General features: G+C 33.7%; 2 protein-coding genes across 2 annotated transcripts; both read left to right on the forward strand.

Moving 5' to 3' along the window:
* The first annotated feature begins 204 nt into the window (after positions 1-204).
* On the forward strand, positions 205-16,819 carry LOC127738546 (anti-sigma-I factor RsgI6-like). Its single transcript, XM_052249838.1, has 11 exons — positions 205-347; positions 769-861; positions 1,829-1,985; positions 3,518-3,563; positions 3,801-3,959; positions 5,787-5,842; positions 7,194-7,331; positions 7,844-8,015; positions 11,308-11,415; positions 13,456-13,671; positions 16,564-16,819. Exons 1-11 carry the CDS (start codon positions 320-322, stop codon positions 16,768-16,770), a joined length of 1,380 nt encoding a protein of 459 aa, XP_052105798.1. The 5' UTR covers positions 205-319; the 3' UTR covers positions 16,771-16,819.
* Positions 16,820-22,244: 5,425 nt separating this feature from the next.
* Positions 22,245-54,692, forward strand: LOC127738557 (anti-sigma-I factor RsgI6-like). Its single transcript, XM_052249849.1, has 11 exons — positions 22,245-22,401; positions 23,440-23,532; positions 24,279-24,435; positions 24,837-24,882; positions 32,338-32,496; positions 33,693-33,748; positions 42,412-42,549; positions 47,636-47,807; positions 48,495-48,602; positions 50,640-50,855; positions 54,486-54,692. Exons 1-11 carry the CDS (start codon positions 22,245-22,247, stop codon positions 54,648-54,650), a joined length of 1,467 nt encoding a protein of 488 aa, XP_052105809.1. The 3' UTR covers positions 54,651-54,692.
* Positions 54,693-55,785: the final 1,093 nt, after the last annotated feature.

A 55,785-nucleotide genomic window follows, 5' to 3' on the forward strand; every position in this document is an offset into this window, starting at 1 on the left:
TTTACGTGTAAAACTTTAATACGAATTTTTCTAAATTATTCCTTATTTATTTACACTGTTGTAGTCTGTGTAATGGATATGATTTGTAGGTCATTCTTCAACTGGCTTTTGACAATCTTAATTGAAATGAATCGTAACGCGATAGTGATGTGTAGTGATATGATATTTTCCAGATAAGCTTTTCTTTTATGTTTTAAGAATTCACAAGTATTCCGGATTAGGACAGACCTTTCCTGTGCAAGGTGGTCACCACTATCAATGCAGTGCTTATATAAAAGTACATTTCAATACACAAGGAAAATTATTTGCAAATCTTCATATGTTTGTAACCTACAAAACAACAGACGGTAAGTCCAGCATACTTTCAGTGTTATTTTATAATTTTATAATCAATTTTTCGTCTTTACAAAGTAGATCACATATAAATATATATATATATTGGCTTGTTGTGAACATGAGAAAGCTACTGACGTGTTGTTCAAAGCATTTACTATTAACTCATATTTAGGTTGTGGAATAAAGAATGATTGTGGTGTCTATTAGTATTTTGATAATTATTAATTTACATCGGACCATACATAGAAAATGCTCTTTGTGCTCACTTGAGCATTATCAGTCAGAAAGAATTTTCATTTGTACATCATCTTACAATTTTGTCAGTCTTTTAACATTTATCAGAAGGCAACATGAACGGATTGTCAATGCCCAGCAAAATTGGTATCTTTCCACTTGTTTAATTTTTAACTGCCTTGCTTTGATTATATACAGGAACTTCACACTACAAACAATTCGCAAACGATCAGTATCACCAAAAAGAATTCAACTGGGAAGAAATTGGTGGCGATTTTTATATACCTTCCGGTAAGTTACATGGTAATTCCAACTATAGGTTTTGGAAATGCTGCTTATCAGTTAGATTTTGTCTATCAATAGCATTTGTTTTATGATTTATTATATCAGATTTGTCTGTTATTTGTATGCTCCTTTTTACAGCGGATGACCTTGAAGGCATTCCGGTGTTATGTTGCGGCAGACATTTCTACCCACGTGACTTGCGTTTTTGACTGATAACCGTTCGAACGTATTTCGTATAAATACGCGGATATTATCGAGTGCAAAATAACATTCCTTATCGCTTGTTATATAAATTCATTTCTTCAATGAATACTCATGAAAATATTATTTAAGAACATAAATAAATAATATGAAAATGTTTTGTCGTGAGAAATATATATAGATATATATATAAGTGAAAAATCATTAATATCTATGCACATGTACCGAAAAATTGTGTTTGCGAATGAATATCCCTTATCGCTTGGTATATATTAATTTCATCAATACATATTCATTAGCGGGAGAATTATGAATGCCTACTCAAATCAAACCTATTAGATAGGTAGAGTTAGAGTTATTAAGATGATCTGCTATATATATAACTGTTGTACAAATATTAATATAATATATAACAACAAACCAGATTATACTGATAACAAATTATTGTCCCATGATTATATCACTACAATATAATAATTATTACGGTGAGGTTGAATTCTCTGTCATTTATTCATCATCCACACAGGAACTTGTCTCAGAAAAATAAATAAATCTATGTACCTTAACCTAACTTTCAGGTATAGAGATATTTTATTTTTTCTGAGACAAGTGCCTGTGACTATCCACCACAACTTGCGGTCATCCGATGTTCAGTACTTCAGTACTTTGATTTATATTTGAATTTGTAAAGAATTAAAATTAATGTTTTGCATGTTTGAGATTAGTTGTCCTCTATATCTAATGTTGTTGTGTCATGTTTATTACTTTATAGGCGTAAGCAGTGCCAAAGTGTACATACAGATAAACGACCATTCTGTTGTCTACACTTTGGATCATGCAAGCTGTCAACAAATACCACACGATTCTCAATGGCAAATAAAAGCTACAGACAGAATAGAAAATACTAGGAAAGGGAGATTAAACATAAAGTAAGACTTGGATAGATTACTGAGTCACACCCAATGCGACCTACACTTCCATAAACATCGCTTGGCCATACCATTGATTTGTATCTCGTATACACTATTTATTATTTTTATTTTACCGCCTTATTCTTCTTATTGGGATGTTTTAAACTGTCTGTCAGTTTTTTTTTTTAAAAATACTCGTAGATTAAAGCTTAAAAGATACAAAAGGTTGCAAAAGATAAGAAGCACATGATAATTATAATGTCTAAAAAGCGAAAAATTCATAAGAATTGAACATCATAGAAAACATTTACAAACACATGTTTATATATTTGAAAACATTGACTGACTTCTTTTAAATACGTCCAATCACCTTGCATATGCGTACAATAAGCACTGAAAATGAGTAGTAGTTATGCAAAGTCCCAAATACGACTTATCAAGGCCTCTTTAGTTCAAATTGCCAATGATATTTCAAAGATGTTTATGTACAATGTGTTTACAAAAGGGTAGTTTAGAAGCTATGTGAATAATAAGGGCCACATTCGATGCCAAACAGAGTCAGCACATGTAAATCTGAGAGATTCAACTTTATAAAAAAAAATAAAACCCAAAATCACATCTATTCTTCATTAGAAAAAGGTACTGTAATTCAGAATTTTTGCGATGTTTTAATAATTGGGATAAAGTGATTGGATGGGTTTGGACAACAATATAAATTCGCATTTTTACTATTGACATCATTATTTATATGCAAACTTATCCCGACTGAATTGTAATAATTAATCTCGCATTTTTTTTACCATGATTGAAGAATCGCAATGATAAATGCACGCAATAATTTCTGAGTTTATAGTAAACAAAACACAATACAGGGATGCTATTCATAGACAAGAATAATTCAGGAATACAATAGCTACATTAAAAAGGCTCTTATTTTTATGCACGAAGTCTTAACCTCAGATTCACCGAGGGTATCCCCAGCCCACAAGTCAGCACTCCTGTGCTGACATGATATATCATTGGTTTGGTTATTTTCTGGAAAAAAAATAAAATCACAAAAATACCAAGGAAAATTCAAAACGGAAATTCCCTTATCAAATGGCAAAATCAAAAGCTCAAACACATCAAACGACTGGAAAACAACTATCATATTCCTAACTTGGTACAGACATTTCCTTGTGTAGAAAATGGTGGATTAAACCTGGTTTTAAAGCTAGCTAAACCTCTCACTTGTATGACAGTCGCATAGAATTTATTATTTTGAATTTACTGTTCATAACATATATAATCTTTCGGAACACTTAAGTTTTTCTACCCCAAGCAAAGATAACATTAACCAGGTTTGACATAAAGTTTTGAAATTTTTGATTTACGGTGCCATTCTACTTCGCAATTTATTTGGCCTTTTTACCATTTTGATCCAAGCGCCACAACTGAGTCTTATGTAGAATTGTCTGTCGTACAAATTATAAGCCCCGTATCTTTATACATTTTGGCAATAAAAATATAAAATTACATTTAATTTCGTTTTGTGTATTGTGATTTTGTAGAATTACTTCTGATGGACAACTTGATACAAATGGACTCATAGTTCAGGTAATGTTATGGAATAATGACACTTTTTATCTTTATCATTTCTTTATTATTAAAGTTAAATGGACACTGAAATGTAGGAATTTCGTAATTATAAATAAGATGTAACTATGATTACTACAAACGGAATACAAGTTTATTTCTAGAATTAACTGTACAAATGAACACGCTATTGTGACATCAATTTTATTTTAATTTCTGTATTTCCATTCTATTTATATATTTGGTCTTAATTTGTAGATAAAACAGACAAAAAGTAAATTTGCCTTTGGAACAGCATTCAGAGCACAATATGTTACCGACAGCATCCACAAAGCTTACCAGGATTTTCTGTATAACAATTTTGAATGGGTGGTTCCTGAAAATTCTCTGAAATGGAAACAGATGGAATGGTCGAGAGTACTTATTCACATGATTTATTTTAGTATTTACAAGACAAAAAAAAAAAAAACAAAAAAAAAAAAAAAACAACTGTTACCGTTTTTCCAATAATCATTTAAGAAGAAGATTTAAACTTAATTATTTCATTATGAAAATTTGTAAGTGACAAAGTGTTGATAAAGCTCAGTAGTCAGTGCTTCTGTACTGACATGATTAATAACGTACCTTTCTAAAATTTTCCGTTTATAAATTTAACAATTATAAAGAAACTAAGGTTTCAACTCCCTCAGGCAAAGTTGACCTTAGATGGATTTGGCTATTTTTTAAGTACTTTTTTGTTATATAGCTCTTCAACTGTTTCGGTTCTTATACATCCTCAGCTTTCAAATATTCGGCTTTGGGCGTTGCTGATGAAGGAATATCTAGAAAAGCGCTTCGGACGCATGAAATTAATAACGTGTTGTTTAAATTTTTTTTGTATGCTTGTTTGCACGAAACATATTTAAAATATTTTCTGGAATAGAACCCTGATTTCCTGCTCGCTTATTTCAAAGATTTATAGATTACCGGTGTATAGATGTCCTTAACTTTATTCGAAATAGAAACTTTGTGTAATGTAAGATGACCATCTTGTTTTAGTTGTTATTGGCTTTGAACTAGCTTTCAGTAACTGCTAGTACTCTCAGATCTGTACTTTGTGTCTTTTCTGTTGTTTTTAGTTTTTTTGTGCTTTGTATCGAATTGTTTATTATAGTTTATATAAAAATAAGGAAATGTGGTAGGATTGCCAATGAGACAACTATCCACCAAAGTTCAAATGAAGTCGATGTAATCAATTGTAGGCAACCGTACGGCCTTCAACAATGAGAAAATTCTATGATTTCCATATCGTATAGTCGGCAATAAAAGGTTCCGACATGAAAAATATGAGGCAATTCAACTGAGAAAACTAACGGCCATATTGTTGTACTGTTACACCACTGTCCCAGGTTAGGGGAGGGAATGGCGTCAGCATACATGTTTAACCCCGCCACATTCTATATGTGTCTGTCCAAAGTCAGGAGCCTGTAATTCCTTGGTTGTCGTTTGTTGCTGTATATCTTATTTGCTTTTCATTTAATGTTTTGTACATAAATCAGGCCGTTAGTTTTCACGTTAGAATTGTTTCACATTTTTCCTTTTGGGGTCTTTTATTGCTTCCTCTGCGGTATGGGTTTTGCTCGTTGTTGAAGGCCGTGCGGTAATCTATAGTTGTACACTTTTACGTCATTTGGTCTCTGTTGAAGAGTTGTCTCATTGGCAATCATACCACATCTTTTTATTTTATATCATTATTTTTACACAAATGAATACGATTTAAAGACATTATTTAATCATTTGAGCACAATGTTAGTCCATGGAGGGATACAATGATTTTTTGGATACACAAAAAGGTTTTTTACCTTATAGTCAAAATATTATCGTATTATGGAATAAAAGTTTTCAGTATGCTGTTCACATTATTTTTGCTTAATGACAGGATACATTGATATACCAATTTGATTAAGCCAGTACAAATTCCTGGTTCCCTCCATCAGAATGGAAATAATGCTTACAACCCTTTTCAAATTATTTTAAAATGGTGATAATGGAGCGGTTTTTAGGGAATTTTGCAAATACAAGATTTTTTTTCGTGGCAAGTATTACACTCTTTTTTTCTTGTTACTTTTAGTTACTTGCCCCCAGATGTGAAGTGATCATATTTACCTTTTCCCTCACGTCAATTTTACAGAGAGCTAATGTATTGTATCTCAATATTTTTGAATTGATTATGATCCTTTAATTCATGGTTGCTGTATATTTTAGGGTCATGTAAATTATGATAAAGGAATTGATGCAGTGAAAGCCGTTAAGGCACATGGGTAAATACATTTATTTTATTTAAAAAGTATACCGCTGTTCAATAGTCATAAATCGATTTAACTGAAACAAATCCGGGTCACAAACAAAAACTGAGGGAAACACATCAACTATAAGAGGAAACAAAACTGAACAACAGAAACACTGAACTGCTACAAAAACAAACGCCAACATACATATAAAACGGACTATGTGATAACAATTGCCATATTCCTGACTTGGTACAGGACATTTTAAGAACAAATGGTGGGTTCAGTGAATGTTAAAAATACCGCTAAAATGACAACATTACGTGACAGGAATAAAGTACAAATAAATGCAAGAACATCCAGGACAGAGAACAGCAAAACTACGACACAAAAATACAAAAGGCATATTGAAGATTTAGATTTTTTTATAATTATGCCAACCTATAAGCAAGCCTCTATGTAAAGTAAGAGTGAGATATTTAAAATATTCTTTTTTACAGTAGTAAAATGCTTAACAAACTACCCGAACAATTGAAAAAAAAAGACAAACAAAAAATGATTCAGAATACAGTGATTGGTATAGATTGGTTTGACGACTGTGTCTGTTTTTAATTTGTTTTTGATGCGGCGTAAAGCAAACACCAATGAATCAATCAAAACTTTGTTTTGCGTGAAATAAAAATTAAAAAATTTACCAGCCAGCCATAAAGAAAACACATAAAATTAACTTAACATGCGTACAGTTTGGTATAAATTTTGACAACAGCATTATTCTTGATCAAATTTTTAATATAGCAAACTACGCATTAGTAAATACTATTTTTTATTTAGAGCCATGTGAGAATTTAGGTTAAATATATTACTAAATTTTTTGGTTTGGAACACAGACCTTCAAAAACATACCGGCAAGCTGGCGCATAACAAATGGAAAATTCAAATTCGACCTTGTGTTTTGGTTAGAAGAATTATAAGTATCGATGCAAGCACAAGTAACAGTTTCGGAATCTAGCTTTAAATAAAATATAATCTAGTAAATCTTTGATAATCTTTTGTACATTAAAAATGATCTTAATCTTTCAAACTCAAATACAAAACTTTTCATTGCCAATAATATGTTGTTGTGTAGCATTACTGCTTATTAAGAGTAGTGTTGCATACTTTCAATTCAGTTTTTTTCTTTATAAGGTTTCATCAATTTCTATCGTCACCAAAAGTAACAACACCAAATAGAATTTTGGGAACATTACACCACAATACTTTTGTAAAGATGTACCGATCACTATTTAGAAAATACTTCCTTCTTATAACATGTTTTAATTAATACAAACAAAATTATGGACATTAATGCAATTTTAAGCTATAAGTGTATAAATTTCTACTTTAGAATGAAGGTACGAGGACATAACATGTTTTGGGGAGTTCCCTCTCGTCTTCCACGTTGGTTGACAGGGTTGTCATCTACTGAGCTTTTACAGGAATTATATGATAGAGTCAATGGAATGATAGCCAAATCTAGAGGAATGTAAGCCTTTGAACTAAATAAAAAAAACTATTGTTGCATTTAGTTCCAACAGGAGTGCAAATGTACAAATAATTTGTTGAAAAATCTACCCAAACAAATAATCCAATCTGTTTATGATGAATTCCAGCAAAGTGATCACGTTTATCAACGAGATACAATAAAAAAAATATGGAGATGTGGCATGATTGCTAATGAGACAACTATCCACCAAAGTTCAAATGAAGTGAATGTAAGCAATTATAGGCTACCGTACAAGTTTACCTTTACAATAACTGTAGTAAAATATATCGTAACTTTGATTAAAACGAAAGACTAAGGACAACGCTCCAAAACGTTTTACATACTGTGAAATAATTGCATTTGATTTGATAGTTTTATGAATAATATCAAAAATGATAAACAAAGTATCGGGGTTTTTCTTTTGAGTTCGTTTCCAGGTTTTATTGATACAGTCTGTGCATGCAAACTGTAATCCAACTATGTAATGCATTATACTCTATATTATAAATTAGGTTGGAGCATTGGGATGTAAACAACGAAAATTTACATGGTGACTTTTTCGAGCAGCATTTGCCAAATCCAAATGTTACCAATGATATGTTTCGATGGATACATAATGCAGAACCAAATGTCAAGTTGTTTCTGAATGAATTCAATGTTGTATCATCATCTATATCTACAACGGTTTGTATGCATAACAAATCATTTACAATAAAAAACTTAAATAAATGGAAAAAACATGATATATTTTTACACTTATAAATTAAAAAAAAAACATTTTGTAACGACAAAGAATGCAGTTAAACTAGGAAACTATGGAATTAATAATTTTATATGAATTAAAGTATGTCGCAGATATCATTTTGTCGAGGTGGTAAGTTATATTTCAATAAATGCAAAGAATTTGAGTATTGTTATTGACTACACCCAACATCGTGACAGTGGTTTCAAAGCTGCTTGTCAATTTCAACTTTATTTTGAATTAGGTTTAAACAATCTGATTATGTAGAAGCCCCTTTTGTTGTCTATACTTCGTTGTCATTTATTCATGACAATGTCATTCGATGTGTTTAAGCATCACCGCTATTTAACACTTTGTACATTGGATACCAATGACAGTTTGTCCCGCCTTCACAAATTGATTGACAACTGTATTTTGAACGTCATATCGGGACACTTTTATACATGGATTCAAAATATATCTATTAAATTAGAAATAATTTTCAGTAGAAAATCCAAATAAACTACTTTTTCCATTTCATTTCAAAACAAGCAATGCATTTTTCAAGACATTTAGTCAAACATTTTATGTTGTTTTAAAACGCATCCTCTTCCAAAAAAGGAAAAAAAAAATCGTTGCATAAGAGAGAAAATTTCAGGATGATATATTTAGTACCGATGTTTTCAAATACTAATCAACTGTGAAAGATATTCTGGAGTCGTAAATTTTACGGGATCCATTGATTTCATTTAAATAGGAGTTGTTACATTGTACTTGCTTGAAAATAGTGCGTATAAAGGGAAAGTTCTCTTTTGCAATAAAAGTCAGGAAAAACGTGCCTCTCTTTGTCAATTGAAATTTATACATTTTCGCTACGTGCGTGAATATACTTTTGTAAAAGAGGCAATGCATTTCACACACTAGTCTTAAATGTTAATTTTTAGTAAAAACTCACGATGTCTTTTGTGAACAAAAATGTGATAGATAAAAAAAAATCCGTTTTCGTCGGATATTCTTCGGTGCAAAAAGATGCGGACAATTTCCCCTGTATTTTTTTTTTACTTGCAAGCTAAATATCTAAAATTTTGCCTCGCTAACCAAATTTAATTAGTTTGAATCTGAAAGACATTACATTATAAACCTTCTTTATCATGGTAAATTGGTAATATTTATGTACTTTCGAACTTATTCTTTGGATAAAGAACGTCTGTGGTGTAATTTACAACGCACAAAAATATGTTTAACTCGCATTATTTATGTGCCTGTCCCAAATCAGGAGATTGTATTTAAGTGGTTGTCGTTCGTTGCTGTGTATCATATACTGACGGACTTTAGAAACGCAACACACATTTTTGTGGTTTTTTTTTTTTTTACAAAATCATACTTCTTTATGTTTAGAAAAATTCAACACCTGACTTACCTGAGATTATTAAAAATACTGATTATTGAAGTCGCACGAATTTCTTTGAGCGAAATTTGAAACCCATAATTGATTGTTTTAAGGTTTTTTTTTCGTGAAACAATTCTTTCCATACATTCCCACACTTGAATCATTAAAAAAATGTTGCATCTCTATATTGCCGAAACTGAGCAACGAAAATCAAACAATAAGAATATTGCAGGCTGCAATACATAAACGTGCTGTTTCCAAACAATTTCACATCAGAAACTCGCCTTACTGTCCTTACAACAATGGTACAGGCAGATGAGATTTATTGATGACCATCCATGACCAGATCAACATGTAGGGACAATGCCACGTCAATAAAATTAGATTATGCAACGTCATTTGCGAGACATGTTTACGGCCACAACGGCAACTGCTAATCTTGTCGCTGAATGCCATGGCAGACAGATTCATGCTAAAAATATTTCCCATATACTGAAATGCCAAAGAATTTTCGGCATAAAAACATTTGAAGCCCAAAAGTTTAATCCGTTTTATTGCCAAAACACACTGTAATGCATTGGACAGAAGGAAAATCAGAAGTTACAAAAAAAACTCAAAACATGCCCAACAGACTTGGTTGACCTTTCTGACAATCGTTTTGGCGTTGGTTACAGGCAGTCATTGCCTTCGACGGTGACACATCTATTGATAAGGGGAAAACCAGGGTTTCAGTGCATACCACATGATTTGAACATTAAAAATGACGTCATCGGTTCAACTTTCGGAATGCAAACACTTTTTAGACATAAAGAAATGAATGAAATTCATGTTTATGTCTTTTTTTTTTTAACAAAAATTGCATATTTGAAAATGATAATAAAAAAGAATAATCTAGTGTTGCGTTGTTAAAGTCCGTCAGTATATTTGTTACTCGTTTGTTGTTTTGTGCATAAATCAGGCTTTTGTTTTCTCGTTTGGAATGCTTTACATTTTGTTATATCTGGGCCTTTTATGACTTGCTTATTGCGGTATGGGTTTTGCTTATTGATGAAGGCCGTACGTTTTTTAATCGGATATTTTTACGTTGAATACAAACGATATGAACCTACAAAGTTTTATATTATAGGACTAGGGGTGGAGTGATTTTTTTATAAAACAATAAAATATACATAATTGAGTTTCAATCAAGTTGAAATGACAGCAAATTACTACATAGATAATATTTTTATTCAAATGATACATACATTGTACCTCGATCCCTTGAATCGTCAATTTATCAATTAAAAATGAATTTGTTAAATATTTGCAATTCTTATAAAATCACAAAACCTGCAGATTTTTTTTATTTCTTTATGTGGAATGACTACAAAAAGGGGGTGTATACGACTGGCCAAACTTAATCTACAATTCATGTTCGTTACACTTTCAATACTGAAACAATCAGAGATATCAATATATTTTTTTTTCAAATATCGAATACTGGTTCCCAACCAAATGTCTAAATATATCTGGAATATTTTCCCTCATATTGACAGCTATCTGAGGTCAGTTCATATAGTAGCCTGGGATCCTGGCCAATTGATCGACAGGATTGGGTCAGTACGCCAGGTTAAGTTCATAGGACATCAGTTTAATATAGGCGTGACAATCCATCACTTTTATCCAATCAACTGTCCTTTATGATAAAGATTGGCGTGCGATTGTAGTCGAAACAATGTAATTTATACGAGTTACATCAATATCAAAAGGTAATGTACTTTATTGTGGAAGCTGTGGACTACTGGTTCAAAATAAAATTGATTTCGACAAGTTGCTTTGTAACCACTGTCATGATGTTGGGTTTAAACATACTATCTGTTTGATAGGCTTACACAAACCAAGGAAAACGGTTCAGAATTGATAAGGTGCCTATTTATGGTATGGGCATACAAAGTCACCTTCCGTCCAGTACCATTAACATGGATTCACTAAAGGTATTTTTGAGTTAGTTAAAAAGCATTAAAAAGCATACTTATGTAATCCAATATAAATTTGTCATTTCTGTCACCAACTTTTAATGTAACCTGCTTATTTGTTTGAGAAGCGTCTATCGCAAATTAAGTACAAACTTTTATTATTGAACAGATTGTATTCCTTTTGCATAAAACCATAACGATTTGTTGTGTATTTTACTTCGACGACATATGGTCTAGATAGGCAAATGAAGGGTTTTGTGTGTTTTACTTAGACGACATATGGTCTAGATAGGCAAATGAAGGGTTTTGTATGTTTTACTTGGACGACATATGGTCTAGATAGGCAAATGAAGGGTTTTGTGTGTTTTACTTAGACGACATATGGTCTAGATAGGCAAATGAAGGGTTTTGTGTGTTTTACTTAGACGACATATGGTCTAGATAGGCAAATGAAGGGTTTTGTGTGTTTTACTTAGACGACATATGGTCTAGATAGGCAAATAAAGGGTTTTGTATGTTTTACTTGGACGACATATGGTCTAGATAGGCAAATGAAGGGTTTTGTGTGTTTTACTTAGACGACATATGGTCTAGATAGGCAAATGAAGGGTTTTGTGTGATTTACTTGGTCGACATATGGTCTAGATAGGCAAATGAAGGGTTTTGTGTGTTTTACTTGGACGAGATATGGTCTAGATAGTCAAATGAAGGGTTTTGTATGTTTTACTTGGACGACATATGGTCTAGATAGGCAAATGAAGAGTTTTGTGTGTTTTACTTAGACGACATATGGTCTAGATAGGCAAATGAAGGGTTTTACTTGGACGACATATGGTCTAGATAGACAAATGAAGGGTTTTACTTGGACGACATATGGTCTAGATAGGCAAATGAAGGGTTTTGTGTGTTTTACTTGGACGAGATATGGTCTAGATAGGCAAATGAAGGGGTTTGTATGTTTTACTTGGTCGACATATGGTCTAGATAGGCAAATGAAGGGTTTTGTTTGGTTTACTTGGACGACATATGGTCTAAATATGAAAATGAAGGGGTTTGTGCGCACGTAAAACTGGTTTAACCAATTGCATTTTTTACCTGTACCAAGTCATGTTATCTGGCTTGTATGTTTGTATGCCTATTTCCCGGAGGAATCGAGTGATGGCGTAGTCTTTTGTGTCGTCCTATTTTTTTGATATTCCTGTTATTCTTTTACATAGGCATTTTTGTAATGTTCAACACCAATAGCGGTTCCATGCAATACATGTCATTTCATCTAATACATGTCATTTCATACTTTTCGAATTCATACTGAGAATATGTTCACAGCATATCTCTTTGAGTTGTTGATTTTGCTTTTTTGTTCAGTAGACTAGGGAAATCAACATTATCTTAGTTTACTTTCATTTTAATGAGTAACAATGGTTATTAGCCACTAAAAACATGAGAATGAGTGAAAAATACGAGCCCCAAAAATATCGGGATTAAGTTAGGTCCAAGAGTGACAGCGACAAATAATGAATTTCAGATATTCTTTCGTGTTGACAGGAAGTATATTCCCATGTTTAAGATATATTCACCTCATTCGAGTATTTCGATTCATGTTATTTTTTATATTATCATTCTTTATATTTCTCAGTGTTCTGTTTTGAATTTTTCAAAGCAGTTTGCATGGTTAACTGGTAACGGTCAAGAACTCTAATTCAATATACATATTCACTTATCTTCTCTCTTCTGTGATTTTTTTCCGTCGTTCTCCTTATACATAATGGGTTTTCGTCGTCCTCCTAATACACATGTATCGAATTTTTCTAAACAGCTAAAAATAATTTCGATTTAAAAATCTTCCATAAACAGTCAAATTAGGTATTTGAATTTTCAACGCCACACAAATAAGTCATCGCAATTTGGTTAAAAAGTTACTTGGCAAGAAAAAATAATTATTGCAGCAAAGGTTTTCAAAATGATGATACATATTACAATGTGAGCTTTTGCTGAATATTTTGCTTCATATAAATAAGAAGATGTGGTATGAGTGAATTTACATGTTATTATTTTAAGTATAGGTTAGACAAAGTAGCTGAATCTGGTCTGCCGATATGGATAACAGAGCTAACAATAATGGACTCCAATGAAAGCAATAAAGCTGCAGCACTAGAAGATGTGATGACCATGTTCTTCAGTCATCCAGCAATAGAAGGAATTTTACTATGGGGATTCTGGGACGGTGCAGCATACGATAGAAGACTGGCATTAGCAACCGGAAGTAGTGTCACGGTAAAACGTTTACTGCATGGTCATATTTAATGAATTTCTTTTTTCTTTAAAGTCATACAGAACCATTTTCTTGTAATTATAAAGTTATGGAAATTATTGAACCAAGACATGCAAAGGAACTTACTTTAAATAAATCTAGCATAAACAGTAGTAGTTGTCCTTTTCTAGATTTAGACATTTCAATTTTTAAAGGGAAACTCCATACTAAAATTTACGACAAAAGAGACGATTTTTCATTCCCTATTGTTAATTTTCCTTTTTTTTAGACGGCGATTTTCATTTGGCTCCATCATACGGTGTTTATATATCCCAACTCGTTCGTTATGCCCGTGTGTGTAGTGATGTCATAGATATTAACGAACGTAATCAATGCATCACTGGTAAATTATTAGTACCTGTAGAAAACTTATTAAAAACGGTATTTCACATCCTAAATTTTACGGTAATGTTGTACTAAAAGCGCGAAAATCACTATATGATCCGTGTAAACTCATCGAACCCTCCAATAAACTTATTAGTAAAGGTTATCTTACCAATGTTGTTATTAGATCTTGAATATTGTTTACATTGGCACAAATATCGATTTTGTCATCAGCAAATTAAAACATAACTAAATTTGTATTCTTTTCAAACGGTTTTTGGGGATGTATAAATACACAACCACGTTCATTTTCTACATAGAGATTACTATATATTACATTATACATATTTATTAACAGGTTAACTCCTAATTATCCTACTGCCTGTCGATACTTTTATTTTGGCATTGCACAAGTCATGTCTTCTTTGACTGTCCATGACGTCAAAACACTAAATCACTGGGATGTGTTTTAGTTGATTTTAGTCTCTGGTGCATGATTTTTTATTATTAATTGTTTTTGACTTTTAACTAGCTTTCAGTAACTGCGAGTACTCTCAAATCGTACTGTTGTGTTAATTTGACCTGTTGATACAATTTGTAATGTATTTTTGTTAGTTAATGTTTACCTATTCAGTGTTATATCTAGCCTCACTATTTTTAATATATACCACCTCTGAAAGTGTTTAGTATGACGATAAATTTTCACTTTTGTTCTCGTACTAGGAACAACAAAATTATTTATTATGTAAAAATTTATTTCCGTACTCCATGTATACCTTACAAAAATTGTTTTTATTTACCTGTGTACGTTATTTTACTTGGCGGCATTTTGTCCAAGGTTATGGTTGTCTTTCTGGTATTGTTTTACATCTAACCCCCTTGTTTTATCAATTTTGTATTTTAAATTACATTGTGTCATAGATCAAATTTATTCGTTCAGTGTATGTTCACTTGTGTTTTTTAATATGTCTTTTGATTGAGTTAAGCCATTTCAATTGATATTTTATAGTGTGTTTTTCTATGTTGTGATGTTACACTATTGTTTCAGGTAGGGTGAAGGTTGGCGCCTATTAAAACGTTTAAACCCGCTGCATTTGTTTGCACCTGTCCTAAGTCAGGAACCTGATGTTCAGTGGTTGTCGTTTGTTGATGTGGTTCATCAGTGTTTCTCGTTTCTCGTTTTTTATATAGATTAGACCGTTGATTTTCCTGTTTGAATTGCTTTACACTAGTCATTTTTGGGGCCCTTTATAGCTTGCTGTTCGGTGTAAGCCAAGGCTCCGTGTTGAAGGCCGTGCTTTGACCTATAATGGTTTACTTTTACAAACTGTAACTTGGATGGAGAGTTGTCTCATTGGCACTCATACCACATCTTCTTATATCTACATATACTTAAATAAGTCCTGTAAGCACGTTTTAACATTTATTACGAACCCGTAATGTATAATCGACAAAAAATATTTCATTCAGTGGAGGTTGATCGCAAACTTCAGCTTTTAATTAACCTTTGTGTTTGTTGCCGAAGTTTAACTTATAGTGACATTGATAAACAATCAATACAGAATCACATGGAGCACGTGAAAAATAAGTGAGTTGATAGAACTTTGTTAATTATATTTGATATTTTTCCATTCATTTCCATTTGTTAAATAAACTTTGCCATAACAGTTGTTAAATGATTTTGTGTATGAAATTGTTAGAATGAACCAACACTATTTTCCTTGCAGTACACGTTTTTACATTCTTTAATTACGGCTTTTCTTTTACCAAAAAGTCCATATACACTTGTTTAGTTAAACTAAAAAGTTCAATTAGCAGTTTCATATGACTTTAAATCTGGTTTAGGAAACGTTAGTCATTGCCTATATTTAATTTGAATGGATGTATTTCCAAACTTTATTTTTCTTTGGAACAAAATTCATATTTTAGCAAGGAATATTTGAGTCTTGTCGTTTCTTAATTTTTTAATTGTTAATTCATTTTTTAAACGTCTTCTCTCTTAAGCTCATTTGATTAAATCATTTGGGTGCATTGATGTACAGGAATTTTCCTATAATAACTTGCGAATTTATGTGACTAAGTATGTGAATAATAGAATAATGCCATGTTTGAAGTAATACGGCATACTTATTTAGTAATGTATGCATTTTATGCGAAGTAGGCCATTGTCCATTGTGGTAAATATCTATATCTCTGTTTAGACATCTTACAAAATACACTAATCCTTACTTTTGAATGAAAACTACAAACTTTGCTATATTTTTGCATCAGTAAGAGATAAAACTCTGAAACAACAAAACCCAATGGGTTGACTGGGTATATAATTATGGTCACCCCTAGACTTATCCGGTCCGGTAGTAAAGCCTATGCTAAAATTGGCCGTCATTTTTGGTTGTTTTTGATGTATAAATAAGCAACCTATTTCGGTCGGAATATGGACGGAGGAGTTTGGAGATTGATTAGTAAATAAAACTCAAGAATTTCGATAACTTCAATTTTCAATTTTTAAATATTAAATTTTAATTTTCCAGCCAAATGCCGCAGGGAGGAAATGGCAGGAGTTATTTCATCAAAGATTCCGTACAAATGAAACTCATGCATTGAGTGGACAAACATCAATCAGTCAAAAAGTGTTTTATGGGGATTACCAGCTAATATTCAGAAAGAATGGAGTTATAGTACACACAGAAAATATAAACATGGACCAAGATGGGCAGAATATAATCATAAATTTATAACCATAACTCAATATTAAAAAAAGAACACGATAGACGTTCCTATATTGTATCACTGAAATTATTAAAATTATTAGTTACTACAATGCCACTTAGTATTTACATGCTTGATTTTTGGATTTTTTTGTTAACTCATTATCCCTTGTTTATATTCTGTCTTTATATTCTTTAACTGAGAATAATAACAAGAAATGTATGATTTTCCAATGTGACAACTTTTCATAAAAGACTAAAAGACGTGAAAGAAAATAGCTCCACATTTTGTTTACGGCCTTCATCAAGGGGGACAGACCAATAGTTAGTATAATCCAACAGGTATCGAAATAAGAATTGCCACCAATCATAACAAATGAAAGGACAAGAATAATCGTCAATCATTACAAACAAAAGTGGACGCAGCTATTTAAAAATACATGATAACCGATAAATTTTCATAAGCTAAGAATTGAAACAGTACACTTCCGAATGGACTAAGTACAAAACTGCATTAATAGCCTAAGAATGTACGACCTTGTAGAGAACTAAAACTTTAGAATCGGAAGGTGGAAGACTGAAGGTATGATGATACATAAATTGATTGATTGGTGTTTAATGCAAATTTCAGCACTGTTGGCTATTTCGTGGCTGTCAGTTTTTATTGATGGAGGAAGCCAGAGAGACAATCCTAGCCATTCGAGTCGACCACATCTGCCACATTCGGGACACGAACTCACAACATCAGTGTTGACATGCTAGTGATACAGTAGTTAAACTACTTAGACTACTTGGCCACCGATGCCACCAAGGCACCCGATAATATATAAATAACACATAGCTGAGACATAATAGACAGTTTTCTTCAAAGATTTAGGGTTGATTTTCCTTGTATTTTTTTCACTGGGTTAAAATCATAAAACAATTGAAACCTATCGGAACAGTATTTATTTTACAATGTTTATAAAGAGAGGATAAATTTCGATTTGCACGAGATTTAATAGTGAAATCTGTTTTTCATCTGATTGTTAGACGATATATACATTTTGTATCATTGTCATTTTGCTAAGTTTCTTTTGTTACCTATTCTGACATCGGACTCGGACTTCTTTTAAACTGAGTTTTACTGTGCGTATTGCTGTGTGTTTGTTTATTCTACATTGGCTAGATGTATAGGGGGAGGGTTGAGATCTCACAAAACATGTTTTACCCCGCCGTGTGGCCTTTGTTAGTCCTGTATGTTGTCTCTTTGACACATTCCCCATTTCCATTCTCAATTTTAAACTTTATCGTTTCTCAAAAGGATCTGCAAAAAGATCGCGTGTGTGGTACGAAATTTCCGCATTCGAAACATTTAAATTTTTAAAATTAAAACGAGAGGCTTGCCGATCAATTTTTTGAAATTTACTGTCGATAGCGGAGAAATTCGTATCGCACGAGATGCGATAATGAAATATATATTTTCTCTAATAAGATTTTTAGACTAAACTTTCTTCTTCTGTCTCAATAATCTGCAATTGTGTACTTCTATGTGATGTCATCCATCAGGCATGGTCGAATATTTTCGTTAAGTCACAATAACGATATTAGAAGAAACCAAGAACATTTCACGTCATTGTATGATTTTTACCAAAGAAGAACTGAGATCAAGCGAACCACACTTTCGGATAAGAACGAGGAAACATCTTTCATCAGAATGACGGCAAGAGTTGAGAAAATGAAATTCAACCGTTCATTTTTGAATTTTGAATACTGGAATACATACTCTTTTGAAAGAATAAAACTAATGCTCATAGGAATCTTGTTGATCTGTCGATAAAAAAATGTTATCAAAATCGATACCAAAGCTGTCATATGCCTTTAATCTTTATAGAGGTAATTTTAGATTACTTCAGTATTTTAGAGGGTCTAAATAATATATCGAAAAAATATTTCAACTTTTTACAAATATGCCCAACTGTCCCAGATTGGGGGAGGGTTTGGCGTCAGTAAACATGTTTAATCCCGCCACATTCTGTATGTGCTTGTCCTAAGTCAGGAACCTGTCATGCTGTTGTTGTTGTTTGTTGCTGTATATCATATTTGTTTTTCGTTTATTGTTTTGTACATAAATCAGGCTTTTTGTTTTTTCATTTGAATTGTTTTACATTTGTTATTTCGGACCTTTTATGGCTTACTATGCGGTATGGGTTTTGATCATTGTTGAAGGCCGTACGATGACCTATAGTTGTTAATTTCTACGTCATTTTGGTCTCTGGTGGAAGATTGTCTCATTGGCAATCATATCACATCTTATTTTTATATTTACAACCAACACGCTGAATATCGATAGTAAGCATAAAACTAGCAATTAAGCCTTTCACATTTTTAAGCACGCATTTTCATTGTGAGATTGTTCTATATACATTTGTACGTGTTGATCTACTTTGATAAGGATTCTATCACGGAGCAAATTTCCCACCTTATGAATTGTCGTGACATATGAACAGAATCTAAAGGCCAAGGAAAACTGATTTATGTAATGTGTAATTTTTATCACATTCGAACTCGACCAATGCATTTTTTGCAATTGTAAATGAATCCTATTATGTCTGAATATAAAAATAAGGAGATGTCGAATGATTGCCAATGAGACAACTATCCACCAGAGACCAAATGATGATGATATAAACTGTAGATTACCGTATGGTCTTCAGCAATGTGCAAAACCCACACAATATAGTTACCTATAAAAGGTCCTGGAATGACAAAATATCAAACAATCCGAAAGAGAAATACCACCGATCTGATGTATATAATGCTCAATATTCAAAATGATTAAAATGAAACCGCATACATAAAAATAAGGAAATGAGGTATTATTGCCAATAAGGGCAAAAATTTCAACAATTTTCTTTTTTTCTGCGCAATTAAGTGTTGCAATAATTCATACATACCAATCTAAAATGTGAAAATAGATTTTAAATGAAGGTTCCGGTTTTGTTCATAAATGTTTGCAACTATAAGGGACACAAAGGGAAAACACAACATTTAGAAAACAAATCCTTTTTACTATATATTATAATAAAATCAATAATGCTTAAAACAATTTTTTTTCACTGAAATATTCATCATTAACAATTTTTGGCTGAGTAATAGATATCCGATTGTAAAATTTATGCTCTCATTTTCCCATCAAGTTTATGACCTCCAAACAAGGAAATCCATTATGTGAATATTGGATAACGATTCGTCACTCCAAACTTTCATTAAGATGTTTTGACAAAATGTATGTTTAATAACATGCAGTAAACTGCAAAATGCAAGTGACATTTTACGCCATACTTGAGACATTCTGATTACAGGCATCAATATGTTGTAAAAATGTGTTGTGTCTTTCTTGTGGTCGAAAATATAAAGCTAAAAGCGACCTAGAATATCCCTGATTTTCTCATTTGTTCAAGAAAGTTTGTGATATTCTCATTTAAAGAACTTAATCTTACATTTTCTCTACCTAAAGCAAATTTCAGATAATCTAGGATGTTCTCACAATTTTCGAGATAATAATCAGTAAAGAACATCATAAATTCACTCATGTCAAAACTATATACATCGGTTTACACACAAGAGCGTCTTAGGAAGAACGAAAAGAAGGTAGCATTATCCTATCACTTCTAGGACCGCTATGTCAATGATGCTCACCCCCCTCCCCCCAAAAAAAAATAATACAAAATTTGGTGACTATGTTTAGCTCATTAATCAGATTAAACTCAACATAAAGGATAAATATTGGCTTAGATCTAGAAATTGACAACGAGGGTCGGTGGAGAACAAAACCATACGACTCTGATACGATATTCGAGATTTTGAGTTTCAAATCATCATATTCTTGAAAGAGGTTTATTGCTTACAATGAAGCTTTTGGACCAAGGGTTCCTAATGGTAAAGTTGAGGACACCCTTTCGAAAGTTTTATGGGTGCCTTAAACCTTTTTTTTTTGTATCTTGAGCCTGTTTTTTGGCATCTTAGCATCTTAAGCCTGTTTTTTGGTATCTTAAGCCTGTTTTTCGTTTCTTTTTGAATACCTTTGATGATATATTTCTTGGCTTTTATAGTGCTGCAGAATTTCTGCATGACTATGATAACAAGTTGAAAGGATGTTGTAATAATCTGAATTTGTAAAAAAATCAGGATCGCCTAAGCATAATGGCTAATACCAATGGAGCGTTTTCTTGGTTGGTAATGTCAGCTTAGTTAATTAAAAACATTCACGTATCATGTCATCCTGAAAAACGTTCGGATTCGTCTCGTTTTTCATAAGTTTATAGTAAAACTAAACTTAAACGAAATAATAAATGCATGCTGACTCCCAAATCATTGTATACCACTTTTCTTATGGTAATACCTCTTGAAGACTTAAAGGAAACTAAATATAAAATAAAGATTGAAACCTGAGAATTGAAAGGCTTGATTTGAAAGGCCAATCCTTCAGCTGAGTGACACATTTTCACCTCCAAACTAGAGGTATGTGAAGGATTTATATTTCGATGGAAGTGTCAGCAGCTCGACTCAATTTTTCAAATACACTTACAACTCTTAGTATTTTAAAGATTTATTAAAGCTCCCACTATGTTTTGACTGTGTATTGAAAAAAAGTAAAATTACAAAAATACTGACTCCAAGGAAAATTCAAAACGGAAAGTCCCTTATCAAATGGCAAAATCAAAAGCTAGAACACATCAAAACAAATGGAAAACAACTCATATTTCTATACGAGAACACTTTTGAGTATTTGCTGAAAAGTAAATATGAATGCACAATTCTTCATTTCGAGAATCTGTTCAATAATAATTTTCTGAAGTAAAAAACAGCCCTTCGGAAAACTAAATAAATTGAGTATGTTCATTCCCAAGATTCCGTATTATCTTTGAAGGTAAACTAGTATATAAATACCTAGAGCATTATATAACTGATATCGGCCTCAACAGAAGTACGGCGATGTTACTGTCTGTAATTGCTATTTGCATTTGCATCTGCCATTCAAATGCTGCAAATTTGTTAGGAAATGGTGACTTTGAAAACGGAAATGTATCGCCATGGAATTGCCAGGATTGCAGTGCAAAAATTATTCAAGGAAGCAATCATTATCATGGACAACATAGTGTACAAGTTAATAACAGGTGGGTTGAATCGTGTCAAACATAGTAATATACGAACTGCGCTGTTCAAAATACGTACAAATCTTGTAACAAAACAAATGCATAAAATGTAAGACTTATACATCAAAGGCTGTTTGCATTGTTTTTTCTACTTTAGAGTATTGTTTTGTTTTGTTTTGGCAAGATCTTTAAGTTTTTTTTAAGAGTTGATAAGACCTAATTTCTGAAATTCGGTCACTAAAACTGTATAAGTAGACCTATACTTTTTTTTATTAATTCCATTCCTTAAAATGACTGCGAGAACTGGAATCATAACTCTGTAAAAATTATTGTATTTACTACAATTAATGTAATATTTCAATTAAAATGTATTTTAGACATCACAACTGGGCTGGAATAGCACAGACTTTTTCTGTTACGGGCGGTCATTCCTACAAGTGTAGTATCTACATCAAGATTCTTAACCTTGGGAGCGGAAAGTCGTATGCTACCGTTAACCTAGATATTGATTATCAACAAAATGGTAAATATTTATTTCACAATGGTTCAAGACAGTTGATATGTAAAGTCTTGGTCCTTTAAAAAAATACTTTCATGGTTCACCAATACACAGAAGAACTTTCCTGTTTCTAAACAAGTCTTTCGCAAAGAAATTTGCAAAAAGATCAATTCTTGATTCTAATTGTCAGTTTTCATAGATACTTTTTAACTATTTATCAGAATGGTGATTACTTTTGCAATTGTAAATAGCTATAGATCATAGCTCTCGATAGTGATGTTTGTCCTAGTAAAGTTAATCTTGGATTTTAGCACAGAATTGCATGTCACACTTTTTTTTCCTGTACAGTTCATCTATAGCTAGCTATCAGTCTTCAGATTTCTGTGTAATGTTTTGTGTCTTGTCGTTGTTTTTCCTAGTCAAGAATGTTGTTTTCTTTTCTTCTTCTCGTAGTTTTTGCCCCCTCCCCCCTTGGTATCTCATCCCATTCTTTGTAATCTCATGCATGTTTGTCAGTGTGAACTTTTTGGACGAGTTGGATATTTAACTAAAGTATTGTGAAACCAATTAGATTAGTGGTTACGTAGGACAATGAAATTTAAACTATGTGTCAGTCTTCTTGTCTTACATAATCTGATGTAAGACTCACTAAGAAAAATTCATCAGTTTGCATTTTTCTTATTTAAAAACCAAGGAATCTATGTATTTGTCCATCTACAGAGTACAGTTTTTCTTTCTCTGTTTATTTTGCTCACACCTATATTCATATTTTTTAAAATATAATCTGATTAAAAAAGTTTTAATCCTAACTTGTCACAGACAACTTGTGGAATCTTAAAATTGACTTCTTTATATTGCCTTACTCAAGTGTTGAAAGTTGTTAATTCTATGATATTTCATGAATATGAATACTTCTTACAGGGAAATAAATATATTTGCTAATACTAGAGTTGCATGTTGTCACCAAATTATGTTTATAATTTTTTAAAATGAACAAGACTAGTTATTGTACAAGTATAACCATCTTGTTTTTTTCTGTTAATTGAAATAAATCCACTTCAGGTAAACACCATTACTTGGGTTTGTGTAATGACAAGTTTCACGAGGCCAACCGAAACTTTGAAGAAATTGGTGGAGATTTTCACATACCCTCAGGTAAAACAATACTTTACACTTCTCGACTCCAGCAACACTTCTTGTAATATTTGTTCATTTATATTTTGAAATGTTTCTATTGAGATAAGTTATTCTTTGATTTGTTCAATACATATCTTCCTTTTCATCTACATTCCAGCTGATAAATGAATTCAAGATTTTTTTTATTGCAGACGTCAAAAGACACCTATAAATGTCTTAAGTTAAGAAAGAAACAGCCCGCTTCCGTACTACAAAACGCGAACATATTGGGTTGCAACAGTGAAGGCAAAGTAATCAAACAAGTGTAACATAATACTAGTATAGGACAAATGGTTCGCTTTCGATATCTTGGAGATGAAAACAATTCGACAAAGCCGTACAATAACGCAATTTTATGAAAATTATGAAAAAGTGTTGTAACTCTAGTGTTTCTCAGTTTGAATCCATTATATGAACATCATTATCTGAACATTATGAAAAAAAGAAGTTGTTACTGTAAAGTTGAATATTCATAGCTATTATAAGCCCTTTGTCAACGACCACTTCCGTATGATGCAATCTATCATATAAAATCTACAAATTTGCAAATCAATGAGAGAGCTGCTAAATAAAATTTAAAATCTGGAAATGTCGTCTTATAGTATACACACCATAACATTTCAACACTGTCTGGTATGTTCATCATCTCATCGTCTAGATCGCTTCTACAAATCACGAAACTTGATATGGATATTGTATTGTCTTTTTAATTTTTATTTTGGAAGGAGTTAACCAGGCAAAGGTGTATGTACAGGTGGAGGACCCGTCGGTAAACTATATGGTTGATTATGCCAGCTGTGAACAAATAACACACGATGCTCAGTGGCGGTCACATGCTAACGCTCGGATAGACAATCTAAGAAAAGGGTCGCTCACTATTAAGTAAGTTTAGATTGTTCGGGATTGACTTATATATTTATGTTTTATATGTGCTCATTTATAAAGCACTCAAGTAAACTTTCTATTTTTCTCGAAGAATTTATGTCTTAACTGGCATTTTTATACGGCATGAAAAGATTAATGTAACTGTAGGGATTCAGTTGATTTTATCTTAAAAGACATAAGGTGGGTGTTTATCCGGAGTATAATTTGAGGGATATGTCATTAATGATAATAATTCACAATTAAAATGGAATAACTGGACAGATATGGGACCAACAGATGTTACAACAAATGTGTCAAATATTTTAGAAACAGTAAGGATGAAATACATTCCATTTTAATGACCAAAGTATTGACATACAATATATAAAATGAACACCTCTTTATTCCAACTGTTGCAGGCTTGATGCAGCAAGTAATTTAGATACAAATGGGCTATCAGTTCAGGTAAGAAATACCACATCTGTCATTTATGTAAAAGTGAAATGTTAAGTTTAAATAACTTAGAGAAAAGTCCTTAAAGTGAAAAGGTATTTTGCAACGCAGGTAAAGTTTACGATACTTGAAAGGAGAATGTGAAACTGAAGAAGATATGAAGAGATCTGTTTATTTGGCAAATAATATATATATAAGTCTAGAGATTTGCACAACGATACTAATATAAGATGGTATTATACGAAGATGTTGTTAATAAATCGTGTTGACAAATATTTCGGCTTAACAAATAGCCTTCTTCGGTGTCAATTATTTTAACAATACTGATAATATGTATAAAAATAGCTCAATAATACAGGTAAGTTTTGGTCTATTGATTTAATCCAAAATCCTGAACATCATAATATAAAACAAAACTCAATACTCAAATATACGTGACTGTGTATATTTACAACCCAAAATGAGTGAAAAATAAAACTTAGTATTTTTTATTGATGCCGTTTGGATGATGCACATTTAGTTCCTTTATCCAAAAGCTTTCCCGAACCTGTCGCTGGGCATCACTCCAGTGAATGTTCTGTTCAATCACTAGGATCTTCATGCGGTTAAAGTCATCAAGTGTGTGACCAGACTGTCTGAAATGCTGAGAAACTGGGAGAAGTGGCTTCTTAGAGATATCACTCCTATGGCCATTGAGGCGTTTGTGGAAAGGCTGCTTTGACTCACCAACATATTGGAGGCCACAAACAGAACATTCTAGAATGTAAATAACATTCATACTTTTGCAGTTAACATTGCAAAATATCTTATAGTTATTTTCGGTTGCCTTACTGTGAAAAGTTGATGAGTGATGCATCTGTAGGCAGCATTTGCAGCGTTTTTCATCACACGAACGACATTCTCCAGAAGTACGTCTATTATCAGACACTTCAGCCCGCACCAGCAGGTTACGCAGACTATTGGGTTGCCTAAAAGCTATCATGGGAGGCTCGGGAAAAATCTTGGATAGTTTGGAATTCTTTTCAACTGTTTTCCAATGCTCACGAATGACACCGAAGCTGTTTTTGAGAGATGGGTGGTAAGTAAGAACACATGGAGTCCTTTTATTTTTCTTTTTATATTTGTATTCTAACAGTTTACTCCTTGGGATAGTTTCCGCTTTCTGAAAGCCTTTTTGGATAGTTTTGTGTTTGTAGCCCCTTCTCTTCAAGCGGGTTTCGAGTTGACGTAGTTGTTTTTTAGTTGTTTCTGAGTTGGAACATATTCGCTTGACTCTGAGTGCCTGACTGTACGGGATGCTCTTAGTACAATGAGCAGGATGGCAACTTTTAGGGGACAGATATTGGTGAGTGTCAGTAGGCTTAGAATATAGATCAGTGGATATGATGCCATCTGTGAGCGAGCTGGAGGTATCGAGGAAGGTGATTTTGGATTTAGATTTCTCATGAGTAAATTTGATACTTGGATGTATGTTGTTGGCATGAGTGATGAATGTATCTAAATCCTCGTCACTTTTATTCCATTTCATATCCACATCATCTATAAATCTAAACCAGGAAAGCGGTTTTTCGATGGAAGATTCAAGGAGTTGTTTTTCTAATTTGCCCATAAATATGTTGGCATATGATGGAGCCATTTTGGTGCCCATAGCAGTTCCATTAACTTGCAGATAATGGTCTCCATCAAAAGTGAAGTTGTTGTTTTTGAGTACCAGCGTGAGCATTTTGACCAGGCATTCAGTAGGTGGATATTTCACTGGTCGGGAATTCCAAACTTCTTTACATGCATCAATGCCATCTGCCTGTGGAATATTCGTGTAGAGGGAGGTGACGTCCATAGAGACAAGTGTCGTGTCGGAGGGGAGTGGATTTAAGGCCTGCAATTTTCTAAGATAATCGGTAGTATCTTTGATGTGAGATGGTAAGTCCTCAACATGTTGACGAAGATGGAAGTCAACGAATTCCGATATTTTTTCCGTCGGATGACCGTTCGCTGAAACTATAGGTCTTCCTGGGTTATTGGCCTTATGAATTTTAGGTAAAAGATAAAATCTGCCCGTTTTGATTTTCTGGTTTCAAATATTCTAGAGTCTTTTCATCGATGAAACCATCGTTGTGCATTTCTACCAAACTATCAGTTATTTCTCTGCTAAAAGATGTTGTAGGATCAGAGTCTAGTTTTTGGTAGAACCTTGCATCGCCAAGTTGTCGTTCAGCCTCTTGAATATAGGCAGATTTATCCATGACAACCACTGCACTGCCTTTGTCTGCAGGTTTAATGACGATATTGTCGTTAGATCGTAAGTTTTTCAGTGCAGTTCGTTCTTCATTGGTAAGATTGTCAAAAGGTTTATTGTTATTTCTTGTATTTCTAATCATGTCCGACTTAAAATTGTCAATAAATGATTCCAAGGTGGCATTTTTGCTCGGTTTAGGGATCCAAGTACTCTTTTTTATAAATTTGTAGTTGTTTTCGTCTTCTGAAATTTCTGAGTCGCTATCCGAGCATCTGTTGTTGTTCTCCTTCGACGCGAAATATTCCTTAATGCGTAGACTTCTGGCAAAATTGTCAAGGTCTTCCGACAATTTAGTTTCATTGACAGGGGCAGGTAAAGGACAGAAATTTAAGCCTCTCGAGAGAAGAGATGTTTCAGCTTCCGTTAACTGGTGTTTGGAAAGATTGACCACAATGTTGGAGGGCGAATCAGTCTCTAGTGACCTACGTTTAAAGCGCCTTACTCGTTTTCTCTTTTTTTCAGATGGTAAAGAAGGATTGATATGTTCGATGCCATCCTTACGGAATTTTCTTTTCTGCCTTTCACTCAAATTTTGAGATTGTATGGTTGTTATGTCTTTAAGGCGAGCACTGATAGCATCACAATTGTCAGATGTGAGATCTTTTTTGCAGCTATTTGAAAGGGTGTTAAATTCGCCAGTAAGAGTTTTCAGATATTCTTCGCAGTGTTGTTTGAGGAGGACCATTAACCGCTTGGAACAATGGTAGAGGGTTTGATCCCATTTGCGAAGTAATGTGTTGGATAAATTGCCAGGTGTTTGTGGCATAAGCTTGATTTGTAGTCCGTTAGGAATACTTTCATTATACACATAATGGGTTAAATTAGATAAGTGGTGTTCAGTTCTAATTTGTTTTTGTTTAATAGCTCTAAGTTGTTTAAAATAATCATTGATGTTCATGATATAAGAGCTGAAATCTTAAATTCACTGGGATTATGTGAATAACATAATACAGGTCATTCAGAGGAAAATAATATAGAAGTCTATAAAAAGGACCAACCAGCAAATTTACTATGTACCGGATCGTCTAGAATAGACGATACTGTGCAGATAAGGAAAAAAATTATATAAGTCTAGAGATTTGCACAACGATACTAATATAAGATGGTATTATACGAAGATGTTGTTAATAAATCGTGTTGACAAATATTTCGGCTTAACAAATAGCCTTCTTCGGTGTCAATTATTTTAACAATACTGATAATATGTATAAAAATAGCTCAATAATACAGGTAAGTTTTGGTCTATTGATTTAATCCAAAATCCTGAACATCATAATATAAAACAAAACTCAATACTCAAATATACGTGACTGTGCATATTTACAACCCAAAATGAGTGAAAAATAAAACTTAGTATTTTTTATTGATGCCGTTTGGATGATGCACATTTAGTTCCTTTATCCAAAAGCTTTCCCGAACCTGTCGCTGGGCATCACTCCAGTGAATGTTTTGTTCAATCACTAGGATCTTCATGCGGTTAAAGTCATCAAGTGTGTGACCAGACTGTCTGAAATGCTGAGAAACATCTCTTCTCTCGAGAGGCTTAAATTTCTGTCCTTTACCTGCCCCTGTCAATGAAACTAAATTGTCGGAAGACCTTGACAATTTTGCCAGAAGTCTACGCATTAAGGAATATTTCGCGTCGAAGGAGAACAACAACAGATGCTCGGATAGCGACTCAGAAATTTCAGAAGACGAAAACAACTACAAATTTATAAAAAAGAGTACTTGGATCCCTAAACCGAGCAAAAATGCCACCTTGGAATCATTTATTGACAATTTTAAGTCGGACATTATTAGAAATACAAGAAATAACAATAAACCTTTTGACAATCTTACCAATGAAGAACGAACTGCACTGAAAAACTTACGATCTAACGACAATATCGTCATTAAACCTGCAGACAAAGGCAGTGCAGTGGTTGTCATGGATAAATCTGCCTATATTCAAGAGGCTGAACGACAACTTGGCGATGCAAGGTTCTACCAAAAACTAGACTCTGATCCTACAACATCTTTTAGCAGAGAAATAACTGATAGTTTGGTAGAAATGCACAACGATGGTTTCATCGATGAAAAGACTCTAGAATATTTGAAACCAGAAAATCCAAAACCGGGCAGATTTTATCTTTTACCTAAAATTCATAAGGCCAATAACCCAGGAAGACCTATAGTTTCAGCGAACGGTCATCCGACGGAAAAAATATCGGAATTCGTTGACTTCCATCTTCGTCAACATGTTGAGGACTTACCATCTCACATCAAAGATACTACCGATTATCTTAGAAAATTGCAGGCCTTAAATCCACTCCCCTCCGACACGACACTTGTCTCTATGGACGTCACCTCCCTCTACACGAATATTCCACAGGCAGATGGCATTGATGCATGTAAAGAAGTTTGGAATTCCCGACCAGTGAAATATCCACCTACTGAATGCCTGGTCAAAATGCTCACGCTGGTACTCAAAAACAACAACTTCACTTTTGATGGAGACCATTATCTGCAAGTTAATGGAACTGCTATGGGCACCAAAATGGCTCCATCATATGCCAACATATTTATGGGCAAATTAGAAAAACAACTCCTTGAATCTTCCATCGAAAAACCGCTTTCCTGGTTTAGATTTATAGATGATGTGGATATGAAATGGAATAAAAGTGACGAGGATTTAGATACATTCATCACTCATGCCAACAACATACATCCAAGTATCAAATTTACTCATGAGAAATCTAAATCCAAAATCACCTTCCTCGATACCTCCAGCTCGCTCACAGATGGCATCATATCCACTGATCTATATTCTAAGCCTACTGACACTCACCAATATCTGTCCCCTAAAAGTTGCCATCCTGCTCATTGTACTAAGAGCATCCCGTACAGTCAGGCACTCAGAGTCAAGCGAATATGTTCCAACTCAGAAACAACTAAAAAACAACTACGTCAACTCGAAACCCGCTTGAAGAGAAGGGGCTACAAACACAAAACTATCCAAAAAGGCTTTCAGAAAGCGGAAACTATCCCAAGGAGTAAACTGTTAGAATACAAATATAAAAAGAAAAATAAAAGGACTCCATGTGTTCTTACTTACCACCCATCTCTCAAAAACAGCTTCGGTGTCATTCGTGAGCATTGGAAAACAGTTGAAAAGAATTCCAAACTATCCAAGATTTTTCCCGAGCCTCCCATGATAGCTTTTAGGCAACCCAATAGTCTGCGTAACCTGCTGGTGCGGGCTGAAATGTCTGATAATAGACGTACTTCTGGAGAATGTCGTTCGTGTGATGAAAAACGCTGCAAATGCTGCCTACAGATGCATCACTCATCAACTTTTCACAGTAAGGCAACCGAAAATAACTATAAGATATTTTGCAATGTTAACTGCAAAAGTATGAATGTTATTTACATTCTAGAATGTTCGGTTTGTGGCCTCCAATATGTTGGTGAGTCAAAGCAGCCTTTCCACAAACGCCTCAATGGCCATAGGAGTGATATCTCTAAGAAGCCACTTCTCCCAGTTTCTCAGCATTTCAGACAGTCTGGTCACACACTTGATGACTTTAACCGCATGAAGATCCTAGTGATTGAACAGAACATTCACTGGAGTGATGCCCAGCGACAGGTTCGGGAAAGCTTTTGGATAAAGGAACTAAATGTGCATCATCCAAACGGCATCAATAAAAAATACTAAGTTTTATTTTTCACTCATTTTGGGTTGTAAATATACACAGTCACGTATATTTGAGTATTGAGTTTTGTTTTATATTATGATGTTCAGGATTTTGGATTAAATCAATAGACCAAAACTTACCTGTATTATTGAGCTATTTTTATACATATTATCAGTATTGTTAAAATAATTGACACCGAAGAAGGCTATTTGTTAAGCCGAAATATTTGTCAACACGATTTATTAACAACATCTTCGTATAATACCATCTTATATTAGTATCGTTGTGCAAATCTCTAGACTTATATATATATATATATATACAAGTCTAAATTGAAAACAACGTTCAAACATATGATTGCGTTGGATAAAACCGCAATTTTTATACGTGTGCATGCAAAACAAATTTCTTGGTAGAGGGGTCTAAATACAGCACAAACAACATTTTCCAAAAGACCAAATGAGTGAAAAAGTATATTTTAACAAAACGCATTTGACTAGCAGGTCGAACAACTGATGTTCTTAAACCCTGCTGACTGCCATTGGCGATTGCCAAATAAACGGATCACAAGATGTAACAAAATAGATCTTATTATTAATTTATTACCAAACAGAAAACAATAAACTTGCGGAAAAGATGGTATACCGCAAACATGAGGTGCAAACATTTGTACACCATATCCGGATTTCGACAATGAATGTCTCTTCAGTGATGTTAGGAATCAAAACGGTATTTGGAAGGCCATATAATTTACCTCAATTTAGGATAGACTCTTGAATTTTGAAAGAGTCAAATTAGGATGAACGGATCATATAAACCCGAAGTCAAATATAATACAAGCCCAAACGAAAAAATATAAACAAGTCTAAATTGAAAACAACGTTCAAACCTATGATTGCGTTGGATAAAAACCGCAATTTTTATACGTGTGCATACAAAACAAATTTCTTGGTAGAGGGGTCTAAATACAGCACAAACAACATTTTCTTAAAGACCAAAAAAGTGAAAAAGTATAAATATAATGTCTAAAAATAGCAACAATCAACATCCAATCTATTTAGGCGTGGATCAGTTTGTGAAAATAAACTGATACAATTACTGAATTAAAATTATATAAATGTTTAATAGGAAACAACAAATCTTTGAACTAGAAGGGTAAATGCTTCAAGTATTTATCTTCATAAATTTAACGTTATAATGACCACGGCTGTCATCCGGTATATCGAGAAAAATGATCGTGAAAGAATCATATGCAATTCAGCTGGAAAATCTGTGAAAATATCCGTTGTACTTATTATCAGCAGGCGGAAAAGTCAGAAAAATGGTTCAACTTCCCTAATAATTTTTGTGCATGAAGGTAAAGAAACAATGCAGTACTAATCTATCATTTAAGTCAATAATTCTATATGATACATTTTCATTTCAAGATTTAAGGAAACAATCATATGATGCCATAATCTTTTGCAAATAACATTGCTTCAAATATTTCTTCCACAGATTAAGCAGACAAAAAGTAAATTCGCTTTTGGAACAGCGTTTAATGCTCCATATGTTACTGACAGTTCACATACTGCTTATCAACAGTTCATTTATGATAATTTTGAATGGGGAGTACCAGAAAACGCACTGAAGTGGAAACTAATGGAATGGACGAAGGTATTAAATAAAATGACTTTAGGATTCGGTCTCAAAATACAACAATCAGAAGGACCTGTGCAAGAAAAAATGTTGATCTGTAGTATAATATAAAAATAAGAAGTATGGTATGATTGCCAATGAGACAACTATTCACCAAAGTTATATAGACTACATATTGTAAAGAGAAATGGGAATAGTATCTGTAGGATCCCTATCCCTGTTCACTCCATGTAATTGAACTGTTTCATCACAACAATTCAAAGAAGCTTTTGTTTGCAACGATTGATGGAATTGGTATTGCTTGCGTAACGGCAAGTGGCAAATACTTCATAATTATTTTGGATCAGAACAAATAAAACAATCAGTTAGGAAGATTATCGACCAGATTGAAGAATGGTAAATTTGGACCGTTACTGAACAGGTTTCTAGAACTGCTGTTGCAAGGGTTATTTTAACGTGTAAAGAGTTTGACTCTCTCCCAACATTGAAACATCCTGAAGGTGTAACATTCCTTGTTTCAAGTACCATTGTACAATTTTTGAAACAACGCAATTTAAATATAGCAATTGAATTAAGCCAGTGCCTCGGCATGGCTACTACATGTTACACTGTCGAGACATTCAATACACAATTTGCTTTTGCCATTGAACACGGTCTTTTCTTACTGTAATTTTCATCATAATGTTACTGTATGAAACTTTTACCTGGAGGTACAGCAGCCTATTTTTGGATGGATAAGCGTTTATATCAGCAGGTTAAGTAAGACCTTTGAGATAATTTTCTGTAACTGTAAGCACGCTTTCTTTCTACCGTACGCTTCAACCCTTTTAATTCGAAGATGATCACCTATTTAAAAATGGAAGCGACACAATTACTAAATGATATTTGTGAAAACAGCTACTCCTATTTGAACTTTTTATTTTTGAGAGGGAGGCTGCAGATGGCCCCGTATATATTTTGTTTCTAGCATTATACTAACATATACTTATGTGCATTCTCTGCAGATTTACAAACCTTATTGTAAGTATGCAACATTTAAATGCATTCATTATATTAAATATATGAAAAATTTCTAAAAGGTAGTATATTTTTTTTCAAAACTCTAATTAGAATTTTGTAAATATCTCGTTCAATTCAAAAGATCTTTTTCTCTTATTTTAGAATAAGTAAAAATAATGCTCTACCTAAAAATGTGCCATACACATCTCTTTCAGGATCATATAAACTATAATAAAGGAATGGACGCCGTTAAAAAATTGAGATCTCATGGGTAATTATATAAGAATATGATAAAAATGAAACCGCACTGAAACAATTGAAACGATTTATGTTTTTTTTCCCAATTCAACTATATTGGTACCGTCATGGAAATTAACATTGCGCAATCTACTGTATTGCTAGTACATAAAAGAAAACGCCAATCAAGATTTTGTAACGAATGAATTGAAACAAGTTGCTTTTTTGAAAAAAAAAGTCAATACGTGAACCTTAGAACCTTTTTATGCTACATTTGTAATTATTATTTCAACTGAATTGTAAATTATATCTCAGTATTTTCATTACCATTTGTGTGGAGGATAATATTTTCTTTTAATTGTAAATCAGGACAATTATGGCATGTTGAGAGTGGTGTTAAGTATAAAGTAGGGAGATAAGGAATGTTTTAATTTCAATAGTTCATTTCTGGATGGTGTTAGCTTTCATTTTTACCAGTGTGAAAGGTCAAACTACTACCAATGGATGACACTTCTAGGGTGTTTATTGGTAGAGGTAATATTTCAACTAGAATCCCTCAGTAATTTTATATATTTTTCTTTTTAAAATACATATTTCAGAGCAAGTACGATATTTTGTTTCATAAAATGTGAAAGTTTTATTCCTACCAAATAAGACAAAATCTACTTGCTTTCCATTTTATTTTGTGCCGTAAAATCCCGTTCCACCTTAGAAATGGGTTTGGATCCAGCTAATACATTCAATTTGCTGCTTATACATGTATACAAAATATGCCTGTCCAAATCCGGAGCCTGTTTTTTGTTTGCTTATTATCGTGTGTGTTTTTCGTTTTTTTTGTATAAAAATATTGCCATTGATTTATATCTTGTACAACACTGGTCAATTTGATGTCATTTAGCTCGCTTTGCTAAGACTCAACATTCAACGCCATGTTTATTGAAAAGTTCTCTCATTGGCAAGCATAGTTTACCAAATATTATATAATCATATCAGTCGCAGGATAATTCAATTATTATGAAATGCGGTTCCTTATATCAACATACGTAATAAATCTCAAAACTTTACACTGTTTTTGCTAACTTATGTTTGTTGCCTATAATTCAGAAATTTAACAGTGTTATGGGATTTTTTGCTTAAAGTTAACTTTTTAAGCATAGGTCCCTTTTTAAAAGTCTCCCAACTACTACCTCATATGTGAACTTAAGTATAGGGGAAATTTTGTTCGCTATGTTAAAGAAATCTTCCACTTGCTCTATTTTGCATGTGAAGACCATAAAACCGTCTTCTCTATATTGACAGTGTAATTTGATGTTTTCTTTCCATTTAAACGTATCTAAGATATTTATTAATAGGACAGACAGATGCATATATGTGCATGATGGTGAAAATATACCACCTATGGAGGGGGGGGGGGGGGGGCTCCTATAACTTGTTTGTATAACTTTCCATTAAACTCAAATTTATTGTTTCTTAGAATTAATTAAACAAATGCAGTTTAATCTTTTTTGTTGATAATCTTTAAAGGATATTCTTTTGTGTCAATTAATTCTAATATTAAGAAATATAAATGTTCCGAATGAACAATAATTAGGGTTCCGAATATTCCTCCATAGACTATATTTCTAACTAATTAATATGCGTGAACCCCTGTTAATATCCCTTTACTCAAATATAACTCTGTGGTTTTACACAGGACACGATCGATACATTAAAATATTTTTGAATTTTAACTTGCACTTGACATTTGAAATTGAGGATAATACGGGGATGTCCTTTTGTCCTTCGCCAATATAATCCGTTTATACCCATTCGTAGTCTGCATATGGTGCATGCATATAGTAGAAAATGTTTTTTTCTATTGATAGTATAAATGACAGTGGCGTAGCTTGCCTTCTGTTATAACCGAGGCAGGGGGTCTGGTGGGGGGGGGGGGTGGGGGGGGGGGGGGGGGCGCAGCCCCCCAGAAGCTGTTGAAGTTTTGCAATTTGAAAAAAAGAATCTAATTAAAAATAAAAGCAGTAACTGTTGTTTTATTTTACTTCATCATAATAATGTTAATATGCCTTACACTAAGTTATACTACAGATTTTTTAGTTGATTACTGGTACCTACAACATTTTCAATGTTCGGATGAATACATAAATGTTCTCAATAACATTTACCACTTTTTTTCAAATTGAATCCTTCCAGTGAACGTCCTAGATTTTAAATTCTTTACGAATAAAAGGAAATGAGTATGGGGTTTATTTTAATGACACAGCAAGTCAACAATACAGCTGAGAATCCTCAAAGAAACCATATCAACTGACTTACAGAATAGTGGACTTAACAACAAGATTCAAAATGTGCGCTTTGCAATGCAGATATATGCTCTTGATTGGATTTGCTGTAAGCGGGTTTAATGCCAGAAACATTACCAGACATCACGCTTGCAGCATTTCTTGATTAACTAGGAAATAAACACATGCTACATGTGAAATGCACCACGGCACTTTTATTGGTTGTGTTTTGTCCTGATATTTTTTGGATGGTCTTCAAATTCTTATACGGTTTTGAACTTTTTCCCATTGTGAAAATCACAACCGGTGAAGTACTAACGGAAAAATTTACGTTTTTTCTGAGGTCTGCATAATAAATGAAAACAGTATTTGGTTGAAAATTTTATATAGAAACTGATATATATTATTTATGTCGCTGGAATTAATGACTCCTTCAATTATTTAAAATTCCCTGCTAGTGAAAATTGTTTAAAAGAAAATTCTTTTTTTATTTTTTATTTTTTTTTACCGAGGCAACTGCCGCGGTTGCCTCAACGTAAGCTACGCCAATGAATGAAGATGATTTAAATGAGTTTATTGAAACTGTTATAACTGATAAATACACATTTAAAGTTTTAGAGTGTACAATATTAGCATGAACCGAGACATGTCTATTTTCCCCGGAATGTTGGCTATAAAAATAATGTGCGCCCGTCCTTCCGCCATTTAAGCATATGCATCCTTACAGTTCTGTGTGGATTTGATATTTTTGATGAATTAGCCCTTGTACATATAAATAATATAAAAAATTGTCATGCAGCTTTCTCGTTTCTAAAAAATCTTAACGGGTTTTGATAAAATTCGCTTTATGATTTATGTCCACTATATTTCAATAGAGTTTATAAACCAGTGCCAATATGATAAATGTACGGGTTATGTCTCTTGAGGTATAAATTAACAAGATCCTTGCACTTTTCAATGGATGTTTATTAGATTTATATGAAAGGTTCACAGAAACTATCTGTTGATCGAGTTCCAAAGCTCATGCTTGTCAAGTCTTTTGACTGGAATTATACCACGGCGGAATATAAATTATGTTAAAAACGTGCCCAGTAAACGCTATCCTTTTAAATTTTTTTCGGATTTTGTGATATTTGTATGAAATTTCAAATCGTGATGACGCACTACATTTAAAGAGTATTATTTTCATTTGTAGACGTATTATTAATGAAATTCATATATATACATTAATCTAAAAGATGACCATGAAGAATCATTAACTGAATAGGTTTTCATGTGTTTATAATTTTTAAATCCCAAAGTAAAACCTGGTTTAAATTTTCTGTAACAGATATATATAACCAGGAAGATTTGGACAATTGGGAATTATAAATAAATCCAGTTCAGACAATATATTTTAAGTGCTAAAGTTACAATTTGTTAATCCGTTTATCTAACCTTTTACGTTTCTTTGTGTTTAATTAATTCTATTGTTAAATATATGTTTGTCGTGATGGAAATGCCCCCAAGGGTGACTGGGGAATAGAAGTATGGTCACCATTGGTCTTCCTCCGACCGGCAGTAAAACCCGTGCTAAAGTGGGGCGTCCGTTTGGCTGTGCGGGATGTACAAATTTGCAGCCACGTCCGGTCAGAATGGGGACGTTAAATCCGATGCCTCGTGTAAAGAGAGTGCCACGCTCTTTGCACGTTAAGAACCCTTGCAACAACTCTTTGAGGGGTCCGTAGGTGACCTGTTGCAAGGCTAAATTTCTGTCCCTATCCATTATACCCTCATTTCCCGTGGCAGTCTAAATTTCTCCGACCTTTATCCCTTAATCTATTACAGAACCTACCTATTGTAATTATTGTGAACTTGTTCTCGTCCTGAATATGCATGAAATATTTGCCACTGGACGTTAAGCAACCAACAATCAATCAATCAATCGTGATGGAAATCACTCTGACCATGACAAGTTAATCCGTTGGACACTAATCCTTTTCTATAGTAACTGTTTTTTATATATGCTTTTGTATGTTATTTTGTAGTCAGTTTAGGTCTTAGGTCTGGTACTGTCCGGACCTTGCTAATAAAGTTTAAACTATTGGTATTCCGTCTTTGAATTACTATAACACGGAAAACTCCCCGGTTATATATTGGTGGAGGTACCCGCGGCACGATATTGAGCTAGTTCCCCCAAACTAGTAATGAATACCTCTAGAAGCAACTATATGAAAGGAACCTGGAATTACCAGCCTTGCAGAAATGGACATCCGTTTCCGATGAGAAAAGCAGATACCTATTTGGACTTTCTGTGCAAATATTGCGGTAAGACATTGAACGTTTTCACCTACCATCGGTGTTATGCAGCTAACGCTTATTGTTACAAGTGCAGACATCATGGACATTTTGCCCGTATGTGTAGTTTTCACGTTAAGTCGTGTGAAAACCCAAAACCGAAGAAGAAATCAAAGTCAAAAATTCAAAGAGACAGCGACCGAATGAGAACGTTTATTGAGAAGAAACAAATGTCTCAATTTCCGTTTCAAGGACTTGAGGACAAGGAACTCTCCGTTTTTACGTGCTCCATACAGGACGAATTCGCGAAACAGCACATTAACAAGTTGAAAGTGTCTAACCAAAACTTCATCAAAGAAATCGCTGTGCTGAAGTGTGAAAATTCTAAATTGGATACCGTTATGAAAGAAAACGTGATGTTAAGGAACAGTTTGGACAAATTAATTTCCGATCGTGTACAACATGGCCGGGTAATTCAGAAGATCAAACAGGAGTTAGCTGAGTATACACGTAGAACTCAAAATTTTGAAAAAGAAATAGTGCGGTTGAAAGAGGAAAACCTAAGTTTAACCAACACCAGATACAGATTAACAATGGATTTGAAAAATGCTGAGATGCAAGACTGTCATTTAATCAAAACACTTAAAGACGAAATTCAGCGACTAAAAGCACAACATTCCGACGATATACGTGAATGTCAAGATTTACTTCATGAACTTTCAGTCGCCGAGAATCAAATTAAAAGTTTACGTTCAAGCTATCCCAAAAACTCGCATCAACACCCACAACGAGGAGGTTACCCACGAAGATAACCGAGTCAAATAGTTTCAATTCGGCAAACTCGGAGACCGAGTTTAGGTGGAGTAGTGGCGATTATAACCAGGAAGATTTGGACAATTGGGAATTATAAATAAATCCAGTTCAGACAATATATTTTAAGTGCTAAAGTTACAATTTGTTAATCCGTTTATCTAACCTTTTACGTTTCTTTGTGTTTAATTAATTCTATTGTTAAATATATGTTTGTCGTGATGGAAATCACTCTGACCATGACAAGTTAATCCGTTGGACACTAATCCTTTTCTATAGTAACTGTTTTTTATATATGCTTTTGTATGTTATTTTGTAGTCAGTTTAGGTCTTAGGTCTGGTACTGTCCGGACCTTGCTAATAAAGTTTAAACTATTGGTATTCCGTCTTTGAATTACTATAACACGGAAAACTCCCCGGTTATATATTGGTGGAGGTACCCGCGGCACGATATTGAGCTAGTTCCCCCAAACTAGTAATGAATACCTCTAGAAGCAACTATATGAAAGGAACCTGGAATTACCAGCCTTGCAGAAATGGACATCCGTTTCCGATGAGAAAAGCAGATACCTATTTGGACTTTCTGTGCAAATATTGCGGTAAGACATTGAACGTTTTCACCTACCATCGGTGTTATGCAGCTAACGCTTATTGTTACAAGTGCAGACATCATGGACATTTTGCCCGTATGTGTAGTTTTCACGTTAAGTCGTGTGAAAACCCAAAACCGAAGAAGAAATCAAAGTCAAAAATTCAAAGAGACAGCGACCGAACGAGAACGTTTATTGAGAAGAAACAAATGTCTCAATTTCCGTTTCAAGGACTTGAGGACAAGGAACTCTCCGTTTTTACGTGCTCCATACAGGACGAATTCGCGAAACAGCACATTAACAAGTTGAAAGTGTCTAACCAAAACTTCATCAAAGAAATCGCTGTGCTGAAGTGTGAAAATTCTAAATTGGATACCGTTATGAAAGAAAACGTGATGTTAAGGAACAGTTTGGACAAATTAATTTCCGATCGTGTACAACATGGCCGGGTAATTCAGAAGATCAAACAGGAGTTAGCTGAGTATACACGTAGAACTCAAAATTTTGAAAAAGAAATAGTGCGGTTGAAAGAGGAAAACCTAAGTTTAACCAACACCAGATACAGATTAACAATGGATTTGAAAAATGCTGAGATGCAAGACTGTCATTTAATCAAAACACTTAAAGACGAAATTCAGCGACTAAAAGCACAACATTCCGACGATATACGTGAATGTCAAGATTTACTTCATGAACTTTCAGTCGCCGAGAATCAAATTAAAAGTTTACGTTCAAGCTATCCCAAAAACTCGCATCAACACCCACAACGAGGAGGTTACCCACGAAGATAACCGAGTCAAATAGTTTCAATTCGGCAAACTCGGAGACCGAGTTTAGGTGGAGTAGTGGCGATTATAACCAGGAAGATTTGGACAATTGGGAATTATAAATAAATCCAGTTCAGACAATATATTTTAAGTGCTAAAGTTACAATTTGTTAATCCGTTTATCTAACCTTTTACGTTTCTTTGTGTTTAATTAATTCTATTGTTAAATATATGTTTGTCGTGATGGAAATCACTCTGACCATGACAAGTTAATCCGTTGGACACTAATCCTTTTCTATAGTAACTGTTTTTTATATATGCTTTTGTATGTTATTTTGTAGTCAGTTTAGGTCTTAGGTCTGGTACTGTCCGGACCTTGCTAATAAAGTTTAAACTATTGGTATTCCGTCTTTGAATTACTATAACACGGAAAACTCCCCGGTTATATATTGGTGGAGGTACCCGCGGCACGATATTGAGCTAGTTCCCCCAAACTAGTAATGAATACCTCTAGAAGCAACTATATGAAAGGAACCTGGAATTACCAGCCTTGCAGAAATGGACATCCGTTTCCGATGAGAAAAGCAGATACCTATTTGGACTTTCTGTGCAAATATTGCGGTAAGACATTGAACGTTTTCACCTACCATCGGTGTTATGCAGCTAACGCTTATTGTTACAAGTGCAGACATCATGGACATTTTGCCCGTATGTGTAGTTTTCACGTTAAGTCGTGTGAAAACCCAAAACCGAAGAAGAAATCAAAGTCAAAAATTCAAAGAGACAGCGACCGAATGAGAACGTTTATTGAGAAGAAACAAATGTCTCAATTTCCGTTTCAAGGACTTGAGGACAAGGAACTCTCCGTTTTTACGTGCTCCATACAGGACGAATTCGCGAAACAGCACATTAACAAGTTGAAAGTGTCTAACCGAAACTTCATCAAAGAAATCGCTGTGCTGAAGTGTGAAAATTCTAAATTGGATACCGTTATGAAAGAAAACGTGATGTTAAGGAACAGTTTGGACAAATTAAATTCCGATCGTGTACAACATGGCCGGGTAATTCAGAAGATCGAACAGGAGTTAGCTGAGTATACACGTAGAACTCAAAATTTTGAAAAAGAAATAGTGCGGTTGAAAGAGGAAAACCTAAGTTTAACCAACACCAGATACAGATTAACAATGGATTTGAAAAATGCTGAGATGCAAGACTGTCATTTAATCAAAACATTTAAAGACGAAATTCAGCGACTAAAAGCACAACATTCCGACGATATACGTGAATGTCAAGATTTACTTCATGAACTTTCAGTCGCCGAGAATCAAATTAAAAGTTTACGTTCAAGCTATCCCAAAAACTCGCATCAACACCCACAACGAGGAGGTTACCCACGAAGATAACCGAGTCAAATAGTTTCAATTCGGCAAACTCGGAGACCGAGTTTAGGTGGAGTAGTGGCGATTATAACCAGGAAGATTTGGACAATTGGGAATTATAAATAAATCCAGTTCAGACAATATATTTTAAGTGCTAAAGTTACAATTTGTTAATCCGTTTATCTAACCTTTTACGTTTCTTTGTGTTTAATTAATTCTATTGTTAAATATATGTTTGTCGTGATGGAAATCACTCTGACCATGACAAGTTAATCCGTTGGACACTAATCCTTTTCTATAGTAACTGTTTTTTATATATGCTTTTGTATGTTATTTTGTAGTCAGTTTAGGTCTTAGGTCTGGTACTGTCCGGACCTTGCTAATAAAGTTTAAACTATTGGTATTCCGTCTTTGAATTACTATAACACGGAAAACTCCCCGGTTATATATACAACACGGTCGTCATTCGGTTTACCGAGACAAATGAACGTGAATACGTAGATAACTGCGATATAAAACTCAACTTTAAGCTCTTAAGCTTTTTGTAGTTCCATAAAGTTTGTATACATCTTATCAATACTAATTTCCATTAAAGGATAAAGGTACGTGGACATAATATGTTTTGGGATGACCCAAAGCATGTACCAGAATGGTTGAAAGGTATGCCATCATCACAGGCGTTACAACTGATGCACAAGAGAGTGAACGACATGATATCTCATTCTAAAGGAACGTAAGTGTCTGGCGTTAAAATACATGTTAATTCACATCTTGTTCAACTGTACCATGTTATTATTTAGCCAGGGCATTTTACATGTTATTCTATTCAGCTCATATAATAATGATAACCATATAAAAATATCATTATGTATACATTTTAGATGTTATACTTTATCACTACTTATAAAAGCACCATGATTAATATCGCACTTTGCAAACCTCTTATGCAAAGTTGATCGCTGATTTATATCTCTTCTGTTTAGGTCCATTTGTTTTTAAGTTTTCATGCTTTCAAATGGCTTATATTTCTGGATTTCAAATATAAAAAATGTATCATGCGCACAGAAAAATAGTCTCATTCGCTTATACTACCACTTGCTCGGTACCACTAGTTGTGGTCTTTTAGCCCCTTATGATACAATACGCACAGCAGCATGTGTCTCACCGCTGGTATATTTTTAAATTATGATAGGTCACCGTCATCTTCGCTAGCCAAGGGTTACGATCCACTTCCCTCCTCTCCACAGAGGGAAGTGGATCGTAACCCTTGGCTAGCGAAGATGGGTCACCGTACGGTTAAGACCATCGGTATACTACTGTAGCATGTGTTATTAACACCGCCACGTACTTATATGCCTGTTCTAAGTCATGCACCTCGTCACTTGTTGTCTTTTGCTTTTATCTGAATAATTATTCAAAACTTTGCTAGACTCTGGACCATTTAGAGTTTAAAATATTGTAAAGACCTTTTTCTGTTGTTGAAAACCAAAATGTTTGTCTGTCGATTGATTTTTTGTATCATTTAGCTGCTGACGTTTACCCTAAATCTCCGTTTATTGTTTTTAGAGGTAAACATTCTGATTTTAAAAATAGATATGTGTTCTTAGACCCCGTTCACACTAGCATTTTTTCTTTAATCGATCTAATTTGAATCGATCTAAATAAAACCAGTTAGCGTTCACACTATCTTTAATCATAACGATCTCTATCGGTCTAATCTGAACCAGTGCGCTCACACTACAATTAAAAATGCAATTGATCTTACCCGTAAAACTGTAAACATTGTGTATAAATAGAACTAATTTGTCAAATTAATGTGTTGATACACTGATACACACACTTGAAAAAAAAAATGGATGAAGTTATTGTTTCTCTTGAATCACAAGTTCAAATTTTGATACTGGTGTTCTTGCAGTTTTCTTTGATTTTGAAACAAAAAACTGTAGCAACGAAGTTACAACACGACGAAATACTGCGGTTCCTGAAAAGAAAAAAATCAACTAAAAAAAGAAGACACAGATTTCGCAAATTTATGCTACGGCGAAGACAACATGTTTTCAGTTTGTTTTTACGTGCATGTACACAGAGGTCTGTTAACAGAGAAATATTGGTTAAACAACGAACCATTGATATAGTTGTGCCGCTATACATCATCGTCGCTAGCCAAGGGTTACGATCCACTTCCCTCCTCTCCTGGAGAGGAGGGAAGTGGATCGTAACCCTTGGCTAGCGAAGATGCTATACATGAGCATACATTATTTTCGATTCAATCGTTCTAGTTTAAACCGATCTCTGCGTTCACATTTAAAGTAAGATCGGTTCACTTTAGATCGATTCAAACTAATTGGCACTCATACCACATCTTATTTCTATAAACTACCTCTTTTGGTGTTTTAGTTTAGACCGATTGGAGATCGATTCAACGCGTTCACATTGGCCCTTAAATCGATCTAAAGTGAACCGATCTAGTTTAAATCGATCTAAATGTCCTAGTGTGAACGGGGTCGTAGATAAGAACCAAAGTTCCGGAAGGACAAAACGGATTAAAAAATGTCTAAAGTTATCTGCTGACAAGGTTACTGCTTTTGGACAGACACATAAAGACATGGAAGGGTTAATAATGTATTTTGAAATCTTAATTCTCCCCTTTTTACAGAAAAGCAAAATGTACCGAAAAGAACATACCATAAAAACCAGGAGAGATGTGGTATCATCATGGGTTAGCTTTATGAAATAGGGTTTATGAACAAACCAAAAACTGGAAAAATAATGCTAATTGTTATCGTATCACAGATGTCGGTGGTTGACGAGATCCTTGCGGATGAGGGCTGTAGCCAGACTCCTTACGGTCAGAAAATACCCGGACGGACAAGACTATAGTTCAATAAGCTGTTTTGGCTCCAATATCATCTAAACGGGAGGTCGGATGGACCCGGTTCGATCAATCGGCTGGTCATGTCGAGCCCTTCAGTTAATCCTCAACAATAAGCTTTCTTGTAACAATTTTCATGATATACACATGTGTTTTAAATAAAGCTATTTATATTTCGGATAACTGAAGAAGGCGATGGCTCATGGGTCAATCAAGTGGTACGCTTTCTATTTCGCTTGATGGATACGCTCTGCTTGAGTATACCATTCTTGGAACATCTGGTGCTTTCCGCAGTGGATCTTGGGTGCTAATTTTGGGGACCAGCTACGTTATACATGTTATACTTGGAGCTCGTTTTCAGCATTAGCACTTGACCCCGGCTCGCCACGGAAACACAGCATCGCCCTTGTAGGCACTCCGAGGTGGGTGGATGACAAGAATGGTGAATCTTTCTCATTTCCTATGGCACAACAAAACCAACCCTCTAAATCAGCTTTAATACATAAAAAAAGAAAATGTGATGATTCAGTGCCCTGTCAGGAAGATGACAGTTGGCCCAGATTTATTGTAATAAAAGGAACAGATGAAAAACCAATTTCCAAAATATCTCCCTTTGTGATTCACAAACAAATTCAAAGCGTTGCTGGTACTGTAAAAAAAGTTTCAAAAATGAGATCAGGCAATTTGTTGGTTGAATGTTCCAACAAAAGTCAATCGACAAATTTGCTTACACTGACAACAATTACAAACTTTCCTGTTTCTGCCTCTCCTCACAACAGTTTGAACAGCTGTAAGGGGATCATTCGAGACAGAAGTCAATACCTTGGTGACCTTACCGTGGAAGAAATCTGTGAAGAACTTTCAAGCCAAGGTGTAACTGATGTTGTTAGATTTCAAATAAAAAAGAATGGAAATATAATCAAATTAAATACATATCTTTTGACATTTAGAACTCCAACTCCTCCTCCATCTATTACTTTAGGTTGCTTCGGAATCAGAGTTGACAGGTTTATCCCTAACCCAATTCGATGCTTCACTTGTCAAAAGTTTGGTCATGGAAGCAAACAATGTCGTGGTACGCAGAGATGCTTCAAGTGTTCTGACGAAGGACACGAGGGAACAACCTGTAGCTCTGAATCTTCTAAATGCGTAAACTGTGGTGAATCCCATTTTTCATCATCTAGGGACTGCCCTGTTTACCTTAAAGAAAAAAATATTATCAAAATTAAAACAGAAAGAAACATCAGTTACCCAGAAGCTAAACAGATAGCTTCTGTTTCGAATGATCTTGTTTCGAACAGACCATCGTACGCCAGCAAAGTTGTCCGCTCATTCAGTCACGAGCATACACAAACTCGCATGACCTGGCCAATTGATGCTGAGACATTTACAATGCTGCCTGTTGAAACAGAACCTAACGATAAAATATTAATTCCAAGAAAACCAACACCTTCTAAAACCAGTACTCAGTCAACTCAATCTTCCTTACAGAGCTCAATGTCATCATCTAAAAAAAATGAAAAAAAGAAATCAAATAAAAAAGATACAGTTAAATCAGACAGTTGGGGCGGTGAATCTGTCTGGGGTCTTCCCAGTGACATTGATGATTCTTCCATTTCCAATAGTCCTCCTTCATCTGCATCTAATAAAACTAGTTTATCTTCTGCATCTAGTACAAAGTCTTCTAAAGCCCCGTCTCCTCTTCGTTCTCCAGAACAGAAGGATGTCCCAAAGAAGCCAACAAATACATCCTCTCAGAAGTCTTCTGATTCGAGGTCGCGGGGTAGGGGTCGAGGCGGAGTAAAACCAGCTGCGCATGGTCCTGGAGATCGACGACTCTCCTCACACAACAGATTTTCAACACTTAACGACGAATCAGAAATGGAAATCGAAAGTGTTCCGCCACCCGAAAGATTACAATCTCAGGGTGAGCGAAATAAGAATGCTGGCAAACTCGATAGCATTCGCCCGTCTATTAACAAAACATGACTAATATCATCCAATGGAATTGCCGAGGTCTTAAAATAAATCTTCTCGAGTTAACGCTTCTAGTTCAGTCTTTTTTACCTACTGCATTTTGTCTTCAAGAAACTCATTTAAAAGAAAGTGACAATGTATCTTTAAAAGGATACAACATGTATAGCACATTTTCTAAGGTAGATGAACGTGCTGCAGGCGGATCATCCATTTTTGTGAAGGACAACGTCATTCATAGCACAGTCCAACTCACCACGGATCTGCAGGCAGTTGCAATTCGTTTATCATTAGATAAAACAATTACATTATGTTCTATATATATTCCACCCAATTCAATTATCGATAAAGCTAAACTCAAAAACCTCACTGATCAATTACCCTCACCATTTATACTTATGGGCGACTTCAATGCTGATATTCGTAAGAAGCATTTCAATGTCAATAATATGTATGATTTATTTAATAATGTTCCATTTACAAATATTGTTTCATTCTTAGAAGTTGGAATATATTCTAAAATATAAAAATGTTATTATATTTAAAACGATTTTAAATTTTATCACGTTATCTTAATGTTCATTTTTATTTGTAAATAATCAATTTGCTTTAATCTAGAATTTTAGTTTATTGAAGGGCCTTTTGTCTGATTTTAAGAATATGCTTTAAATTGTAAAAAAAATATTCGAATTAGCTCTCGCCGCGATATAGCCTTGTTGTGCTAATGCGGCGTAAAGCAACCAACAATCAATCAATCAATCGTATCACAGATTGCTAACAATCTCCTAAAGAAAGCTTAAATACTCAATCTGCACGAAGTTTCCAATGTCACATTTTAACAGAAAAAATAAACTCACATTATGTTTTAATGAGAATATTTTTTTATTCAAATCTTAAGGTAGTTCAAAGAATTTAATTTTACAAGTGTCGTGTGAAACAATCTCATCATTGGTTATATCTATTGTACTTTTAGACTGGAACACTGGGATGTTAACAATGAAAACCTTCATGCCCATCCGTTTGAGGATTTAACACACGATCCACATATTACACAGAAGATGTTTGACTGGATACACGCTTTAGAACCAAATAATAAATTATTCCTGAATGAGTATAATGTGATTACGTCCGGCGATACAACAACGGTTTGTAATATTTTTTAAAAGCAAAAAGAGAGGAACATACTACTTCTCAGAAGACGGAACATAATACTTCTCAGTAGACGGAACATACTGCTTCTCAGTAGACGGAACATACTACTTCTCAGAAGACGGAACATACTGCTTCTCAGTAGAATTAATGTTTTTCCATATCAAATCTCAAAAGAGACTAAGGATAGAAGTTATATACTTAACATGACAAATTAAAATAGAGATTGTAATTCAAAGTAAGAACAATAGTTGAATATACAATTTACACAAAACAGACACCTATTGGCTCATAATATGAAGAGAAAAAATAAGAAAAAAAAATAAAAAAAAATTTTACGATGAGCCCATGATGGGTACAAAGCTTTCTCGTGGGAGTTGGGAAGGGGGGATAGGGGAGGGAGTGGATAACAAAATCATCTAAAATAGAGTTATTGCAAATACTGATTTCTCAAACCTGCGGGGAATGTACTAAACAAATTCCAAAACAAATGACACTAGCGTAATAAAGTTATATGCATGAGAAACAGGTGGAAAATTCATTTTGGACTTATTATTGAAGCATATGAAGACATATAGACATATAATTCATAATTCTGAAAAAAGGTAGAACGTTTAAAATTACGAAGTATTCTAGTCGATGATTAACTTAAATAACATGAGAGTTAAATTTACATATTTTAGCCCTTCAAAAGTCTTGGTAAAAGATATAAAGATAGTGGAGTACCTATTTATGGAATGGGCATACAAGGACATTTTTATTCAAGCCACATTAACTTAGATGTATTAAAGGTAAACTGATAAAAGGAATTATAGTTTTAATATTTGGAATTTGATAAGTATATATGTGTTATTAAAAAAAATTACAAATTCCTTTTGTTATAGTGTTAGATGTAAAATAGAGGCGGATGATACCAAGGGAGATAATAAAAAATAAAAAGTCGAAGAGAAACTGACCAACGTCTTGGCATAAAACGACGAAAAGTCACAAAATAATTTCACAAAACATAACATAGAAAACTAAAGGCAAATATCAAGAGCATGTAAACTGCGAAACGTTCAGATACAAATATTTCATGTATTTTTACATGTATTTTTTAAGAGAGTCTTAAAAGATGGAAAAAGCAGATGATGGTTTCCCATATTTCCCATATTTATATTTGAGCACCAAAGGTATGGACATTTTAAAAAGTTTTGTTCATTTTCCGTAAGAGTCACTTACAGTGAACTGTATACAATTTAATCAACGTCTTAATTCTTTTTTTTATCTTCTGTTTACAGAAAAGAAAACTGTAATCTCATTAACAACCAATCTTAACTCTTCCTTAACATAACCATTGAGTGTCACGACCATATTTTATTCATTTATACATAAAATTTGAAGGTATAAGATGTTACATTTTTGCCCCCCCCCTCCCCCCGCCTGATTGTGTTAAAGGTATAAGAGGTTACATTTTTGGCCCCTTGTCTGATTGTATTACAAATCTTTAAAATACTATTCTTCAATTTTTAATTCTATCTTACATTATTAACTAAATGTTTCAAACTTCTTGATTTTAATGCAAAATTGCAAAAATATGCTTATTTTGAGGTATCGTCATTTTCTCGCAGCCTTTCCCAATATCAAATTGTGCTAAGCGACCTGCGCTGTAAAGTTAATATCTTTGTATAAGACCTATTACTATTATAATTGGTAAAATATCAATTCGATGAAGAGTAAACTCATTTTTTATTTTGACAAAAGGTTATAGTGAATTGGCTATTGAGATCAAATTATGTTATTTGACAGTTTCAACACGACTGCGATATCATAGTGTCGTCGTCACAAGTGGCAAATTTGCACTGAAGTGTCCAGATTATATCTCTTTATTTATATATTCATATATTCATTACTACATTAAATTTATGCTTCATAATGATTTCAATATAATGATTGGCAGACAACAATCACGTGGTGATTTAAAGGGATGTTTTATGCCTCAATTGAACGGTTTAGTATTAAGAAAAAAAATACCAGAAATACTTCCGTTTTATAAATCTATAGGGTTATAAAATATTAACCACAGTTCGTTCAATTAACACTATGATTATCAAGTTGATCCTCACTTGATACAATATAAGTGTACTTCGAGAAAAAAAAAGCCTTCAATTATTTCATAAAATTAACTCAGTTCTAAACGGTTTGAAGAATTTTTTTTTATCACTAACCCTTCCTTGTATCTGCTGGAGAAAAAGTAAGAAAATATCAAATCTAAATGATATACACAACTTTCTTTTGATCGATCAAATACCAGTATCTCATTTTATTGGTACTGGCATGAAAACACTGATATTGTTTTTATTGAAATTTGCTGTTAGTAATACACTTTTGGACAGAATTTGAAATTAAGCAATCTATCTCCTTCGTGCAAAGCTTTGATTCCTTTTTAAGGCTTGGCTTTACTTTTGGTCCTTTTGTGTTTAATGTTTAATGTTTAAATATTTTGACCTCGAGCTTTAATATAGAAATTGGTTATGAAAAATGGAAAAAAAACATCACTGGCTTTTAAATTACTATAAAAATTAAACTTCAAGCTTTCAGGAATTTATGAACTTTATTTAAAATATGATTGTATATTTGACGAACTTCAAAGTAATCATAGGATACTAACCTGTGTATATTCACATCGTATTCTCGTAAATCCTTATTATCTCTTATTCACATAATAATAACGGTACATATTTTATTGCTAAGCGCTTTCTTGAGTTGATATGTGGTTCGGTCACTTGACATTCAAATTTCTACAATGAAATGAAAATATATCGTTAGAGATCATCATTATATTTCAGTATAGACTGGATAAAGTTGCAGAGGCTGGATTACCGATATGGATCACTGAACTAACAATCAAGGATTCTAATGAAAACAATAAGGCAAACGCATTGGACGATGTAATGACAATGTTTTTCAGTCACCCAGCAATAGAGGGCGTCCTACTATGGGGATTCTGGGAGAATGCAATATATGACAAACAACTCTCTCTAGCAACCGGAAGTAACGTGACTGTAAGTATACTTTTAAGTAATACTTATATGAATTGTCTCATATAAAGGCAAAGTAAATGATATAAGCTTAAATAAAGCAAATAATGAGGCAGGGGTTTCAGTCATTCAGTCTATATTTTGACAAATTGAATCGTTCCCTTGCAAAAAACAACACGTTTAACCATATATAAGAATGAAAAGTTTTGAACTGTTCCTTATTCATTGTCTGCTATGCTGTATGATTATTGATTAGTTAATTACTGCTGAGTATTCAGAATCAAATATTACGGGATATGGCCATACCCTGTTTTGTACTAGATTGATAAACTCAGCCTAATCTTTAACGAAATTGCCTTTTAGTTAACAGTCAACATGAGGTGATATTACCCGGACACATGATTAGGACTACAAGGTATCCAATCTTTGCTGTTACTCTTAACTACCGTGTGCTTGTTGGATTAGCAGCAAAAAAAAAACAAAACTGTTAAAGTCTTTGGTTTAACACATATGGAAAGCAAACACACGACACTTGATTTGTGCATGTGACCACGAAATCACCGAGCACCAGTTCACTGTTGTATATGTCATTTTAGCTTTGTTCATTATGACCGGTCTCCAAACAGAGAAATTTATAAGATGACGACGAGACAACATCAGTTAAAAGAGGTTAAAATTTGCTTAATACTTTTATAGATGATAACTTTCTCAAAATAACAATCGGTTCAGAGATTAAGTTTTATAATCCATGCAACTTAGCTCGAAATAAAAGATAATCTTTCATAACTTTTCACAGCACCTAGTATTGCTTGTTTTTTCGTGTTACTGAAGCTTTAAGTTTTGATGTTGTTTGTTTTACAGAAGCCCATCTGTTTAGTTAACTATGTGCTAGTTACTTTTAGAGATGTCTTAAATTGTATCCCTCTGTCGATTTCTATATTTTATTTAGTTTTTAACTATAAAAAGTAAAATAACAAAAATACCGAACTCCAAGGAAAATTCAAAACGGAAAGTCCCTTATCAAATGGAAAAATTAAAAGCACAAACACATCAAACGAACGGAAAACAACTGTCATATTCCTGACTTGGTACAGGCATTTCCTCATGTAGAAAATGGTGGATTAAAGCTGTTTTTTTAGCTAGCTAAACCTCTCACTTGTATGACATTCGCATAAAATCCCATTATATTGACAACAATGTGTGAAAAAACAAACAGACATAATAGGTAAAAATGTAAAAAATAGGGGTACAGCAGTCAACATTGTGCTAAATCTTTATCACTATAAAAACAAACAAATATGTCAACAAAGAAAAACAAAATGGCATATAGATTAAGCACATAAGCAAAAATGAAAGACAAGAATACAAAAAATGACGATAGCACAATAACACAATGGCGAGATGTATAAGAACCGATCCACGCCAAGAGGATATTACCAAAAATGGACTAAAAAGTAAAGGTTTATAATTTATAAAGACAAATGAAAAAACACTATAACACGTAATTAAGACTATAAACAACGCCAGTAGATAGAAATAAGAATATGTGGTATGCGTGCCAATGAGACAACTCTCCATCCAAGTCATAATGCGTAAAAAGTAAACAATTATAGGTCAAAGTACGGCCTTCAACACGGAGCCTTGGCTTACACCGAACAGCAAGCTATAAAGGGCCCCAAAATGACTAGTGTAAAACAATTCAAACATGAAAACCAACGGTCTAATCTATATAAAAAACGAGAAACGAGAAACACTTTAGAACCACATCAACAAACGACAACCACCGAAACAGGTTCCTGACTTAGGACAGGTGCAAAGAAATGCAGCGGGTTTAAACGTTTTAACAGGCGCCAACCTTCACCCTAACCTGAAATAGTAGTACCTAGAATCCAAACTCCAAGACCATCATGTATTCTTTGTGAAGTTGATACGGAATATTTATCAACAAGGTCTTGCTATCTTCCGATAAAATTATTTTTAGAAAAAGGACGAGACGTTCTTTGACATAACCCTGGTTCATCAACTTTCTGCTCAGACACTTTTGGACTATAATTATTGTTCGTGGAATGTTAGTTCTGGGATTTATCATTAGAAAAAAAACCACATAAGCTACAGTACGATATATAAGCCTGATTACTGATACGATAAAATACAGGAAAGAGTTCAAATGAAATTCAGTTCGGGATAAAGAGTTTCAGTAAAAAAATTCAGCATAAACAAACTGACATGATAATCAAAACAAAATAGCAAACTTTTGTTCAAATAAATGTAATTGTCATACTCAATGTGGACAGTCAAATCATACCTTCTTACATTGATACTATAGCTGCTGATTTTTTTCTTGTGAAATTTCAAAAAGCTAAAGTGCAAGAAAAAAACATCCTAGTGAAATGTTTAGAAACTATTTCGTTCACTCCATCCAAGTAAAAATATAATCAAAAGATCACTTATATTTAAAAGAATTGAAGAATGAATCATAAGTCGTAAACTAAAAAAAAGAAAGAAAAGAAATAGGTTCAACAGTATAGCATAGTTAAGTAATTCTTGTCCCAGGGCTTATGTTACCAAACAAAGGTAAGATTAAAAGTACAAATCTTAAACTTGAATTCTTTATCGTCGGCGTTTTTACCATTTCACCCCATTATTTCCTCAGATATCAACTGTTTCTAGCGTGCTCGCCAGAGGTTCGATTTCCGCTGGTCAAACCAAAGGCATGAAAATTGGTATTGACTACTTCTCCACTAAGCACACTGTCGTTAGTAGTAAGATACCAAATTTGTCGTTTTGGAGCAGAATATAATGTCCTGCCGGGTAAGGTGACATGTCTTTCTATGGACTGGTACCCTGTTAACTAGAACGTTAAAACCAGGTTCAGAGTGCCTGTCTAGTACAAAACATGTTTCATATTCATATCAAAATAACACGCCCTCTTCCTGAATATAAAAGCAGTACTTGTCACTAGACTCGAAAACAGATATCCATTCAACTGTAGTTCAAAAATATCATGCAATGAAACAAGAAAAGGCAATATAATCTTATGCTTATTGGTAAACAACCTATAGCATTCAGTCTTTTTTAACATTTGGTTCCCTGCTCCCGATAATTTCATACTTCTCTGGTGTTCCAAAATCTGTGCAGTATGTGTACACTATGAAGAATAATTAGACAAATTATAAAAATACAAATCAAATCTTAATTTTACAACTTAAAATACTAAAAAGAATAATTTGTGCAGAAAAGCTATATAAATGAAATGATTATTTGGTCTTGTATCACAGAATGAATGAAATTGGCTATGAGATGCTTTAAGATTAAAACCATATATACTGGTATTCTCAAGTCCCTTTTTTGCGACCAATATTCGTAAAGATCACTGATTGATAATTCTCTACCTATCCATGTTCATTCATAGTTTCATAGTTTTCGGACCACAGCTTTATACCAATTTGTATGGTCATTATGCACATTAGATTGAATTTAATTAAAGGTGTACTTTAAGGACATGAAAATAAAAAAAAAATATTCATAAAGCCCGCAGAACATCAGATTTGTTAACCAGCCATTCTAGTCGTGACATTATATCAAACTATATACAAAGTATTTTGTTTACATTACCCTTATCGTGTCTATTGTAATGTTTATAATGTTTTGTAGCCGAATGCTGCAGGAAGAAAATGGATTGAATTATTCCATCAAAGATTTAGAACAAACGAAATTCACAATTTCAATGGTCATACAGTGCATACTAGAGCATTCTTTGGTGAACACCAGTTGATACTTAAACAAAACGGAAAAAACGATTCATACAGAGAATGTTAGTTTTAATCAAGGAAGTCGAACTGCAACAATTCATTTACAGGGAACAGGTGAAATCTATATATGAAATAAATCTCAATCTGTATTAGGTATTTTACTGTCAAACTACTTAGCTTTAAGCTTTGGTATTTCAGTTCGATTAGAATGTTTCCATACACTTATGCTGATCATTCCTTATCATTCTAGAATAGGAGAAAAATATGTATGGAAATTTGTAAGAACAAAAAGGTCTGAACAACTAAAGTATAATATAGCAGCTTAATGTTTGTTTCTGTTATTTTGCAAAAAAAAATCACTTAGATTTTTATAATTCATAAGTTCATTAGGAACCTTAACGGTACCAATTATACTACGACAATCAATACATCTTCAAACCAAGAGTTCCAAATGGGGAGGTTGAAATCATCCCTTCGTAAATTTTACGGACGCCATCACGAGTTGGTTGACCGTTATGGAATAACCGTTTCACAGATGATATCGGATATGTTCCTTATGTCGTAACTACAATACCCTCCCTTTTCACGAATATGACTTACCGAATTAGACTATTTACCGGATTTGTAATAACATAAGCAACACGACGGGTGCCACATGTGGAGCAGGATCTGCTTACCCTTCCGGAGCACCTGAGATCACCCCCAGTTTTTGGTGGGGTTCGTGTTGCTTAGTCTTTGGTTTCCTATGTTGTGTCATCTGTACTATTATTTGTCTGTTTGTCTTTTTATTTTTCGCCATGGCGTTGTCAGTTTGTTTTCGATCTATGAGTTTGACTGTCCCTCTGGTATCTTTCGTCCCTCTTTCAATGATGCTCGAGGCCAAAATATTGGAAAGTCCAAAACCTAATAAAAGCGTCGAAGAGCTGATAAAACCAAACATGAACAACGGTTTAGCAAAAGCCGGACAAGGTATCTGAGCTATATACGAGGGAGATGCATTTCTTTATCTGAAATGATTTCGAAATTTCACATGAAGTTAAAATAAAACAATATCCGTATGTTCTTGTAACATGTTTTCCGATATATACTAGTACTAGAGCTATTTATCATGCAACAGGGCTGGAAACTCTTGCTTTACGAAGAGATAAGATACACCATTAAGACTAGTTTATGATATTCCACATAAAAAGCACCTGCTTCTC

Source organism: Mytilus californianus, unplaced genomic scaffold (assembly GCF_021869535.1).
Source record: "Mytilus californianus isolate M0D057914Y unplaced genomic scaffold, xbMytCali1.0.p SCAF_1, whole genome shotgun sequence".
In the NCBI taxonomy this organism is placed as follows: domain Eukaryota; kingdom Metazoa; phylum Mollusca; class Bivalvia; order Mytilida; family Mytilidae; genus Mytilus; species Mytilus californianus.

Excerpts from the sequence above, each read along its gene's own strand:
- LOC127738557 (XM_052249849.1), top strand. The coding sequence starts at position 22,245 with ATGTATTTTAGACATCACAACTGGGCTGGAATAGCACAGACTTTTTCT. Across the intron at positions 23,533-24,278 it reads AGATTTTCACATACCCTCAG|GAGTTAACCAGGCAAAGGTG; the intron begins GTAAAACAATAC and ends TTATTTTGGAAG. Across the intron at positions 24,883-32,337 it reads CAAATGGGCTATCAGTTCAG|ATTAAGCAGACAAAAAGTAA; the intron begins GTAAGAAATACC and ends TTTCTTCCACAG.
- LOC127738546 (XM_052249838.1), top strand. The coding sequence starts at position 320 with ATGTTTGTAACCTACAAAACAACAGACG. Across the intron at positions 5,843-7,193 it reads AAAGCCGTTAAGGCACATGG|AATGAAGGTACGAGGACATA; the intron begins GTAAATACATTT and ends TTTCTACTTTAG. Across the intron at positions 7,332-7,843 it reads ATAGCCAAATCTAGAGGAAT|GTTGGAGCATTGGGATGTAA; the intron begins GTAAGCCTTTGA and ends ATTATAAATTAG.